Here is a 71247-nt window from a genome sequence, read left to right as displayed (position 1 = left end):
ACTATATCTCAGGGTAATAGCTTTGGAAAAGGAATTTATAGAATAAACTGGGGTAAGAAAAGACATCTTGGAAAAGTTTCATAAGATAAAGCAGATCAAGTAGTGGTAAAATGGATAAATATCAAAAGGATAGGCTATAGTTAGGTAAGAAAGGGCAGAAAGCCTGGAACCTTTTCATGTCCTTGTCAGCATGAGAGAGACTCAGAGCACCAGCTGAATATTTTCTTTCATCTGCAACTGTACCACCATGGCCACCCCACAGAGTTTTCAACACTGTCCAAAACCTACTGTATCCAGAGATTGACAGAATTTTTTGAGACCTTCCCTGCTGATAGAAAAGTGAAGGCATGACACAACAGCAGTGTGGAACCACAGAAACATAACCAATGTATTTCTTCATTCTTTCACAGGGGCACAGACTGAGGAGTTGGTTTAAAGTTGCACACCTCCTTCAAGTTACACAAACTCTCATGGAGGAACAGATGTTAGAATAATAGAATTTTCTATGCCCTTTAATTCAAAGAACTTTAAAAACATTAACAAAAACAAACCCTGAGCTATAAAAGCAGATTGTAGATGGGATCACCTCACTAGTGAAATGTAGTTGCATTTGCCATGCAAAATTGCAGCTAATGGTTCATGGTGACATTACATCACCATCCAAAGCCCAGAAAAGGACAGCTCTCAGGCCACACACAGGAGCTAACTTCAATTACTTGCAGTTATGAGAACTATTTCTAATAATTCAGATAAAATACAATTCATAGTACGTCTTGGCTCTGAAACTCTTTTGGTCATCTTCACAGAAAAGTCTAGTCTTTGGAGAGAGCTGATCAGAAGAAAAGAGTATGCACCATTTATGTGACTGAGAGGAATGAGAAACACTGTGGAGGAAGAGGACTTGAGTCTATCTTCCCACAATCACATAACACTATCATACAGCTGCACAGTTATATCTGTCACCAGAACAATAATATTTAGCACTCTCAGAACATAAAGAACAATACAGAATCCAGTTTATGCAGTCTAAATATATGGTTAATATTCCCATGGGGAACAAAGTCCAAAGAAAAGGACGCATCTTTAAAATTCCTCACAGTGACCCCCAGGTCTCAGCTGAGCACTGTTCTTGGTGTTTCTGGTCTTTGAACAGTCCAGTAAATAGGCTTGAGTCAACTCATCAGTGCTGGTGAGTGAGTTAATCAGTCTTTGGTTATAGTTTTGCACTGTCTCCAAACTCAAGTAGGCATGGCATCACACTGGCTTACATTAAATAGTTTTCCCATGGGTCTTTCAATATTTAAAAAAAGGGGATTTTTTATTAATAAATTATTCCAGAGCAGAGTTTAATAAAAATGGGACCATACTGTAAATCTCAAAGACATGGAGTCCATCATCTGTAGTGAAGAAAACACAAGGAGACACTTAAGTGTAGATTTCTGTAATACATTGGGTCTACTACCCTTTATGGGGAAATGCAGATACCTTTCTTTATCTTCACCCTCTCTTCCAACAGAAAATACCCACAAAGATGCAGAACAACCTAGGCAAATGATTTAAAGGTTTTTCTTAAGAACACTAGGGAATATTTATTCACAGACAAAGAAGGTTCCCAGTTGTTTTGCTTTTATCTTCATATTTCCCTGAACAACTTTAGCACCTACAACAGAAATTAGTATCTTCTTTTGCTAAGTTCCACGTGGAAGCACAGATTCCCTCTCAAACAAACCAGCCACAACACAGTTGTGCTGGGGGGAGAATTTTTTTAAAAACAACATCTGTATTTGTAGAGATCTATAAATGAAGAGATCATTCAGTTGATACACTGTAGGTCAGCTCTTCCTTTCTTTAGTGTTCACTTTTCAGCAACTGAAATCACAAGGCATGAAGTCAATAGATATTTAAGCTATTTAAATAGCACCAAGGATAAAGGTCATGCCTCTGATGTGATTTATCTTCACAGGAACCCTACCAAATCTTGGAAACCAAGGCCTTGGAGATAGGAGATTCTGGAGGCTGTATAGATAAGGGGTTGGTGTATTCAAACTACAGATAGCTTTTTCCAGAGTGTATTTAAATAGCTTAGAGCAAGGTCTTAGGTAAAAACAAACACACAAAAACCCCCCAAAATCTTCCAACAATATGATATACTCTGGCAAATGCCCATGAAGTTGTAGAGAATTGCTCTCCCCTGTACTGGCTGAGAGGCTGCTGTTTTCCCAAGTATTACACAGCAAAGGAAATCAACAGTCAGGTCCTCCAGTAACTGCTGTTTCACAGCAGCTGCAAGCTAGCCCAGCAAAACAAACAAAAGAAAAAGTACACAATAATAATAAGAGTAGTAGTAATAATAAAAATCCTCCAACAAAGTAGCAAACCGCATCACTCAGAGGTCAGTCAAACATAAGAACTGATGCCACTGAGAAAAGGAAGAAGGGAAAGCCTGGAGCTCTCCATGAATATCTGAAGATGCCAGTTCCTAAAGAGGTAGCAGAAATAGGCAACTGCAGCACCACAACTGCACAGCATCATGTAAACGTGTCAGCAGATAATTTGGTAAATATTTTTTAAAAGTAGTGAAACCAGATAAACAAAGAGGAAAGTCAGCACCTCCCTGAACTTCTGTGCACATTACTGTACATATGTGAAAAAGCTGCTCACATGACTTTTTAAAGTTTGACCAGTCCTATGAATTCTGCTACAAAAAATCTCATTTTTGTTTCAAATTTACTCTATGAAACAGAACTCCAGCTTGTGTAACAAACAGCAATAGCACAATCAAAAAATTCCACCTGAGGCCAACTCTGTTCAGCAACCAGAGAGGAAGAGAACTAATTAAAACCATGTTCTCTAAAATCAGAAGTGGTTAGCTGCACATACCAAATAGAACATAGTATTTGTCACAGGCAACTGACCTCAAAACAGGGGAGGGAGCAGGGGAGGTGAATGTAGTTACAACAAAACACACAGTCTGAAGGAAAAAGTGATTTAAGAGCTACTAGGATCACCAGTATTTGTGTTTGGGTGAAAAGAACAGCAGATATGGAGCTAAAGTAGATACTAAGGGCACATTCATGCAATCCTGGCAGAGATAAACTTGATGATATAATTGGGAGTTCTGCCTATTTTCTTTGAGATCAGTGTCTCAGTAATTTATTAAGCTCTCTTAACCAGTAAGTCCAGATAGGAAGGATTTCTTAAGATTAATTAACTACAGGTTTAAACCCACAAAGGGGTATTCTGCATCTCAGAGACCACCTCACACCCATGCAGGAGGGGGGAGGTCTTTTGAGAACAAACATGAAGGCCATTACTGACCAATTTTGAAATTTTCCCTGCATTGCCCAAATCTCTATAGACTGCAGCAAGTACCATTTTTGCTTCTATGGCAGTCAGAAAGCTCTTGAATTATTAACTTGGGAATAACAGCATTGCTATTATTCCCAGACATTTCTTTCTTCACTTTTCAATGTTTTCTCTGTGCTATCTGTCATTACCTTGTTCTCTCATTTTCCTTTTCATTAACAATTATTATTTAAAGGAGGAAATGTTGCACAGACTGAGAATTCATTCAGCATGAATGGACAGAGACATTTGGTCTAGCAACTTCAGCAGAGGATCAGGACTCAGGCTGCTTGCAAGGCCCAGCCTGACAGTCTCCCTCTTAGTCTTTGTGCAAGTCATTTAAGGTCAAGTATTTTTTCTTCCACACAGACACAAGTTCATTAGAAGGTCAATTCCTTTGCATAAAAGTTAACTACACTAACACTGATGCTCCTACCTGTAGCTATGCTGTCCTTTCATGAAGAGCTGATACTTCCTTTAGGTTTATCCTCACCAGTTACAACAGAGGAAATCATGAGCTCAAATATTTTGTGATCACATCAATGCATAGCATGGCTTTAAAAACACCACAGGCAGGGAAAAGCTGTGCACACTACATCAGCTGGTCAAGGCACAATTTGACTTGGATGAGAGCCTTCTCCCAGCATGACTGAAATAAAGAACACGGGGTTTTTTCTGATCTGCTCTAGCTGCAAACTTGTGTTTGCAAACATCACACACTCCAGTCCCCAGCAGTAACTAGTGTTGACTGGTTCACCTCAGTCAACTCATGAAGACCATTTACTGTGGTTGACATCCAAGTCACATTTCTTCTTCTGTCTTAGGGTGTTGGGAGTAAGAAGGAACTCCCACAGAAAGGGGTTCTGCAGTCAACAACATTTGTGGACTCCAGGTACAGTTCCCCAGTGAGGACTCCAACCCTCTCATCAGATTGCTAGATCTTCTCTTCACACATATATGACAAGCAGAGCAGCAATGCTGCTTTCAGCCTGCTTTAGTTTTCCAACTGGATGGAATAATTTTCACTTGTTTAACAATAGAGTTGGGAAAAAAAAACAATACTTCACTTCAGCATTAATGTGTTTGTGTTTCTTTTTACCATACAGAAGGGCAGAACCCGACAAAATAGATCCTTCTCAAGAAACAAGCCAGTTAAAAATAAGCTGTGTGAAATTTAGCCTAAATCATGTGGCACCATTTGTTAGGTACATGGACCTATAACTTATTTCTCCCTCATTTTTCTTCTAGGAAACGGGAATACTGATGTTGAATTCAGAGAGCCTCAAAGTCAGGATTGTCACTCTCTGGGAGTTTCAGATTAAGGCAGGATAAAGAGATTAAGTCGGACTTTGGTTCACTGCTGCATTCCTCTGACATGCCATGGATACCTGAGGCAGAACAGCAAGGTAGCATCAATTCCGTGAAAGGTGCAAGATTTTCCATCCTAATGTTTATATGCAAGCTGGCACATTTTCAAACTAATAAGGGTGAAGGAATTTACTTTGTAATGTGAATAGATCAACTATGGATTAGACTGAATTAGCAAGATTTTTGTCTCCTATTCCCCTTTTCCACCAAAACCAGATATTATCTTGAAGGACATTGCTGCACTTTTCTTTCCAGATTAAGAGAAAAAACAAACAACATCCTATCTTTCAAAGCTTCACCATCAGTCAGGTTTCCACTCCAAATTTTCATTACAAGAACTGTGAGCAAACTGAGGGTTCTCCAGGTGCCTTAGACCTTCAACTGATGGTTTCAAAACACGGCAAACTGCAGTTCTACCACAAAAAAAGCAAACAAAAACCCACAGATTAGTGCCTATATGTCCATCCTCCCTTCTTTATTTCTCTTCCATGTTCTCACTCTGATATTGCCTCATCAATATATGCCAGCAAAAGCATTTACTTGAAAGAATTTGAGCTTAAAACTAGCCAAGTAAAAAGTAAAGCAAACCTCAAGTAAACCTCAATGTAACCTCACTAAAAAGCCATACATACCTTTTGCCTGGGCAAAGGATGCAGTTATTTAGTGTCAGCTGCAAAATATTAATGAAAATAACTCTCAAAGAGTTATACGGGAACACTCTGATCTAAACTGCTACATTCTCAAAGCTTTATTGAGAACTGATATACAGGGACTTTAGAAACCATGCTATTTTTCTCCCTTCTGGAAAAGCAGAATCACACTTATCTTCCTGGCCAAAGTCAGAACCCCACTGAACATCATCCTTAGTACTAGTACCTCCTCTCAACTAGTACTTCATATCAAGTAGTATTTGAGAGGAGGAAATTCAGGTACAAGTTTAGAGGGCATTGGCTATTTGGCATTCACTCACCACACAGGCATTAAGCAGAATGTGATTTATTTTATTTTCAAAGCTGAACGAACTGCCATGAAGAAAGGCACCATTACTGTGTGCTAAAAATATCCAAGCACAGGGAGAGCACAGAGGAGTTGGTGCACTGTAAATTCATATTCCAACATATTGCACACTAACTTTCCTGTACAGACAAGCCCTTAGACTAATAGGCACCTGGGAGTCTTCAAGTCTGAGTGCCCAATAAATAAAAAGCCTATTTTATTTTGTTTTTTTACTAGTGCTCTGGAACCAAGCTCTGATGTCCCTACTCAGACAATGCTTCCATTGAAATCAAGTCTTGGTCTATTATTAAATACTATTCCTTTTTCAGCTGCATGCTTTCCAGGTTAGAGGATAGGGAATTCATATCAAGTCAAATCATTAATCTCTGTCCAAGGGAATTGTGCAGACATTTGTTTTGATTTTATATAGGTACCTTGATACTGCTTGATTCAACAGACTTGTGCTGATGCCTACTGAAGTAATTCCCTGCATATCCACCAACTTCCAACTCAGATGAACAGAGAGCAAAAACAAAGCAAAACAAACAAAAAAATTTTGAAGTTGGTCTCCTTCTAAAAACTGTTCCAGACTCAGATTTGTTTTGGACAAAGTCAAGGACTATGTTTGAAAATGATCAACACAGCTTTCAGTTCTACTCTCCCAAGCTATAAGAACACAATGAACACTCAGAGCAGAAAATGGTGTGTGTTTGAAGGCTTCACTGCACTGAGTTCAAAGTACCTTGAGGCTCAGTTGTGTGAGCTGCTTCCCCCAAAGACAGCAATCCCCCATACTGACAGACAAGCTTGAGTAGAGCCCACTGACCTCAGTGAAACAGCTAGACAAGAAGTTAACTCACTGCCAAAAGTTCACAACCTGATTTATCAATTTCCCAATCCCAGTGAGCAGTCCTGTTTCAGCAAACCTGGCTAACCATAGCCAGGCACTACCCGGAATTATCTGCAATTCTGCAATTATCTGCACAGCTGCAGGAAAGTGACTGCAGAGGTGAGGCTTAGGTTAACGAAGCAGACCTGTCCAGCATTTGAGTGTTAGCTCTAGCTGCAAGAAGCTGCTCAGATTTTGACACAAGAACTCCTTGAGGTAACCAGGCAGCACAAAAAGGAAACAATCACATCCATGGTATTTTAACTTCCTGCTATACTTTCTGCTTTTTTAGAATGATGGGTCAATGGCAAACATTTATAGTGGTGTTCATGGTAAGTTTGACAGCTTTATCTTTTCTCAGCTACTTACAGCTGTGACTCCATTACTTTGAAGTCAACTTGGATTTGGTTGGAATGAAGTGCAGACATCAGTGACTCTGGTTTAGCGTGTCACCTGCATTTGTTATCTTGCAGTAGACAATTTAATAAATTATAATTTTTTGTCTAGGCACCAGAACAAGACAAAAACGCTGATCAGCATTTCACGGGGTTGTTTCTTCACTCCTAGCAGGCCATTTAACATCTGATAGACCATATAAAAAGGTCTTCCCAGGGGCTTAGAGTGTTTGGACTGTTCTTTTTATAGTGCAGAAGGTCATTAATGAGCAAGCAAAAGCAGTGTGGAAATAGCTAGACCAGTCTTGTTGAGTTAATAAGAAGCTGTCATTCTGCTTCAGTACATTCTCATTAAGCCTAGCAGTGTTCATGTCTAAGGAGACTGATGGTACAAATCTATTTTAATGCTCAATTTAATTCCTCAAGACTTGAATCAAAGAAAGTTTACCACTCCCTCTTTTCCCTTGACTTTATCTGTTCAGCAATTTCTGAGGAAAAAACCACAATATTTGCTTTCACAAATGCAGCTCAAAAGCTGAAAATCATATTTTTAAAAAGAGCTAGTTGTACCTTGACTTTTCTGAACAGAAGAACAGTCACCACAAAACAAATTTTATCTTCTTGTTCTCATAAAAGTCTATAAAGATAGACATCATATTATCATCCCATGCATGGAGTAGAGTCTTAAAATAGCTTAGTTGTTGGATTTAAGTGTCACACAAATTAAATTCTCCATTGCTTAAATAGGATCAAGAAACAGATACCACCTATAATTGAGTAAGAAGGGCTCGTCATGCAATGACAACAATGAAATCAGAAAGCCACTTCTTGCTAAGAACAATAAAAGCTTTATTAACTCCCTAACTACTCTCCTATGCCCCACTTAATTTTGGTGCTCTGACTAGAATCTTAACTGCATTCACCTGCCTTTGTTGTTACTTTCTGCAGAGGATCAGTTACCTGCTGTTCAGAGCTTTTGTTGCCAGATTCATTTTTCTCTTGAGCAGCTTTTACTGCTGCAATAACTATTTCAAGGAACTGACTTAGTAGAAGCTCAGCGTCACCCTGATGCCAAGAAAATGCTGATCAAATGCTTAAAATTATGCAACAGTGATCTTCATGTGACAATGAGGTTCCTCTCAGCCTTGTCATATAGCTCAGTTAAGAGAAGATGTGGGGTAAAACATAATATCCTTGCTGTCCAGTTGCTGATGCTTGGTCACTGTGGGCTCAATCTGCTCCTACCTTCACCTCAGATCAGGCCATGCTGGCACCAATGCAGCATTTGGTAACTTAGGCCTAGCTTTAGGCATATGGAAGTCCAAGAGAAGAGGGAAGAAACAGATTAGGGAGAAGTTCATCAAAGGAAACTGATGGAAAGGAATCACATGTTCCCTTTTGTACTTAACATGTACAAAACTTTCATGTGTCTATCAGGCCAGAACTGCTAATGCTGAGCAAGGTGAACTCTCTCCTGCTGTTTTGAACACTAAAGAAAACAGTCCAGTGCATTAGTGAGGGAGTTTCACTCTCTTATCTGTTATTCTCCAGCATTTGTTAGCTAAAGCTCTTAACTCTCCTGGCTACCCATTGCTCACACCAGGGAAGTTCCTGAAGCACACCTTTTCACACAGCATGGGTTTCATCTCATAGTTGATTTCTCTTTTCTGAGCTGCACAGATACGGAATTTCTTGTTAGTAAGCCTGTAACGACTGTACATCCCAGCTCTGAAAACTCCCTCCAGGGCTGTTTCCACAGAACTCATTTTTATGTTAGTTCCTTTTCTTTTCCTTACAACAACCTTCCAAGAAGTCCCTAGATCTTTCAAGGCAAAGCACCACTTCCTGCAGTGCAGATACTGTGGTAAGGACCTAAAGTTGCTGAAGATTTGAAACCTCAAATCATGAAGGTCATACAAAGGTGAAAAGCATTTAAAAGACTGAAAAAGAGGTGAGAAAGATAAGGTACATCCCAACACACCAAAAATATTGCAGGATCCCAGTAATGTAAATAAACAGTTTTTACTATAGGCCATACTGGCTTTGTGGGATGCTTTAGAAACCCACTGATCTGAGATAACTTCAGAGAACTCTGCCATTATTGTAATTCCATGAGTGTTTCCCGTTATTTGCTGTTGCAGATAGAGAGCAAGACAACTACAGACTTTTTCCCTCCCAACTACACATTTGCCAGTGGAGCACTGGTGACTTTCTCAGTGCTAGTACTCTTGAAGGCAGTGCAGCTTCCAGGACGAAGAAAAAGGATGATGTTAGTTAAGTCTATACTACATACCCCCCACTACCTCAAAGCAGATTTAGGCTAGTGTTAGAATCTTACCTAGCATTATCACGATCTGCTCTGCACCGTGTCAAGGCACAGTGGTGACAGCATGAGGCCACAGAAGCAGCAGCATGGCTGGTAGAACTGACAGTAGCTACCAAAAAAAGACTTGATCTGCATTTTTTCTAGTGAGGAAGATGGGGGCAGCAAGGCAGCAGAAGTATATAGCCCCTGAGAACAATAAGACCTAAACATCCAGAGCAGCAAGTATACGTGTTTTTATTGTTCCTGATGCTTTCTGAAGCTGGTCAGCTCTGTGAAAAAGTAATTTACATACTTACTACAATATGAAATAATAAGAAATAAAATGCAATATATTAGTGAGAAATATAAAACTATTAGTAAGAATTTACACAAGGCTTAAATGCTTCTTAAGGATCAAACAAATGTGAAAAAAAAGAACATTGTCTCAGGAAGTTTCCTTTTTGTGTTGTGGTTTTCACTGGAAAAAAAATACTCACCTTTAAAATCTTCTCCCCATTTTGGTATTTTTATTACATAGCCTGCATAGTATAGGTTTGGCTTTTCTTAGCATATATTGTTGACTCTGAATACCTGAAATTGTTCTCCTGAAGTCAGTACTCCATACATCAAGAAGAAACTCTGTTAAGCAATATGCAATTTCCTTGCTCTTCCCTCTGCACTTTAACCTTTAGTGACAATCATAAGATACGTCAGCAAAATGTTGTTTTTCATGCTGCCATCACTGCTTCTTTCTAGCTGTCTCATCAGGGCCTTAGGTTGTACAGGGTCTATGTGCCAGTATCACACACAAGCTGATACCTGACTCCTTCCTCAATTATCACTGAGTCAATAAAATCAGCCAGCATGGAGGAACTATGCAGGCGTTGCCTCCTTTCTGGAGACAAAGATACTGGAGTTTTTCTCCCTCAGGCAAGAAATAAGAAGTGTGAGATGTGATTTGTGATGAAATTCAGAACCACGCTAAACTTGCCTGGTTTCAGATTTCATTACCCCCACAGTAGAAGGGTTTGGCAAAGTAAGAAATTCTGCCAATTAAGAACACATAACATCAAGAATTCAGGAAGCTTCCAGCATGCAGCAAGATGAGAAGTTTCAGCTTTGGTCAAGCTTTCTGTTGAGATTTGTTTAGGCTTTGCATTCTTACAAGGTTTTGCCTATGGACCATGAAGCTGTCGAGCAACTACACATACCCCTACAAAAGTAAACAGACACATTTCAGCTTTGCAAATACTACTGGGCAACAGAACAGCTGGGAATGCTGTTCCTTGCAATAGTCTTGTGCCAAAAAGGACTGGTGCACACTCGGAAGGAAGCTCAGAGCAGGATGATAGCAACTGCCCCACCTAAGGATGCACCACTTCCAATACTGCTAACTGACAATTTAAAGAAGAAGAGTTCATGTTGCTATGTTGAATTTGAACACCCCACATTTGACATCAGTTCCAAGACTCATAACTACATACTTGGAATTCATGTCTTTCTTTCTCTGCCCTTTCCTGACCAACATCCCATGGCACAAGAGATAGCCCCCCCACAGCATCAATTCTTTCGAGACAAGCTCTGCACATACCTTGGGTAAGTTATTAATGCCTATACACTGTAGGAAGCATAAAAACAGCTGAGGCATGGATCTGGGCCTTTAATGTTGGATGATCCCTGTGCAAATTTGTCCAGATATTGTGGGGAGGGGAAGCAGGTTTTTAGAAAGTGAAGATCCCTCTCTACAAGAATTATCTCCTTTAAAATCCACGTGAGCTTTTAGAGCCAGCCACACACTTCAGCGTTGTGCCCTGCCAGCAAGTTGTACCATGTATGCAGCTTTCCACACATCCTTGGAACAATGGCTCTCTCTGCTGGTGCCTTAACACCCTGTACCACAGGCCAGCTCTGCGGGGAAAAGCACTGAATACCCCCAAGCAGAATGGCTTCCTTTTTTTCAGGAAAAATCCTGCTCTGTCCTCTCCAGGACTGAAGTTCATTCTTTTAATATAGGTTTCCCAAGTAGTGCCCTTAAAATGTATATTGAGAGTACAATCTTCTACTGCTAAAGAATTGCTTATTTCTACAGTTTGCTCTTGTACTTTCAGCTAAACCTAGCAAGAAAACTGGGGCTTCGTCAGGAAGAGAGACAGATTGCTGTTTATAGATCCCCTTCCCTTTTTTATTATTAATTTACTTAATTGTTGAGGTCTGATAATTGAAATCACAAACGTTGATCCAGCAACTTCAGTCTGGCTCACAGAATACAGGCAAACTTGGATTTTAAATTTAAAAAACTATCTATTTAATATTGCTGTCCCATATAAGACTTCAGGAGGCTTTTTAATTATTATATAATTTACAGGCTCAATACTGGTTCAAAGCTTTGGAAGTACATCTGAACCTCAAATCTTCAATTCCAAAATATTACCCAAAAGCACTAAAAAGGAGGGAAATCCTATCATTCCCATGGCCATACTATTGCCACTTCTGCCTCTAGTAAGTCTTTAATCTTCCACCTTATTTAGTCGTTATTAAGATATATTTAATAATTCTTTTAACCATCCTATAGACTGAGGAAAATTAAATTTGATGTGACTATCAAAAATCCATAACTGAAACAAAAAGAGACTGCAACACCAAGTTCTAAATTTATTTTCGGATGAGAAAGTTAAACATAATCACTTTTTTTTTTTTTTTTTCTCCAGCATCACATTTAGAACCAGACTTATTCTCTCATCTTATGGTTTGGCTACTTGTTTACTGAGACCAATGGCACTGAACTACAGCTGCAGCACAGACGATTAGCAAAGGAAATTATTCTGCACAAATCTGAATCTGGTCTAACATGATGAAGAGTTGATCTTCACTTTTACAGATTCAGACAAGCAAATGGACAGAAAACCTGAACGCAATATTGCACAAGTGGAAGCCTGTTTTGACCATACAACAGACTTTAGATAAAAGTTTACGTATAGACAGAAGATTTTTCTATTTCACGTTCATTTCTGCAAACAAGATTCAGGTTTCTACCGTATTTGTTTCTATTCTAGTCAGGCATCTTAATTTAGTTGTTATCACAGCGCCTTAACTGAGTAAAACATGTGAATGGAAATTCTCAGCAATTGTACCCCACCAACAGATGCCTCTGAGGGCCGTGTTCCCAGCGAGAAGGGACAGCCATTGCCTTCTATTTCTACTGTCAGAGACAGACCTCCTGTCAAGAGTCCCCAGATTAAAACACTTGACTGTGACAGCATCTAATTACTTTATAGGACATTTTTGGAAGACCTCTTAAAACTATGACAGAGAAAAAATAAAAAAAAAGCAATGTACCATAGAGTCATAGAATTGTTTAGGTTGAAAATGAACATTAAGATCATTTAATGCAGTCATCAACAACACTAACAAGTCCCTAACTAACACAAGCAAGTCCCCCAGCAAACCATGTCCCTAGGAGCCACACCTACGTGCCCTAAAAGTGCTAATGCTTTGTACAAAATTCTTACATCCAGGTTCACACCTCTCAGAATCAACTGCCTGCTCTAAACCAATTCACCTTAAAACAAGAATCATGGAATGGCTTGGGAGAAACCTTAAAGATCGTGTAGTTCCAACCCCCTTGCTATGGACAGGGACACTTTCTATAGGATCTTGAAGGATTCCATGGATGCAGCATCCACAACTTTTCTGGGCAAGCTGTTTCAATGTCTCACCCTTACAGCAGAGAATTTCTTCCCAATATCAAATCTAAACTTATCCTCTTTCGCTTGAAAGCTATTACTCCTTATCCTATCACTACATGCCCTGTAAAAAGATCCCTTTCCAGATCTCTTGTAGGCTCCTTGAGGTACTGGAAGGTCTCCCCAGACCCATCTCTGAGGAAGCAAAATAGAGCCTTTCCTTTTTCCAATGCTATTGATTTAAAAATACATCTTAGACCTATATTCAGGAAAACCAAACAGGACATCCCAGAACACCCATACAGAACTTATTAATTAAAGTGTGAAATGTCAATATTTGTAGCTTGATCTTTAGAGAAACTGAGTGCTTGCTGCTGCTAAAGTGACTGAAAGCTATGGTTTCATATCTCCCCTAAACTAAAAAGCAGACTATGAGTTTCTAAAATATTTCAAGATCTTTGGATGACAACTATTACAGAAATGAAACTGTAATTATTAAAATATTCACCATTACTAAATATGCAAAGCATCTGCAAATGAGTCTTTGGCTCTTCATTACAGCAAAAGAGAGAATACAACTCACCTACCTTAGTAATGAGGAGACAAGCTGCTCTCCAAAGAGAGCATCTGCAAACTGATAAGCCATTACAATTACAGGCTGTTCATTACATGGCACTGACAAAGTATTCTGAAGAGTTTCACGGCTTACAGATGTGGAAAACATGTTGAGAGGTTAAGGCGAAAGTAAAACAAAACCTCAGGATTTTTTTGCACCTTCCTAAGATTTTTCTTAAGTGGAATCAAGTCTAAATTTTGATTGTTCATTTTATTGTTACTCTCTCTGATCTTTCAGTTTTTAAAATACAGGATATAGAGCTTGAATCTCGAACAACAGTTGAGATCTCCCAGTCATCAGGAAATGCAGGAGACATTTGGAATAAAAACAAGTAACTCTGAAAAGCAGTATGTAAGGAGATTTACCACCAAACAGATAGGAGGAAAGAAAACACCCAATTGACAGCAACTTTGATCTTGTAAGTCCTATGGCAGCAAAACTTCCTGCCCCTTCCCCTGTAATGTCTTTAACTATCTATTACTGTTAAAAACTGGTTTCAGTCATGGTTCAGACACCAATGGCAATAAATTAAGTGCTGTCTGGCTTGTGTTACAGATTCTGTCTCTTTGTACCATCAGGATAAAGTTAAGGTGGCAAAACAATCACTCACTTGCAGAAATTGCATACTGTCTACTCTCAAGTGATGCATGTGTACACAGAAGTGCAGGCACTACTGACTAATGGTAGAACAGCACTGTTCCTTATAACCCCTCCCGAGGACCTGCAGCGCTGAAAATCACAGCTGGAGGGGCAGAGGACAAGCTCTGTCTCAAAACATATTCTGAGATGCCATCCGTTTTCCCTCAGTTGTTGGTCTAACAACTACTCAGAGGCAGCACAAAGCTCACAACTCACCTGTCTCATATTGCAGCTTCTCTCTACTGGATAGCATGGCCTTCTACCATTTGTACCCAGTAGAGGTTGAGTTAATTGTAAACATTTAATCTAGACAGACAGACAAAAACAGTCAAACCTTTAGGAAAGCAGTCAAGGCATCAGTAGTGTTGATTAGGACAAGATCATGTGTTTCAGATTAATAGCTGTGTGCATCAAGGTCTTAATATTTTCTCCCCAGTTTTTCTGTCTGAAGTCCACTACAGTCCTGATGATGCACCCTTTTTGACCGTAACAAATTAAACTTCAAAACCAGTTTTTTGGTGTATTTTATTATTTAGGTGTAGCAAGAAACAGAAGAGGGACAGAAAGACCAAGAATATGCATTTTAAGAGTCACCAAGTAATATAATTTTGAAAATTATCTTACGAGATTTAGATGAAACCACAACACTTGGGTCCTATTTATAATTTGTTCTCACACTTACCTGCACTACAAAAAAAATATGACATAAATATAAAAATATTGACAGAAAGACCAGATTTACCTCTAGACTGAAATGTTTGTTCCCTGAAGGAACAATCACCACAATTCCAGTTTTCCCTAGCTCAGGCCATCTTGCCTCCAAGAGCCACCTCAGGCAGCACCTCCCACATTGCAGCAGGCAGGAGCAGAGGGGCTAAGGAGATGAGAAATGGTGCTTGCAGGTGCTGGCAGGGACTTGTGCTGAAGAAACTCCCATGAAATGAGGATAAAAAAAGAGAGCAAAGACTTACCCAGTGCATCCTTTCTGGCTGTGGCTACTGCAGTCTCCGGCAACTCTGCCACCATCATCCGCCACACAAAATGGCTGTTGCCTCTTCAGGGCACCTGTGCCCGCCATGGATGACAGCTGGGCCCCTCTCCTCACAGGTGCTGTCCCAGCCACACTGAGGGACAGCCAGGCTCCATCCCCTCACAGCTGCTGGCCCAGCCACACTGAGGGACAGCCAGGCTCCATCCCCTCACAGCTGCTGGCCCAGCCACACTGAGGGACAGCCAGGCTCCATCCCCTCACAGCTGCTGGCCCAGCCACACTGAGGGACAGCCAGGCTCCATCCCCTCACAGCTGCTGGCCCAGCCACACTGAGGGACAGCCAGGCTCCATCCCCTCACAGCTGCTGGCCCAGCCACACTGAGGGACAGCCAGGCTCCATCCCCTCACAGCTGCTGGCCCAGCCACACTGAGGGACAGCCTCTCCCCTGTCCTCACAGGTGCTGTCCCAGACACACTGAGGGACAGCCAGGCTCCATCTCCTCACAGGTGCTGTCCCAGCCACACTGAGGGACAGCTTCTCCCTCTCCTCACAGGCGCTGTCCCAGCTCCCTCAGCAGCTCCCCACCCCTCCGAGGGGCAGCAGGGGGCTGTGTCCCGGGGCAGGGCACTGAGGGCCCCCATCCCCAGCTCCCTCTCGGCTGATCGCGCAGCCTCACAGCCGGCATCGCCCCACACAAACCTGCCCCTGGGGCTGCCCCATGCCACAAAGAGCTCCCCAGCCGCCCCAGCTCATGTTTCACCCTAAAGACAGGTGTAGCCAAGCTCAGGTAACTCCAACTCTCCTTTACCCTCACTGGCAAGAGGATTTGTGTTGGTTTTTTTTTATGCACTTCAGCATCACTCACACAGGCAGGTATGGCATTTCCCTCACACCAGGTATCCAGGTCTGTTTGCTCGCCTGCCCCAGTTTCATGCTCCCCTACCCAGCTAACAGAGTTTTATGTTTTTTTAGACCTCACCTGTTTCCTTAGTGTCCTCTCTTCTGGGGCTGGAGGAAATCCCTGTACTCCTTCCTTGCTACAACTTCAAAAACATGTAGAAAACAATACAGGGAGAAATATAAAGTTGGCAGAGGTTCAAGAATACAGCTTATGTAGCAACATGATTTTGGGACAATAAATACTAGCAAATTAGCATAAGAGTCATCAGGTATCACACAGGCAAGTATCAACTGGAAGAAAAAAAAATCTAAAACATTGACCATATAGAGAAAACAGGTGCCATTGGTCAGTGACCAGAGAACACCCACAAAAGTCAAGACAACTTTAATAAGTACATAAATCATATATCTTTCAGAAATTTTAAATCTCCATTCAGAACAGAAAATAATAATTTACAGAATATAATTAATAATGCTCTTGAAGTTGACATTCTTGTTCAGATTCTTCCTGAAAAATGCCAAGAAGAGAAATATGCACAGGAAAGAGAACAAAAAAGGCAGAAAGGCAATGTCAGAAGTGAAGAGGAGGAAGGAACAAGAACAGAAATGGAAAAAGAGCAGTAGGAACAAATGGAAAAAGTGAAGGTAGATCTGGAAAAGGAACAACAGAGGAGCATGGAGGACATGTGGTTAGTGAGGATAATGTTCTCATCTGAGAAGGGAACATTTGAATGAAATGACAACAGAACTACTGTTGAATTTGCTTTTCTTTTGCAAGCCAGGAACGTGCATCTACACCTAAGGATGTTTCAGCATGAAAAAACATAGATAACAACAAAGCATCTTCTGACATTACAGAAGGCTAACAGTGTGAAGAAACCAGCAAACTGCTTCAGCACTCCTGGGCAAATTCCAAAACAGAGTATAACAACATAAACCTTTTAATCTAAACATGTGCTTAGATAAAGTTCCATCTTTTAGCAGCATATTAGATTTTTCTTAAGCTTAGTATTGCATGTATGTCTACTAAATTAACTTTTAAAAAATATTTTAATCCATTTGTCATTACTCTGAATTCTGACTTTTCAAAGTCTTTGTTAATAATGAAAAAAATCAGTATCAACAGTGAATCAAAGTCATTAAACAAATTTAGGTTTTCAACCTATTGTACCTAGCTTACACAGTGAGTTCATGAAGGTGATAGTTCACACTTTCCATACAACACTAAACCCACTACTGAGTGTTTTTCCTGACAAAAACCTCAGGAAAAGGTTATAAAGATCTCGCAGCAATGTAGGTTATTCCTTAATGATATAAACATATTATACTTTAAAAAAAAAAAAAAGGCATTAAAAGGCATTAAGGGCATTTTTGTTCTTTATCTCTGCTGACAGCTTTAGGAAAAAACCCAAACCCAACAAATGCTGGAGGCAAAGCTCTGGGAAACCGATCAATATCAGAAACAAGCTATTGTGCAACATAATTATCACATTTCTAATCACCTTTTGAAATGTTCTGCTTACACAAAACAGCGCATTTGACACCAGCTCCTCGCTTCGCGTCCGTCTGGTAATTTGCCATTGGAACGGCGTTTCCCGGGAACAACAGCGACCTCCTCGGGTGGTCTCGAGGAGCTGCAGCCTACCTGGAAACGCACTGCAGCGCATTCCCGGGAAAACAGGCATCCCCGAGAACCTCAGTAGCAGGAGCAGCATGTTTTAATCACATGTCTGAAAATAAAGGCTTAAAAAACTTTATTTTTTTATTTAATTAGTGCCAGGCCCTGCTTAACTTTATTTCAGGAAAAGCAAATATGCATTCAAGTCAAACTGCCGGACTGAGACCACCAAGATGACTGGAAAATACTTTGAACCACACTCATGAGGTGGAAGACCTTTAGTTTTATTTTCCTTAACTTCCCATTCTCAAAATAAGGAGAATATTCCTTTGCTTCATGAACCTCCTTGATTTTCTTTGATGCCTATTCCTATTCTCAGTGTGAATCTCCCTGCAAAAATAGCCCATTTTATTGTCACTGTGTTTACATTTAAATGTCAGCCAAGGCTTTCCATTGCCTCATTTGTTGCATAGCCCGGGTTCTTGTTCTGGGTTTATGTCCTTGTTACAAGAAGATGCATTCCAATTACTTTCTTCCACCTCTTACTCACTGAACTTTGGTAACTGTTCCTATGTACTCCTCCATCCCTTTTCTCCAAATCTTTGTTCCACGTAAGCCATATAACCATATCCTGTATTCCTCATATCCTTCTCAAAAGCACATGTGAAAAATGCAACATAGGTTTTTTCCCCCTTACAAATAGTGTCAAGGAAAGGAGACAGTACATTTTTTAATACTTCTGAACCAACCAGATACATGCTACACAACACTAATCAGCACCTCTTCTCCCTTTATTCTCAGTTCTCTCCCCTTCACTTTAGCAGCCTGCTGAGCTCCTCTGGCTAGGATCTGCTCTTATGGCAAGAATGCTAAGCAAACCCAAGGTTGCTATAGCAATTAATAATCATGTATGTTTTAGTTTACAGAAACCAACACTAGAGGAGTAGAGGTGCCATGAGGAGGTGGCAGCAAAGAAGTCACAATTAGAGAAAACAGCACAAGAACATATTTGGCAGCAGCAGGATTACCACAGGAAGCTTCTGCAGTTCCAGAAGAAGCAACAGCTAGAGGAACAGGGAGTAGCAGATGGTCTCTAGAAAGACTAATGCTTACTTTAGCAGTAGATAGTTCATCAGAATGGATGATTTCTGGTAAAGACTTAGCCTGTGCATCTGCCTGAAACTCCTGTGACACTACATCCCAAACTTGCAGTACCTAAGCTGCTTCTCTGTTAAACAGATATGGTGACAATGGTACTCTCTGCCACAGTCCCTGCAGCCTGAAGAAAATTCCACAGCCTATCTAGGCTGCAGTGTGCAAGATTCCTGGCAATTACCACATTCATACAACACCTGATTGTTTGTTTGCTCTCTGAAAGCCCAACTCCCAGCATCTACAGTTTAAAAAAAGAGATTCTAACAAATAGTTGCAGAGAAAGGCTTGAACAAAAATCCAATTACAATTTAAGAAAAACTCATGTGAGACAGTATTAAATGCTTGTAATTGTAACAGTATTGTAACAGTATTTTTTTATCTGTAACTGATAAAGTTATTCCTAAATAGAAAGTACGTAAACAACTAATAGTTGCTGGCGATGTTTCCAAGAGGGACAAAAATGCAGACAAAAAGAAGGGGCAATGTGGTTAGAGGAAGAGTGCCAGCAGCTGGTTGACATGGCAATAGATGTCCTGAAATTCAAAGGAAAAACTGAGAAATTGCAACATATAAGGCTGAGGAGCAAATGAAGAAAGAGGAAGATGCTAGACTACCTCTAGAGGAAGCCAAAATACAAGCACAGCTTTTAAATTTGATCAGGTATGTAGCTATTAAGCAAAGAGTGAAGTTAATTTTTTTCCTCAGTTATATCAACGCATCTTTACACCTAGTGCACCCTATACAAAAATACCTCTGTAGTAGGAGTAACATCAGTGTAGTTAACACTGGAGGGCACCACTGGTACCTCAGGAGTTAAACTGCCATCAATTCCAGCCCCAAGACACAAGGCTCTTCTTTTACTACTTGACCAGTTTTTCAGTATTTCTCCAAATTGCACCAGCAATTGACATCCACCTGTCTAATTATTTTAGTGTTTATAACATATTACAGAAAGAATCCCAACTGGGTTTCCCTGAACACCTGAAGTTATGGTTACCTTTACACAATCCATCAGAGCAGTCTCCAGAGCTTCCACAACTTCCTGCAGCACCTCAGAACACAGGAACTGGGAGGCTGCATAGTACACATTAAAACACTGCAAATTGTGTAATAGGCCTTCTAGGTCAATTTATGAGCCACAAAGCACTGCCAGGGATAAGAGGCCAAGCAAGAACTACAGCTGAGCAGCAATTAGCACCTACCACTTGCTCTACTCTTACTGCTGTGACAGGAGGACAGGCTGGCCCACAAGAAGGTATCAGCACAAGCCAACATGTTCTTCCACAGCCTATTCCAGACCTTGCTCAAAGACAACTCCTGGGGAAGCCCAGGCTCCTGCCCAGCCTCAGTGCTACAGAAGGCACCACGTACACCATGGCAGAATCAAAAAGTGTCCTTGCACCAGCAACGAGCTCACCAAGCATGTCCATGTCAAGTCAATGCACTGGCTTTCTAAGCCCAGAAGGAATTCTGTCTTGCATTCCCTTTATTAACATTGTTTGGAGGCAGAGAACAAATCCAGAACCACCTCAGCAGTCCAAGGAACACGACCAATGGAAGCTACCAGACCAGAACACACTCAACATGTCCTTTATCCACAAGTGTTTTCTCACGTTCACCTGTTTGAAAAGCTAGGCCTGAAACAAGTATAAAGGAGTAAATAATGCCTGGTGCTAGGAATGGGTCACTGCAGTGAGTTCTTTCAGCTGCACCCAAATTCAAGGATCCAGTCTGGCTCAAGAGAAACCTATTGGCACAGGCGCTACTCATTCACATATTTATTTTCCTAGACTGCAGCACTAGCCTGTCTTGACATCCCAGCAACAGGAAGTAAAAGCATTCACGTTTGGTCAGCCAGTAGAAATTAATCCAGACAGACCTCCTGAGGTGCCAAATAGATTCTTCGGTCCACTTTGTGTTAAGAGATAAAACAATGAAATCACCAGGTTACAAAAAGGTATGAAGACCTCAGTGCTTCAGACTTCAGGAGGAATCCTCCAAAACAGTAAGTTGCAATAAACATGCTACTGTAAGAAGTAGCTAGACTTCAGATTCAGCAATAAAAAGACTACAGAGAAACCGTAGCAAGGTAAGTTCTTATCTTCCTTATTAACCAGGTTATCTTTTTTTTTTTTCTTCTGATATTTGATATTTTCTAGCAAAGTGTAACACTTGTAGATTCAATTCATTTTGCAGTTCCTGTAGTTTCCTGTGGAGAAGAGTGTTTAGTTTTTGCAGTCTCTAAATTGGAGCTGAACTTCATTAGATATGCTTTAAGTGCTGGTTCTAAAAGCAAACCAAAACCAGTCTTAACATCCAGCACAATTCCTACTGATCTCTGTAGAGTGCTTCTGAGGTTGATTTTCTCATTTAAGAAAATTTACCTGAACAGCAATAATTCAAATGTGCACCCAGAAGATGCACAGCACAGGTCAACACAAATATTTTAATACTGTATTCTTAAATAATTTCCATTTAAATTAGGAAAAGCTAAAAACTACAGTAAACAACTGCAGCATTTCTAAAACAATATATGGCTAGTCAAAATTCATGACAGAATTTATGTTTTAGCATTATCTAACATTAACTGAAGTCTAAATTCTGCCAACATTTATGCATTTAACTTAAAAACATCCTAATTTTATCAAACTGGTGATCATGCAGTCATGTTTATACTTAAGAGAATACACAAATCCTCTAGGCACAGCAGCTTTGAGAAAAGCTGTTAAGACTGATGGTTTTGAAAAGTGCCTTTCAATAAAGCTTTTATACATCACCATAGTGAACACTAAATATATTGTCACAATTCAAAATAAAGTATTAGCTTCCACCTTCTATTCCATTAACTGTTGACTCAGTGAAGATGGTTTTATTCTCCCAACACTTTTGAAGCAGTTAAAACCAAGCTTTTTCTGATATACAGGTAGGCAAAGACAGAAAAATTGCAAGGGGAGAGATTTTCTGTTTATCTCCAACATATGAAATCCAACCTTATTTCCAGTTACAGCCTTTGAAACTGTAAGTGCTTTAAAACTTCCACTCTAGACCATGTTTTTAAAAAGAAATTCTTTGAAAAGGACTAGCTCTTTCAAAAAGAAAAAAAAAAAAAAAAAAGAAAAATAAAAGTCAAGTCTAGCTTCTTGACTTCAGAACTCAGGTTGGTTTTACTTGAGAATTCAGGTTTTATTTCAACCTGTAATTCCCAAGAACTAACTTATTTAAAAAGGGTACTAGTGGATCTGTAGCACATGTATCTTCTCAATTTGCAGAGCTCTCAATATTAATCTTTGAGGCAGGAGACAGTTTTCCCCTCATTACTGTTCTATCAGCAAAGACATGACTTTGGACCAGCAGCTCTGTTGAGGCTCTTTGAGGCTTCACAACCAGCCTGAGAAAGAGGTCAAATCAGTCTGTCACTGGTTCCACATCCACTCTATAAAGAGATGTATTTTAGGACAAGGTTACAGAAGAAAAAGCAATCTTTGCCTTGAGCTTCATCCTACTGAAGCTGCATTTTGCAGAAAACCCTCCTCCACAGTCTCAAGAGAACCAAATGCAGTGCTTCAGCTAGAAAGCTGATATAAATGAGCACATAAAAACAGATTTGGAAGAGGAAAGTGAACAGCTAGAAGCAAAGATAGGGCAGCCACTAGAGTACTAGCATCAAACCCCAGGGATGTGGATTCAGTTCTCAGCTCTGCTTTCAGCTTCCACAGTGACCCCAGTAGCTGCACCTCAGTTCCTAGTTTGCAGAAGAAAGATAATAGGAACTTGCCTACAAAAAAGAGCATTATACCAATTTTAATTTAAATTATGATCTGGTAATAGTCACAAGGCTGTTTTATTGCTGGTATTCTGAAGCAAATGTATTTAGTATTTTAAAAAAGCAATAGGAGGTAAATGCAGAGAAACCGTGTCGTTCTACATCATCGTAGCAATTCCTCTTTCCTTAAGAACTGAGTTACATAAAATACTTTAAGAAAACCCCATATTCTGACATTTTGTAAACAAAAATTTTAATCTTTAAAAAATTGCTTAGTGCAACTATGCATACAAAATTATTACTAAATCAGGAACAGGACAACCACAAGCATGAAAGAAAATGCACTCTAGGCTTTACAGCAAATGTCATTTTAAAAAAGTACTTAAAACCTGCTATTTTTTCCAAGTATGCCAGCATGTGTCTTTAATTGAAGCTGGCATTTATATGGAACTTGATTTACCAAACAAGTCCTACTCACCTGCAAAAGAGGTGAAGCAGGGAGAGCACTGAAATCTTCTCTTCACACTACTCTGCCCATTATCTCCCACCTCAGCTTTCATATAGAGTAACAAGTTCTCAAACTGACCATTTATAACCTGCAGGTAGCTGGAACATGTAGACCCTGATAATGATGCCCAATGAACTGTCATGACACCTCCATGTCATCTGTCATAGATTATTTAATGGTACCATATCATATGAAATGTACACATTAAAAGCCACCTTTATTTCCTTCCAAGTTGCCTTTTCAGTTTAAATTCTGTGCATGAAGTGAAGATTTATGTAACTGTATGTGAATAGTCTCTTCCAAGAAAAGAAACAGGTAGTAGTCTCTAAGAGTCACCTGCAAAACAAGCAGATCAAGTATTTTACTAGGGCAAGCAGGAAAAGAAAAAATTTTATGAGGTATATTTACAGAGCACAATTTTTTTCTGGCTTCAACTTATAGTCACTGGAAAAGCACACCCTAATTACAACTTCTAATGGTTTTGCTCATTTCCAATCACTTGAAAAGAAAATGCAAGTTGTTTATAAAATTGGTTTTCTTGTTTATTTTAAATGAAGCTGGTACAGACAATGTCCATTCAAAACCCACGTCCCAGGCCAAAAGGTACAAACAAGCGTGTCAAAGTAACACCAGTTGGCTGCTGTGAACATTCTTGCATGGATACCTGCGCGTACTAATTGCTATATGAGGTTAAAATGCTTCTGGGCTCTTCTGGTAATATTTAAAAATCATTAGGGTTTTCAATTTCACGTCTTCAGCAAAGCCATCTCTGGAGCAAGGAACAGATGACAACAGTTCTAGCTTTTCCATTTCCAACTCGGCAATCTTCTTCATTGGGCCATCAGCATAATTTAAGCAAAATAGCTCTGAGTTATGGATACACAACTTCTCCACAGTTTAGTTCTCTGAAAAACTTCATCTCGCACTGAAAGTTATAGTCCAGGAGTGAGACAGTCACACATCAAAACTTCAGGGCAGATATGGAAGTCATTTAGAACACTTGCCCACCTGGCAGATCTTACAGCCTTCGTGCCTGAAATGCACGAACCCAGTGAACATACAAATGCATGTGAGTACATGTATTCCTAAAGGGGAGGGCAGAAGGGAAGAGGGGAGCAAGGTTGCAGCTGGATCACAGAAGTTCAGCACAATGAAAACAGAAACAATAGTGTATAATGAGCACGAGAATTCAAAATACCAGACGCTTGAAAGTAAACTCCCAGAGATGGGGTGCCAGTTTCAGTGTTGAACACCACATTACAAAAGAACTATTATTTAAAAATAAAAAAGGATTAAGGGGGAAGAAAATCAGAAGGATCTAAACTGTTGAGTGACCCCCCGTCTGTTCCTGATAAACTTCAATCACATCTTCCTCCTCCATTCCCAGCTGTGAGAACAGAGAAAAAACAACAAATAATTGTTATTAATAATAGTATATATCTGGTGTGATGAAATCAAAGCAGGTCCTAGACAAATTATATAAGGCTTTGTTCCTCTGTCCCATCATAATTCATCAAAGGGGTGATAATAATTCATCTCGCTAAACAACATTCACAATTTTTAGTCATTTTTCTTCAGACTTAGGTATTTCAGTCAAAGCAAAAGCCTTACAGCAAAGACCCACTTGTGGCACAGTCCACATCAGCCTGGAAGTTGCTGGCTTTACCCCTCTCTAAACCCCTTGTTTAGGGGGAACAAGGACATCAACATCATAGCGAATGCATCAGCTGGAGAGCCACGTGAACTACATCCACTATAGTGCACTACCAGCACACAGTGCAGCTTAACACCTACACCTTGCAACTCAAAGCCTGTTTACAACTATTCTCTCAAAGAGCAACTTGTTCAATTTCACAGTCAACAAGTTTGTTTGATATTTCCAGAAGGTCATTATTATGAGTTTCTTCCTGCTTTTTCGTAACAATTGGTGGAAGTCACTGGACAGAAGTAACTGTTTTCTGTTTATTTACACTTTGATCTACTAAATGTGAACTAAATACATATTTATTCCAAAGTCATACTGAAGTTCAAGCTCAACAATGGGAAGATTCCCTTTGTGTTTTTCCCCCCTCTAGCAAGCAGTGACTATGCCCTCCTTTCTGAGGCATTACACATGGAGTCCAAGCAGGCTCTTTCCAAACTGCCTATCTGCCTTACTAAAAGATCCTAGTTAAAGAAATATAGTCCAACTATATTTCTAGGAAGAAACTCACCTCCTTGGGGGTATGATTATCAGTAATTCTCTGACCCTCGAAGAGAAACCTGAGTGAATTCATTGGAACACCCTAAAAAAAAAAACACACGTATAAGAATAAAAGCCAACTTACTGAATCTTGTATGGGTTTACAGGAAAAAACATTTTAAATAAAAACTACATATGAAAGTCATAAAAGAGTGCTAGTTCCTGTTACACAGGGAGCTCCGGTATTCTGTTGCATTCATGTAGACTACCAAGAAGTGAGTCAAAAAGTATGATAGTGCCAAAATGCATGTTTGTTCCAGAGTCTCACTGGAGCTGTAGCTAAACAACTTGGAAGTTTCCTTAGCTTTTTAACTCATCTTTATTTACGAATTAAGTACTGCATATGCCCTCTCTCCCAAGATATATTTACACAAGTATTTTTCTGAACAGCGTATCAGCCTTATTTAAGGATCCTAAGACAACAGGAGGAACATGATGTTTACTCCATGAACTCCTATCCTTGCCTTCCCAATCTTCTATGGCCACAGGAAGGAATCAACCTTTACCATTTATCAACTCTGCAAATGCTCAGCACTGGGAACAAGAAAGAGCAGAGCTGAGGGGAAGAAAAACGAACAGCATTCAAACAAGGTGAAACAAACATCCCAAAGGTAAACAGAGTTAAGCTAAAGTATGTCTGTTGCACAATGTGCCCATGTTCTGGCAGAACGTCATACTTCACATCAACAGATAAGGCAAACACCTCATCTTTCCTTCTCTTGCAAGTTATGACCAACACAAACTCATGTGGAATATGACACAATTTTAACACTTAGCTCTCAAATACTGCTTGCAAATAACAAGGCAGAAAATTTTCTCACATAAGGACAGATCTTCACACTGTTTCAACAATCCCTCTGGTCAATGTGGAAGAAATGTTCATAGTCCCTTTACCAGAGAAAGGCTACTTGACAACAAAAACTGCAATGACTGCTGCAAAGGAAATCACAGACCCTCCAGAATTCAGCTCAGGAGATAACAGGTGTGTTCATTCAAACAATTATTTTTTCTTTAAGAAAGAATTCTACACATGCATGTTCATTAGTCAGTAAGAATGCTGCATGATTTTCAAGATGATTTTTTAAAATGAATCACAATTTTAGCCATTTGGATACAAATGTATCTGGTGTTTGATCTTTTCTTTCCTCCTACTCCAGAAAGACAGCAAAAAAGAACACATTTCATGAAAGAACACTTCAATGACAAGTTCAACTTGTCTCAAAGTATTAGGAAAAAGCCCCCAAAGTAATATTACTTATGATTATATCTCCTGAAGTGAACTCCAACACACTTATCCAAGAAAAGGCCACACAAGGCATCTATCCCCAAAGCTGAGGGCAAACTAGGCCAGGGCTTCTGGAAATAGCAGCTGTGAATCCACAATATCTATCACAGAATCTGGAAGCAAAGATATGTTTTTGCTCTGTAACAATTGTTACTATTTACCTACATACACAATTAATATTGCAGATTTCTTTAACCTAGGGTATAACTTCACAATTGTCTTACATAGCAGTACTTTTACTTGTCAAAAGAAACGCGGAGATCCATTACGTTTGTACCATCAGATACCTCACAAGTCTTTTATTTGAAAGTACAGTGAGAAAAGTGGTTTGGGTTTTTATTTTCTTTTTAAAGAATGTCATTGTTTCACAAACCTGTCTTTGACAGTACGACTCTTTGAGTTTCTTGAGGTGTGTTGTCATTTTCACCTTGAAGTGAATTTCACTGCTGTCCTATCGACAGAAAAGAAAAAAAATTACTCTCCTTGTAGCAACTGCTAACTTTATCTCTTATTTTTAAACATTTCATTAAGAAAAACTTACACAAAACTTACATGAAACATGGAATGTGTTTTAACTATCACCACGCACACCTTGGTGCACCATAACATGAACCTCCAGGACAATTTATCAGCCACTAAATTTGCTATGTACTTCCACAGGAAGCTCTTTTTAAAAAAAAAAAAACAGATGGCATTGTATAGCCTTAGGCTCAACATGGAGTTTTGGATTTCAAATTACTAAAACCCATACACGGTTCAGTCTGTGCTACCATCTTTACCCAGATGATATACTTCTGAAATACAAACATACATATGCAGGGGATTTCTGTTCTAAGATTCTAAAGAGACAAGTTAAAGCTTGCACTTCAAAATATATACGAAACCTCGTTCAATTAAGAGTAATTATCTAGAAGTTAGGATACAGGCAGACTTGGCAACACAAGACTAACCTAAGGAGAAATCTCAGGTCTTATTATTCTGTAGTCCTTCCCACTAGCCAGAAGATGCAAGTAGCTGCAACGGTCAAAATGGCTACAGATAAAACAGATGGCAAGAGGTTCTGTGCAAAAGGCATGTGGGCCACTTCCAGCTTTTCAATGTGTTCTCGTAACTGCTGATTAGACCAGCAAGAGGTAAGGTAATTTCTGTTAGTCCTACTTGAAAGTCATCTGTCTCCACCCAACTGCAGCAAACAATACAACTCCAACAAACAATCCTAGCTGTCATCTGAGCTAGGGGTTCTTTGCACAGAAGATACCAACATTCTCAACATTCACATTCCAACACAGTCAGAGTACAGACTTCTAATCCACCATTCATCTGGTTGCTACATCTACCAACAGGACGGCCAACAATCCTTTTCCTATCCCAGAAAAATAAAGCTGACCTCATGCCTACTTTGAGGACCTGAATTTATCAAGTTTGCCACTTATTTCATTCATACCCTTGGATAAATTAATTCCTCAATGCATCAAAAAAAAGCCTACCAAAGTATTTTAGCACACATTTCTGGCAACTGGAAGTAGTTTATGGCAGGGGAGGATCACACTGAAGAACTGAAAGTATCAACTTGCACTTCATCATTTCTACCGTACAAGAAGTCACACCTCCATCAAATGTCAGCAAGCAATTATGTAAAAAACTCACCTGCCCAATGACTTTGAGTTTAATGTACTCCCCTTCTTTCTTATCTCCTAAGTCCTCAGCTGAAGGTTTTGCTTCCTGCAAGAAAAACATTAAAAACCCAATCAGTTCAACACTTCATTATTTTCACTGGACAGTATAGCAGCTGTCATCCTCTTTACTGTGTGAAATCAGACTACTCAAGGTGTCTTCTTTCTGTGTGTTTGTGCACAAAAATAACAGCAACACAGTATTATGAAAGGTTGTCTGTCTACCTGTGAGAAGTTTAATTAATGAGAGGAAAGAAACACCACAAAGAACATAAGAAATGAGAGAAGAACCATTTGGACATAGCTGACATACAAAAATCAGAGGTATGATTTTATACCTCTAACTCCTAGACAACAAACAAACTGCAAAAACCCACAAGAAGTGTACTAAGAGGCTCAGATATTTGACAGAAAAAAGAAACATTGTGAGGAGAGTAAACAGAAAGTACTTGTGACACCCTATCAACTTAAAGAGAGTGAACCATGTAAACATTTTTCAACCCACTGCATCAAAGGTAGCCCATATTTTCAAAAGGTTGGTCAGCTAGCTTCTTTTCTATGACAACAAAAGAGCTTCCTTCTAACACGTTTGTTTTAAGACCACAATACTTCAAAGTTTGAAAAGGTGCAGTTCCAAGCACTATAGTGTTTTGATATCTTTCCAGGCTAAGAATTAACTGTACAGACAAGTTTGATTCAACAGCTTGAACACTAAAGCTCATCAAAAGGGTTTAAGCGTTATACACTCTAAGACATTAATTAAGGACATCAGAATTTTCATGTTACCAGTTGATAGATGAAACAAGTGAGAAATCAGGTACTATTAACCCCATTCCTTGCCTGTCACTACATATCCTCCATCAGGCCTTTAGCTATGTTCCACTGCAGGACAAAGGGATTTTACACAGACATCAGGTCTACATGGTGCTCAACAAAGAATTGTTCCCAAGTAGTCATAACCACAGGTACCTTGCTGATCATGTTTAAAATCATCCTTTTATATTTTACTTCATAACATCGTAGATAAAATAAACAAAGTATGTACAGGTGCCTATCACAGGCTCCCATCCCAAAAGGGACTTTTTGCTAAATGTACAGAAATATGCTTTGTATGGCTGGACTTTAAATCCTTCTCTATTAAATCCATCCCGAGAGGTCTCTATCTCCAGATTAAAACCTTTTTAAATTTTTTCCCCCTGCTCCCTAAAGAAGTTAAAACACACACAACTTCTTTGATCATTAAAAGATCAGGGAAGGGCACAGGGTAAATCAGCAAACACCCTTCCCATCTGTACCACTCTCAATCTGGAGTAAAGAAAGAGAGCAAGTGTTCTTGCTATCAGTTTGACTCACTGCCTCAACCCAGATCAATTCAGTTGCTACAATGGAAAGAAGTATGAGCCAGAGACTCCACCTGGTTTGAATACCTTTTATTTTTTTAATACCCATCCAGGCACAACCTAAACTGCCGGGACTGATTCATCACCCTTCAAGCTCAAATCCAAAAACTCAACCCAGGCTTTCAAGAAGTCTGACATAGACAGGCCTTCAAGCAAGCCACTTTAGAAGCATGAAAGGAGTTCTTCACAGGTAACACAGTCAGATCACCTGCGTTGCCCACCAAAGTTTTCCCTAACACATATGGACTCTAAGCTTCTGGGACTAGCTGCAGGAATAGAAACACACTGGTATTCAATTCTGACCAGAAAGAAAAACAAGAAGATGCAACTTGTTCTGATAACTTGCACAGCTGTTCTAATGTCTTTAAGCAGCATTACTAACTTCTAGGAATCAGAGCAAGATTCAGATCCCTACTGATCTGGTCTGTAGCGTCAAAACCTGCTCCTGTTTCACTATTACTGAAAGAATTTCTAAGAACACTCTGTCCCTTTACATGACATTTCAGGTCAGACACTGTCTAAATTTACTTTATAAATTTACTTTACAAATTGTCTAAATTTACTTTACAAATTAAGCATATTGTCCCAGCAGTAGAGGTATTTGTAGTAGTTATATAGTTCTGTATGTTTAACAGATCTACCTACTCAGACTTCCAAACCAAATCATCCTGTACAAGGTATTACTAATGATCATTGCTACTATGACAGTGCCTCTGGCCAATATGAGTGAGAAAACTACGATTCATATTTGATTCCTACCCTCAAGGAAAGAGGGCTCTAGTATTAAAAACAAATAGGGAAAGCATCAGACAGTAGAATAAGCAGAGGGAATTGGAGTCTTCAAACCATAAAGATACTTGTTTAAAGCCCCACAACCTCTCACACACAAAATAAGAGGAAAAAAAGTTGTAGCTTCAGGAGAAGAGAAATAATATCAAATCAAATAACAGAAGTGTCAATAATCAAAGCTTAAAATAGGAGTAAAATACTTTACATCAGGATACAAGACCCAGCAAGTCTGAAAATGCTCTCTGCAGTTTGTCAGTGAACTATACTGCCACTCAATGCCAAATGGTTAAGGCAACACAACAACACTTAGGAATAAATAAAGGAAGGAGATTGTAAAGTTGTTAAAACTACTAGAAAATCCTGGACCAGCAATTAGCAAGCAAGCCTCCAGACTTCTTGCCCTGTGAAAAGAATGGGTGCTTTAGGGTACCCCATGGAACAGGACATAAAAAAGACCACCATACAAAGAGAACAGAAATACCACAACACTCCAATTTCTAACTTTTCATTAGACACGTCAGGTTTTGAAGGTTTCATTGCAGTTTTCCTGAAGAGAACAAAATAAGGCTCCTAGCACTGTCTCGCACTTATATAAGGACCCTAAAAAGCACACAAAGTTTCTTGGATGAAACACACTGGTATTGCTATTGCAACTAACAAAAACAAAACACACACAAAACAAACACCGTGAGGCAACATATTGCAAGTTTCCTCCTCCAATTTTCAGAAGGGCTCAAACTTCAATGTCTAACCTTAAAAAAACAAACTCTACACCCAGCATTTTAAAGAAAAATCATCAAAACCAAAATGACTAGAGGAATAGATGTACAACATACTTCCTAACAAAGCAAATAAACTCTTACATTTTTTTATAGGAGTGGAAAAGATACAAGCTATAGCATTCTTTATTAGCAGTACATGAACATTTATATTCAAATAATGCAAAAACAACCAAAAACACTTGAAGGGAGGGGAAAACAATTTGTGTTTTGTTTCATTTTTGCTTAGATCCCACTAAGCAACCATGCACTTTTTTTTTTTTTAAAGTCTACCCTTCTTTCAAGCATTTTTACTTATCACAACAGTCAATTTCCCACGGAAAATAAAGTAACCCCTTCTTTTACTGGTGATAAATTATCCCCCTCAACTTAATTCCAGGGCCAAAAAGAACAATATTGTAAGCAAGTCATAATTTTAGGTAATCCAGTTATTCTTGTAGGATTGACAAACAGAGCAATGAGATTTACAGTGCTGCATAACCTTACATTATCCTTCTACTTAAGCATCTGTTTAGCTCTTGTTGCACAGTCCCCCAGAAATGAACGACACAACATCTAACAGTGTTTGGCTTATCTATTAAAAATAAACAGCAGGCTCCTTATTCACAGACCTTTAAAATACATAGCCACAACAGGTTATCACATACATGGAATTTTACATACTTCAAACAGTCCCAAAGACAAAATACACATGTGTTTTACTAGAACTTGCCTGGGGAAGGATCTACCTAACTAATGAAAGCTGCTATTTGTTAAAACATGCCTTGGTTCACAGATGCAGACAACTACAGAGCAGGTCACGTGAACATCTGTCTATAAAATCTAGTTCAGAAACTGTTGGTGGGTTTGTTTGGCTTTTTTTAAAACGCAGTCACTTTCACGTATTTTGCTACAGGGGCAACGCGTCCTCCTGGGAGGCAGCAATCGCTGTGCTCGCAGCTGCCCCTCTCCCAGGCACAGGCACAGAGAGGCAGCAGCACCATTGTCAGCTGCATTGTGCTGGCAAGTCGGGGGCGGGGAGGAAGACCACCAGCGCACACAGCGCTGGCTTCTTTTCACCGCTCATACTGCACCGAGGCTACTCCCCAAAGCAGACACGGTATGCACTAAGCTGAGCCTTGTCTCTGGGGACTTTTAATTTCCTGGCTGGCACCAGTACTATTCTTGACTTCACAGCACTACAAGAAACATTTGTAGGTACTGACATTATCACGATGGCTACACTTAGGGAAAAATCAGGATAGAAAACAGTGCCCTATGACGACACTATGAAAAATAAAGCAAAACAGAACACAAATTAAAACCGGAACGCTGTTTTAACTTTCCAGCAGCAGGTCACATAGCCTAAAGCAATAGTTGTAAGCAAAGCACTGTATACACGCCAGGCCGAGCAAGCCAGGAACTTGTGGTACAAGCAACTATTTAAGTCCCCGGCTCAGAAGACAGAAATGAAGGAAACGAGAATATTAGTTGGAGCGAAGGCAGGATAGAGCCTTGCTAAAGGACGGGGTGTTTAATACAGGCAAGCAACGCTCAGCTGAGAAAGGAGGGGGAGAAAACCAGGCTTTCGCATTCCTAGGGCGAACAGAGGACCTGGCAAGCCTAGCCTAACCCGCACAAAGCCCGCTCCGGGGGGAAAACCATCCTACCACACACCCGGGAAATGGAAAAGGAAAGGAAACAACAGTTGTGCAACACAGCTCACCCGTCGCTGCATTCCCGGGTTTCCAGGGCCAGGGCTGCCCCGGCGGCGATCCCGCTCCGTCCGGACGCCGCCCCGACCCCCGAGTATCCCTACCCGGAGCCCGACCGCGCTCCTCGCGAAACACCCCGAGGGAAGAGGAAAAAAGGATTAAAATGCACGGGGAGAGGGGCCCGAATCTGGCCGAGGTCGAAGATCGGAATCTATACAGACAAACACACTCCCCTGGGGGAACGTTCCCCCCGGCGCCCTCCGGGCGACCACGACTCCGCTCGCCCCGGGCCGGGGCTGCCCCGCGGCGGCGGAGAGTGCGGGCGGGGCGGGCAGGCAGCTCCTCCCGCGCCCCCGGGGCCGCCGCGCCCACCGTGCAGTCCCCCCGCGGCCGAGACAGCTGCCCGTACCTGGTCAGACATGGCTCGGCCCCGTGTCGTGCGGCAGGCTCGGCTGGGCCGCTGCAGGCGCTCCGCTCCTTTCTCTGCCCGCAGCGCAAACACAGGGCCGCGGCACGGGCGGGATTTCCGGTGCGCCTGAGCTCACTTCCCTCCCGGGCTCCGCCTGCGGCCCCTCCCGGCCCTCGCGCGGAGCTCATGCGGCACCGGCTCCGCGGCGGAATCGCCGTTGAAAGAAGCGATGAACGTTAAGGGCACCGTGGCGACCGGAGCTGCTGGGGGCAGTCCAGCAGATGTCACAACGATGATGAAGGGCCTGGGAAATCTCTGTTCATGAGGAGAGGCTGCGGGAGCCTGGAGGAGATCGTGAGGGGATCTCACGAATGCATAGAAATACCTCAAAGGCGGCTGCCAAGAGGATGGTGCCAGACACTTCTCAGTGGTGCTCGTGACAGGACGAAGAGTAATGGCCATAAACTAAAAGATAATAAGCTCCACCTCAGCTTGAGCAAGAACTTAGGCTGAGGGTGGCAGAGCATTGGAACAGGCTGCCCGGGGAAGCCATGGAGTCTCGGTCTCTGGAGACATTCAACCCCCCCCTGGACATGGGTCACCTGCTGCAGGGGCCCCTGCCGTGGCAGGGGTTGGACTCGACGCTCTCCAGAGATCCCTTCTAACCCTGACAATTCTGTGAAGTCACATAACCCTTTCCACAACAGCAGACCATGGAGCAAAAGTCACTTTCATTCTGCCTACCTCTAATATCTTGCTGAGGTTGTTACTAAGATAATGTGCCATAACAAAACTCATTTTTCCGTTTAGGCGTGGTGCATTTTTTTAAGTCATTGCAACCATGCAAGCAATGGGATCTGCATGTATTAAGCAAATCTGCACTAGGCAGTTGCATTTGAACAAATTTGCAAAGATACATCACTAAAACAGAACAAGTGCCTTGCTTTACATTGGCACAGCATGGCTATTCAGAGGTCTGCACAAGAAGTAACATCTACCTAAAAGATTACATTTAGGCTGCAAGCTGTTTGGACTATAGCATGGAGTCCTAACATTCCCTCTACAGCTGCTCATCGCTGCTAGCACAAGCATATGCTTAGCTCTAAGTGGCCAGCAAGGAGAAAAAAAACAGCACACGTGAGAACCATAAAATAACATGAATGTAAAATCAATGAATCATCAGAAATTAGCTCAATTGAAATAGGAGATTATTATCCTCATGCTGCTAAACAGAGTTTTAACTTTACTAGCTACCTTTGGGAAAGGGCAGAGTACATTCATTAGCTCTGGGCAGGGGGCATTCATTAACACAAACAGCTCAATGCTCTGTGCCATGTTCCCCTGTAATAACACCAAACACCAAAGCAGCTGCACTCCGTGCCTGCATTTCCGCTTGTCACCAAAAGCCAAGGTACAAACACGGCTACACCAAGAGCTGCACTTTTACCAGCCGGTAGAACAATCAGTATCTAGACTCATGGGAATTAGTTTTAATCACAACTGTTAAAACAATTCAGAATTAACAAGGGAGGGAAAAATAAATAAAGAGAACCAAAACAAATGCTATTCAGAGCTACAGAATGAAGATGATCTTTTTTAGGCAAGGCCAAGCAGTCAGAAAAGCCAAATACGTTCATGCTATGCCAAGCTCACAGTAAGAGCTCATTATGAGCTTAATAACACACACAAAGCACCAAAATAAGCTATGCAAGGGCTCCACAACAACACACAATACTAACAAATGGAAAATGACAAATATTCTCTCCTGAACATTATTGCTTTTTATAAATTCTAAAGGAGTTTTTTAAAACAGAGCCTTACTGTACTAATGCCAAAGTCTCAGACTCTGGCACAAACCCAGTTTTTTCAAGTAATCCCATAATAAAGCTAACACTCACGAGTCAGAATGCAGTTACCTATCCACATACACAGCCATAAAGATACAGGGTCAGAACGTGCTCGCCAGCATACACACTAACAGTAGCACCACCTTCCTTGACTCCCTTCTTATTCCATCAGTTGTGGATGCATCAGTTCTTCGAGACACAAGCTAGATTTGTACAGGATCGTCAAAGTTAATCTCCACTGAGACTGTGAAAACTGTGGATGCACAGCGGTAAAACTCCCACTTTTCTTTTTCAACAGCTCAAATTCAGCATAGAATGCACTTAAAGAGAAAACAACAAAAGCTGTTTTAAAAATACCAAATATACTTACACAAGCTTCTTCCCACAAAACCCAAAGTCGACCTTGCATTTGCACACACTGCCAATGGTACTTGCCCTAATAACCTCACTGAATTCTCACGTGTTTTATAATGTCTCTTATTTCCCTATCTGCACTTAATCTCAGTCACCTGAGGCCAATAAAGTTCACCCCTGTTGACAGATTTCTCCAAAGCTGTTGTATAGTTTAGGAGCCAATAGCTGTAAGAGATTTTCTCAAAGTTAGTGCCCCACACTTTAAAGAAACAGATTTCTTTAAAAAGCAGACTTTAACCTAAGAACAATCTGTAATCTCATAATGCCAATTTGCTTGCCTGAGAGGGGTTAGTGCTAGCAAACAGGATGGATGCAGTATTCTAGGGCAGCCAGCTAAGTAAGAAGTAGTTCTTACATAATAATAGTACTCTGCCAGCAGGGCCACAAACAGTACTTTAAAACTAGGTGGAACATGGAAATTCTGTACCTCCTTGAACCTAATTTCTTTAGCAATATTACTGGTTGTGGGATATTAAGAAAATTGATTATGTAATGTGAAGTACCAAAGTCTTTCTTTGAAAAAAAAAAAAATTCAGAAATATTCAAGTCCACAGATTTCTCTCACTGTTGGCTTTCCAGCATACTCCTTAGAAGGAGGAAACAAAGGCGTGCTGACTCATACAGATGGTTGCATGAAATGTACCAATGAATGCCTGATAGAAATCAAATCCCAAGCGTTTCTTGGAGCCTCTCTTCCTGCGGGCAGGAAAATCTCTGCCTGTTTTCAGCACAGAAAACCCTGCCTGTGAAACAAGCAGGGATTTCTAAGGGCAAGGGCCGCCGCTTTCCGCCTGCCTCCCTCCCTCCCACCGGCACGCAGCTGGCTCGGTTCCTCACAGGACGGCGGCACAGAAGTAGGTCAGGGAGGCAGGGCGCTGTGCACGCCGCGGCTGTGCCAAGGACAAAGCAGGAGGTGGCACCAAAGCCTGTGCCTCACAGGCACCACAGCAGGAGGTGGCACCACAGCAGGAGGGGGCACAAGCGGCCGGCCCTGCCTTGCCCCGACAGGCCTGCCCGTGCCCCGGGGAGCCCACAGCAGCCTGCGGAAACACGCGGCGTTCAAAACGCCTGTTTTTTATGAGCAGAATTTGGTGCTTGTCTGTCGGCGAAGCCAAGCTTTTCAACACACACAGTCGCACTCTGCCAACAATTATTCGCGTAAATAAACTGGTTTCTGTGCCATGAGCTGCAGGTCAGGCCGCGGGAGCCAGAGCGGAGCGGGCAGAGAACACAGCCCGCCGTGAGCGGAGGGCCGGGAGCGCCGGCTGAACCCCGACACCGGCAGCCGGTCCGGCTCGGGGTCGCCGAGGGGGCCAGCCGCTCACACCTGTTTCGGGATGTGTTCGGGAAACAAAGTCCCGGGCAACACACCCCCTTCCTATCTACGGTAGCCGACCCTGCCGCCAGCTGCGGCACCCGGGGAAGCGAGGGCAGCTCGGGTGAGGCGCCGCAGGGGCGCACCGGCGGCTCCCGCGCCTCTGCGCGTCAGCAGACTCGAACCCGCGCCGGGGGCGGCGACCGGCGGGGACGCGGGCGCGGCCCCGCCACGTGGCTCGCTGGCGGAAGGTGGCCCCGCAGCTTCCGCTCCCCGCGCGCGCTCGCTTCCGCTGCCGCCGCTTCCCCTTTCCGGTTCCGCTGCACGGCGTGCGCGTGCTTGAGCGGGTCCGGTGCGGCGCGCACGTGGCGCCCCCCGCCCGCCGCAGCGATGCTGGTGCTGTTCGAGACCGCCGCCGGCTACGCCATCTTCAAGGTGGGCCGCGGGGCTGGGCCGCGGGAGAGCGCTGCCCCTCGCCCCGTGGGTCGCGGCCGCCGGCCTGCGGCGGAGCAGGAGGGAGGGCGAAGTGGGCCGCGTCGGGCCTGCGGTGGGAATTACGGGGAAACACGGGCGGGGGTGAGAGTGAGGGAGGGACGGGGGGCCGCCGAATCCCGTGCGGCCCCTCGGGGGTGGGAGCAGGGCCGGGGATGGGAGCCGAGGGGCCGCGTTGTGAGCGAGGCCCCGGGGAAGGGGCTGGCGGTGCTCGGCGGGCACAAGGGGAGCTCCTCGGTGCCTGCCAAGCGTCACCTCTGGTCCTCGCTTCCTGCCCTCCGCCGGCCGGGATTTGGTGGGAAGCTGTGCTCTCGGGGCCGTGCCCCTTTCGGCGTGTGCGGGGGGCACCCGGGTTCGGGAGCGCTGAGCCCTCTCTCTTGCCGGCTGTGCCCTCGGGGCCGCCGCTGCTCCCGCAGAGCCCCGCGGTGCGTGAGGGGCCGCGAGGGAGACGGGCGGAGCTTCCCGGCTGTGCGGGGCCGCTGCCCCGGCCTGCCCGAAAGCGGGGCTCCCGGGGAGCGTGAGGGTGCCCGCAGGATTCCCGTGTCCCGACCTCGCTCTCCACGAGGGACAAACAGGCACCTTCCCAGGGCTTTGCCAGCCTCCTGACCGGGTGGCTCAGGGCTGCGGCTTCCTGGGGCTTTGAGCACGCCTAAACTGTCGTGCGCTTTTCTGGCTTTTCTCTTCCTCGAGCGTTGATTCATGTACAGTTTTACCAGCTTGATCATAGTTTGATCATAACACCGTTATTTTTTCCCCCTCCAACTTAGTCTTAGGGTTTGGCTTGTGTGAAAAGATAAAGGATTTTGCCTTTGCCTGCAGCAGAATTGCACCCTTGCTGCTCCTGGATATTTCCTTCCTCTGCCCTGAAACCTTTTCTCCTCATTGGGGTGGAGCCGTGCAGTTCAGGCAGTATTTTAATATAAATTTTAATATTTTAATTTCTGAAGGTAGGCTAGGCATAAAGCAAAGGTAGGAGGAGGGACATACAGAGCTGCAGGGAGGTGTCTGCAGAGGTGCTGCAGTGTATGCTGCAGGTGTCAGCAGTTATCCATAGGCGTGTCATTTTTGTATGCTAACAGTCTTGATTTTAGCAGTTTCTATGTCTTTCATTTTCTCTATGTGCCCATGTGTGTTTATAGAGGCTAAAAATTCTGTAGGTCTTGGTGTAGGAAAAATGAACAGGAAAGAATCATATGGCTGAGGAAAGGAAGAGTTGCCCCAAGGTTTTGCTGTGCCTCACAGTCATGTGGGACGTTAATTGCTAGGTTTATTTGCTTAGCTACTAATTGAGCTTAAAAAACACAGCCCCCTTCAACCAGGGCTTAAAAATCTGCCAGGGAGCAAAATTCATAATACTAGGAATGATTTCTGCACTGAGTTAAATTGCAATTGCATTGCATTTGCATCGTGGGGACAAAACCACAAGATTTTTGAGTGAGATGTAAAGAACACACTGTTGTAAAGATCTCGACTATTTTCCTGAGCAGTTTTCTGGGAATTTGCCATGCACTCTGCATTTTGTGAAATGTATGTAGATTCCAAGAGTGTAAGTGTTAATCTTGTGCTCTTTAAAAGCTGAGGGGGTTCCCTGTGTACAGAGATGGGATTAAGCCAATGCTGCCTCTTAGGTAATTGTTGGTGCAGTTGATGACCAAGCTGTGGTGACAACTGTTCTTTACAGGGATGTTTTCTTTTTTGTTTGGGTTAGCTCTGATTAATGAAAATAACTTAGGGGATCACTGCTTTCTGTTAAGTTTCCCAGATGTTTTATTTTTCCAAGGCAGTGGTAGATTTGGGTTTGGGTCACCATGGTTATGAGTGAGTCCTGTAGAGCAGGTGGATCAAGCCCACTTTTGATAAAGAAGAGGGTTTTGCTTTAATGTGCCAGGTCCGGGAGGACACAGCCGTTGTTGAAGAACTTCTGTAATTCAGGGGAAAGTAAAAATGTTGCACTATTTCTATTAGTAGTGTAAAGCTGTTGAGAGAGAATGGTGGAACAGAGATCTCTGAAGTTGAGTTTGTTGACTCAATCTGTGTTAACTACTGCAGAGTGGTTGGATACACTGTAAATGTTTCAGGTGTCCTGGGTTGAAGAACTAAAATCGTTGTGTGTTGTGGTTTCTTTTCCTGCAGGTTCTGAATGAGAAAAAGCTTCAAGAAGTTGACAGTCTTTGGAAAGAATTTGAAACTCCTGAAAAAGCAAACAAAATGTAAGCAGCTTTATGTGGGGATAGCAGTGTGGATTGGCTTGTGGAAGGACATGGCTGCCTGTAGTTACACACAGCTGAGGTTCAAAACAAAGTACTGATTTTTGGGTTTTAGTATTGTAAAAGCTGTGAACAATGATAATGTGAAATTAGATACTCTGAGATGCTTACAATGGAATATCAAAGTGAAAGAAATACCTTACAGTGTAATTAAGTAGCAGAAGTCATTACCATGTGTCACCAAAGCAAAAAAATTGAACAATATTTTAAGGTGATGTGGGTGCTTTGACAAGAACATTCAAGCTTGTAATGCTGGAAGTGTCAGTGAAATGACAGGGTTTTGTGCTCACAGGAAATTCTTTTGGGAAAAATAAAGCTTAATGCAGGTGGAACTATGTAAATCACTGAATTGAGAGCTAGCGTTGTTGCCCATGCCATCAGTGAGAGTTAGCACCACTGCAGAGTTGCACAGGGATTGCAGCATCCACTAATCAAGTTAGCTTTTCTACAAATTGCCCTAAAGCTGGGGACAATGGTGGATTCCTTCCAAGTCTGTCTGGTGTTTTTATTGGAAGATGTCTAACCAGCTTTGATTATAATGGATGCATCTGAGCAAGCTATGCATTTCATATTTATCCTGCTCTGTAACAGTACTTAGAGCAGAGGCCAGAATATCCCACATCTGCCTGTTTGTAGTGTGGTTAATCTCATCCTGGAAACATTGTCTTGGCCACTTGTTATACAGGATGTGGCTCTTAATGGGATCTCTACTCTGATAAAAATAATTCCTCTTTTGCCTTTCTGAAAAGGCATCAGTGTAAGCCCGAAGCTTTTGTTGGGATCTGCAAATGCTTAACTCAAGTATTCAGCTCTATCTGTGACCTTGCTTCCTTTGCTGGTACTTGACTCACAACCAGCAGTGGTTAATCAGAGCTGGATTAGTTAAATGCCTGTCCCTGACAAGGAATTACTGGATTGAGATAGCTTCTTAACTGTAACTATATATCAGCACCACAGACTGTGTGAGGGGTAGAGGGAAGCTGAGCCTAAGGATCTGACACTGAGTGGTTAAACACTCTTCCTATGATTCTTGGCTCTGGTCAGCACTTAGGGCATTAATGAAATTTTTGTTGTTTGTCTTAAGCTCAGCTCAGAACTTGTATTCTAACATCTAATTACAGGGAAGGACTTGAGGATTCATGGGCAATGAATCAGTTCAAATTTAAAGTCTTTGAAGGTGTATTTGGTTGAAAAGCATGTTAAATCTGAGCTGTGCAGGCTCTGCATTCCACAGAGGCACAACATTTCCTTTTGAAGATGAGTGGGAAGATGCTATCATCAGTCAATCAGGGCGCAGTGTTGAAATTTAAATGGATGATGTCTGTCTTTAAATATGAACTACAAAGCAAAAAGGGGGGTTAGGTTTTCTGGTGATGTCGGTCCAAGAAATACCAAATCAAAATTCCTTTTCTTTTCCCTTCATATAATTATTGTGGGACCCAGCTGAAATATCACCAGACTCAATTGGCCAGTTTAGTGCTCTCAGTCCTCTTTGAGGGTCTGCATATTGATCTTTGCTCTCTTGAAGCCATAGGGAAAAGAGAGGAGGTGTAGTAGCAGAGGCAGAAAAAATGGTTCTAGCATGTGGTTTATGTACACTTGTTTACACACTTCTATTTTATTTCTGTAGAGTAAAGCTGAAACACTTTGAAAAATTTCAGGACACAACAGAAGCACTTGCTGGTAAGTGAGTCAACACTATTATTACAAAAAAATCAAATCTGTGTCGTGCACTAGTTCACTCATTACTTGCCTGTGTCCATGCTCTTTTTCTTTTCTTAGCTTTTAAATTACAGGTTTTTAAAAGTGAGCTGGTTATGAGGTCACCTATCCAGTCTGTACTGCACTAAAGATGTAATAAAGTCTAGTTTCTTCCTTCAGTACATATTTTTAAGCCGTTTACAAATGAGAACTGTATAAGTTGTGACTGATACATGTAGCCTGTCTGTTGTCAATGATGGATTCTGTTGAAGCTGAATATCACTGATTTGAGTCAACAATTCGTCACTACCACTGAGACAAAGACAGGTATTAGAGAACATTCATTATTACAACCACCTGGGTTGTATGGATACATGTTGTGCCTGTTTCAGCCTAAGAAAGGTCTGTGTTCTCCTCAAATTCAGGAGTTTAAGCAGAATGGAAAGCCTTATATTCAATAATTTTTATGAATTCTGCACTTAAATGCTTGATGTGTGGCCTGGTTTGAACAGAAATCGTAGGAATTCTAGACAATAATTCAGAAATGGTGTGACAATTACTGCTGAATGTGCTGTATGATTTAAGTAGGTGAATGTTCCAGGTCACATTTATAATTAAAGATCAGTTCTTCATATTCTGATGCAGTAGGGATAGCTTATAAAGGAAGCAAAGAGGCAAGAATGGAGATGCAACCATCAAACATGAGATGCAAGTAAAAGAACTGTTGTACGTTCCTCTCCATGGCATATTTTTTGGATTATGTTGCGTTTGCATAGGTTTGGATTCAGTTCGTGTATAGTTAGGCTGATTAAAAAAACCTCAAAACCATCCAACACCTTCTACTACTATGCTTCAAGTTGGCTTATCTGTGAAATGCAGATCTTCAGCCTACTTATGGCTCATTTATTTTAAAGTCAGGACTATGTATGTACTGTTTCAAGGGGTTAGATGCTTGATAATTGGCCAGCTTGCAGAGTAGAAAATTATCTGCATTGCAGAAGGGTTGAGAGGAAACTCAGCACAGCACTTTGATTTTACTTTTACATAGCATTAGGTTCTGGAAACCAAAAATCACTAGCTGCTGCTCTGTTACTGTGATGGAAACAGTCCCAGAAGTTCAGTGGAGCACAGAGCTGACCCTCAGAGTTGTATAAGTGCCTGCTTAAAATATGTTGTGTGGGATTGTAAAGCTTTTACAGCTCTATTAATATTTAAGAATGAAGAACATCCTTTAAAGATTCTCCTGTCTGCATGCTGTATTAAAAGGGTCTGTCTGACTGTCCAGTTTGGCATCATTCCTGGGGCTTTAGAAAGTACATTATCATCACCAGAGAATGCAAATAAGCCACTACACAATTTAGGATATCACGGTTGCTGCCTAAGGGACCTGGAAAATGGTTGGTTAATTAAATTATACACAAAATATAACTTTGCTGTTGGAAATGTTAAACATGTATCTAAAGCATATGGCATACTGTTTGTAGAGATCCTTAAACAAAATTGGCAAAAATAGAACTGAAAACATATGGAGAAAGGAGAGGCAACTGGGAGAAAGGTTTTTCATTTAGACCTTCAGAGGAGGATGTGTATAATTTTCTTCTATTTTGAGTTTTAGCTATTGCATGGTAAAGTAGTATTGCAGCTCAGACTAGAGCTACTGTGGACAGTTAAATACATGAAGTTAGGAGTAATATTTTTACAGGTTTTAGGAGGGGAAAGAAACAACATGTTTGGTCTTTTTGTTTTATACAGCATCCACAGCTCTTGTAGAAGGCAAGCTCAGCAAGAACTTGAAGAAGATTCTCAAGAAGATAGTGGCAAAAGATGCCCACGAGCAATTGGCTGTGGCAGATGCCAAACTTGGAGGTGTTATAAAGGTGATAACTGATTTTGCTGTTTTTCCTTTTGTCTCATGCTACTGAAACGCAGATTCCAGAGATTTTGCAGTTGCTAGCAATGGATTATGCTGCCAGTGCTGTGTTTGCAGCATAGAGGACAGTTAATCCTAGTATGTTTACAGGGAAAATGTTGTCTTGAGAACACAGGTGACTGATATGGTGTCATGCACTGAGGTCTTCAGGTTTGCTTGATTTCTCTCTCAAATATTGGTTAGAAACCCAGCAAGTAGAAAAATTCATTTTCTAATGATCCAATCCAGAAAAAGATTGGAGGGAGGAACCAACCAAAAAACCCGAGCCAGGCAGACACATATTCCTCACTAACAGGTGCAGCAATAGTAGAGTGAAGATTTATTGTCTTTCTGGGAGTGGACATTGCTGTGCCTTCCTCAGTGTGCAGGCAGCTGTGCACACCCCTTGGTCCTTGCCTGCCCAGAGGAAGAAGAGGTTCAGTGAAGGTGGATGGCTTTTTCCAATGTTTCCTGGGTGTCAAATACCAGTTTCCCATTTCATGTCCATCTTCCTGTTCCACTGAACTTTGTTCTGACAACCTCCTCATGCTGTCTTAGGAGACTGTGTAGGCTGCAAGATGAGGTTTTAATGTTAAAGTGAGTAATAGCAAGGACTTTGAACTAATTATTCACTCTTGTTTTCTGAAAAGACACAAAGCCCCTCACCGTCTACCTCTGAATTTTCTTTCTGTAACCAAACTTTCTAGTAAACCTCAAAATCTTGAATCTTAAGTTGAATATTCTACATAGCAGATAGAGCATTAATTATAAATCTGCTCTTCAAAGTGGAATATTAACTGTTTGGGCAACTGGGGGTAACACTACCTTGAGCATCAGAAATGGATGAAACTTGTGTGATCACAGGATTGCAGTGGGAAAACCAGTTAAAATGATGTAAGGCTGCTGGAAGAAGGACTTCAGAGGAATGTTGTGTTGTGCCTGACTTTGGACCATTGATTTCCACACTGCAGGAGAAGCTGAATTTGAGTTGTATACACAGCCCAATGGTTACAGAGCTGATGAGAGGAATTCGCTCACAGATTGAAGGGCTCATAACAGGCCTTCCTTCTCGAGAGATGGCAGCTATGTGCCTGGGTCTGGCACACAGGTGAGTTCCTACAACTATTTCATCCTGTCTGCCCCACTTCTGTATCCCTGACTGTGCTTTGCTGCTTGAAGTGTTTCTGAGTATGTGGCATGGTCTCTTACTCTGTAAGTCAAGATACTTCTGTATCTGAAACCTTGTTTTACAAAGGAAGGGCTTTCAGTTTGCATCCACCCTTCAGGGAAAGGCTTCATCTTCATCCAAAGTGGAAGCTGGTAGCTTTCCTTTTCATGTTATATACTTCAGGATATATTTCTGGAATGTGTCTGGAGCAGTCAAGGGAGTCATTTAAAGCTCCATTGCCACTAAGAGACAAGGTGGAGACCACAATTTGATGATTTGTGCTACAATTAGTACCCATATAATAGATAATGCAAATATTACAGGCAGGGTTGTTCTTCCCACCTTGTTCTTACTGCTTTTTAGATTTAGTGGAGTAGTAGTTAAGTACAAAGTTGTTGGATCACCAAGGGATCAAGCATCCATTAGCGAGTAACTTTTTAATCCGCATTCTGACATGAGCTTGTCCTGTCACAAGCCATTGGCAAGTTAGAGAAATGCTTTGCTGTAGCCAATTCCTTAAAAGTGGGTTTGCTTAGAAAATGGGCATTAATATTGAAAAAGGACTTTTAAGATGCAAATCCTCATTGATACCAAGTGTCTTTCACTGTAGCATATAGAGAAATTGTTAACATAACATTAAAGCCAGATGGTAATGGGCTTTCTCAGACAGTGAGAATCTGTTCCAGGAAGTTTCTTTTGTTGCTTCACATTAGTGTTGCTGGTATTTGCTGCTAGGGAGCTGCAGTTTTGTGGATTGCTTCCAGCTGCTGCCCAACTGGAAGTGCTGTTGACAAATACATTTTGTGGGGAACCAAGCAGAAAAACCAACAGCCAATTAATTTTCTGCCACAGCACTCATGTTCAGTCTGCAGCAGGTGGTACAAATAACCTTCACTTTCACCCTGGTGATAGGGTGTGGGAGGGACACTTGTCAGGGTTTTTGTGAAGCTTGTGTCAGTGTGGCTTCTGGCCACAGCTGAGAGCAGTCAGTGGCACAGAACTGAGCTTGGTTTCAGTGAACCTGTGGTCAACTGTATTAATGTTAAAAAGGAACAGGTGGGGCATATTCTGCTACAGGATGTCAGGATGCTGATGAAGCTGTATTTGTGTCTCCTCAGCCTTTCCCGATACAAGCTGAAATTCAGCCCAGACAAAGTAGATACCATGATTATCCAGGCAATTTGTAAGTATATTTAGAGCTTAAATTATTAATGGATTTGGCTTAGGATAGCTGACTTCTTTACTTTGGCTAAAGAAAAGTATTGCTGTCTATTTCCTCCCAGGATGTCTTAGTAAATTGGGCACTGATGTTCATGTAGGCATGAAGTGTGTTTCCTCAATAGGGCTTTCCACAAGCAGGAACATTTCTAGGGTGGTACAATAAACTGGTGTGCACTTTTTCTTAGCATAGAAATCAGCTGAACTACAGGCAGTGTTAGTTCGGTCCTCTAAGGGCTTTCCTTCCCAATATGCCTCCCTTCTGAGTGGTGCTGTGAGAATGGGCCCCACAGGATAGCATTTTCTGACCCATCATTTAGGTGGTGTCTTGCATAGAGGGCAATGCAGAAATAGACTCCTACGTTAGGCTTGTAAATTGCACTGCAGTGTGTAATGCTGCATTTTGTCTCCTTGCTTTCCAAATGGAAAACAGACTGAAGTTGTTAAAGCAGCTAGGAAAGCCCATTCCTCATTTTTCCTTGAAGAGACTCACATCGTAATCTGCATGCTTGCTGTGAAGCAGTGGTGAGGAATCCTGTTTGGAATATTAATTCCCAATCTGTTGCCAATGATGAAACATAGTTAAACTGAAATTAATGATGTAATTCAGTTCCTTCGTCACTACCACTGAGACAACAGATGGGAATGTTGGTATTGCATTAGCAGGAAATATTTTAGCCTCAGGGCTCTCTAGTAATATATACTGTAGGTGCTCTAATAAACTACAAATCTGGTTATTTGTCATATCTAGTAAATGGTGAGCCTGTTGGCTTTGAATTTGGTATATTTATATTATAACAGCAACTAAAAGATTTGCTCTTTTAAATCAAGTAATGGAATACAAGATAAATTGGTTACCAGTAAAACACTTCTTCCTCAGATTTAATTGGATGCCTAGATTTTACATCAACCTTGTGTGTAGCACTTCGGCTGACTACGAGGAAGGAGAACAGGCTGCTGCACTCTTTATAGGGGAATGTGCTTTGCAGCTGTTAGGGAGTTTGTCCAAAATGGTCCCAGTGATAAAACTTTTGAGGCCACGCTCATGGGAATTCTAGCTTTTCTATACTACTGTGCCTGATATTATGCAGTTCTCTGAAAAGTAAAGACTTCTAGTGTACTGCAGTTTGGTTTAATCCAACATTTACAGAGTGAAATACTTCAGGTATTCTCCCTTTACACTATTTAAATTGGTTGGTTTGAGAGTACCACATTTTTAGGTTGCCCTTTTAGAAAAAGAACTCAGTCCTTCTTTCTTTTAGCGCTTCTTGATGACTTGGACAAAGAGCTGAATAACTACATCATGCGCTGTCGGGAATGGTACGGCTGGCACTTCCCTGAGCTGGGCAAAATCATCACGGATAACCTGACGTACTGTAAATGTGTCCGGAAAGTCGGTGAGTAGAGAGGACAGCAGAGCCTGGGCATGGCAGTGGGCACAGCCTGAGTGGCACTGGTGTGAGAGCCACTCACTGCTCATCCAGCTGCGCGTCGCCCTGAGCGGTGCTGCCTTCAGCAGCAGGGTGCACGGGGCCGGCAGAAAAGGAGGGCATGTTTGTATCTGGATCTTGGTGCAATTTGCCATTTGGAAACTTAAGTGAAAGCTAATGCCACATCACCAACCAGTCCTTCGTGGACCACCAGCACATCTTAGGATCATAATTAGTTAGCAGACCAGTTTGGAAATTAGCTCCTAAAAAACTGATGTAAAGAGAACTGTTGCCTGTCTCTGGATGTTCTTGAAGAGAGCAGCTACTAGAATTACTTGTAAGAGCAGGAAGAATGACTGCTATATTTTGGACACTTGCCTCACCTCTTGGGCTCATGTGCATTGTATTGATTTATTTTTTTGCTTGGTTGGTTTTTTGTAATAATGAAGTTTGCAGTCCAGAGAGAGACTTGTGGTTTTAAGGGAGCTTTTTTCCCCCCAGTTGTAGAAACAATTAAATAGATTTGGTTAGTGGTAAGTGGCTGCTTCCTGGAATTCTATTCTTGTAATATTGTCACTGAAAATTTTGCAGCAACTGGCTACTGAAAAGGTGAAGTATGCAGTATGGGTTTTCTGGGTTTTTTTCTAGTTTCAAATTTAATATTTCCAACCATTCCTAGTTGGTATGAACGCAAAGTCAGAACACTGACATATATTTTAGGAATTCGGAATAGTGTGATGGTAGACTTGACTCACTGTTTTTATTTTGGCCTTTTATCTTCATCTGTTTCTGTGCTTTTTTTACTAGTTCATCTCGCCCCCAGCACAAACATGCTTTCATCTGTCCCCCACAGGAGACAGAAGCAATTTTGCTTCCTCTGATGTTTCTGACATCCTACCAGAGGAGATTGAGGAGGATGTGAAGGCTGCCGCTGAGATTTCCATGGGGACAGAAGTGTCAGAAGAAGATATAAACAACATAATCCATCTCTGTGATCAGGTATCTACACATGAATGGATAGGAGTAGGACTCTTATTTCAGCTGTTTCACAGCCACTTCTGCCAAGGAGAGCTTTTCCCAGGACAGTGCTAACTCTTGTGATGGCAGTGATGATTCCTGTATTGTTGCTTTCCTGATGTTCAGACATGAGGGTGCACAGTCACTACCTCATCTGAGCCATCTCAGGCTGTTGATGTCTGCACAAGGCCTTCTGAAAGTGGCAGTCTTACTTTTGTGAGGAATTTTGCTATCATTGTACTTTCAAGCATTTGAAATAATAGCATTGTATAGCCTCTTTTTAATCTGTCACTGTGGAAGCTAGGTGATAAACCCTGGGTTAAAAATGGACCACTGAAGCCCCAAAAGATTTAGGAGGTCTCCCCTACTCTCGTCTGGGCTGCGTGTGAACAAACACCCTCTGACTTCAGTTGTGCTAGTTGGATACCTTTGTGACTTTACCAGGAGCAGCAGGGTTAGGAGTTCTTGTTCTTGATCTAGACCAGGCTGCTTTTTTATGTGCATTCTAATTGTGTATATTTGTATGAAACAAGTAAAGAGCGTGTATCCCATTTCAAGAGAATGGTGGCAAAGATTTATGTGAAAACATATTCCAGGGTTTTGTCCTAAAGAAAATGTCCTTACTAAGTATTTTTGTTCTGCTTCTCTGTCTTTGGCATGTTGTTAGCTCCTTTATCAGGCGTTTTGCTGAGAAAATAAGTTGCATAAGGGAATAAGCAGAATAGATGTTCACAATATACTTTGTGGATGTAGCTCTGCTCTGGGAATGTGCCCTGTATAAAGCTTTCCGCAGCTCTGGCTCTTGGCTGCTTGCATTTTGCAATTTGTCAGTCTCCTACACTGGAATTCTCATCATTTCCTTGTGTCAGTATATTTATCTCTTACTATTTTTTGGTCGACTGATACTGACTCCTGTAACCAAACTCTGTCTGTGCCAGGTGATTGAAATCTCTGAGTATCGGACGCAGCTCTATGACTACCTGAAGAACAGAATGATGGCCATTGCTCCCAATCTCACTGTCATGGTGGGAGAGCTAGTGGGAGCAAGGCTCATTGCTCATGCAGGTGGGTTACAGTGATCAACATAAATAAGTCTTAGGTGACCTCATCAGAGGTTTTCTCCAAGGAGCTGGTGAGCTAAAAGCATTATGTAAGGCCTGGTGAACATATCGTGGTAAATGGGGTGAATGCAGCACTTCAGGAATCTTGAGAATACCAGCATGAGCTTGGTAGTAGTCTATGATGACAGAGTTCTCAGTTGGCCTGAATTCTTTTTGGAATATGAGGGCAACTTAAGTCACTACCTCTTCTGAGACACTTACTGAGCCTCCTGCTGATAGTCAGTCACTTCTGAGGTAAAAAACCAACACTGAGCATTTATAGTCAGACTGGCTCAAGAGAGCAGCCTTATTTCAGTTATCTGTGCTGCAGTTCTGTGATGAAATGTTCTTGCGTCAGACTGTCAGGAGTAGGCATTATTCCAATGGAATATGTTTTATTGAATCAGCCTTCTTTCCTGAGGCTCAAACCAAGACAGTTGAGGCATGAAGGACTGAAATGGTTTACCTGTCTTTCAGGAAACAAATGGGAAACAGCTCTCATGAAAATAGATGGATCTGAGCTTCTTACACTATTCAGAAGCAGGAATCTAGCCTAGCTGCTTCTCTGACAAATTACTCTTGCCTCTTTTAGGTTCCCTCCTGAATCTGGCAAAACATCCAGCTTCTACGGTTCAGTTACTGGGTGCTGAGAAGGCACTCTTCAGAGCACTGAAGACTAAAAGGGACACACCTAAGTTTGGTCTTATCTATCATGCCTCCCTGGTGGGACAAAGCAATGCCAAAAATAAAGGAAAGGTAAGTTGCATAGTTCTTTACTGGCTTGGCTTTTTCCAGGGCATTAATATCTTGAGCTTCATGATGGCTTGAGCTTCACAGTGAGGCTTTCCCATGGCTTGCTTTAGTGTATTGCTTTGTGATGACATGGAAAATGCCACTGTCTTACAAATCTTTGAATATTGTTCACTCCTGTTCAAAAAAAGGGAATGGGATTTTCTGACATACCTGAGCAATAACAGGTGTATTCCAGATGAGTTAGGATGGGACACTGGCTTTCTCAAGGGTATGTTACTACTTTCTTCCATGTGATAGTAAACTAAGGTGTTAAAGGCTTTAGTCTTGCTTGATAATTGGACTCTTTTTGTAGTGAAGTTATTTACAGCTTGGTCTTAATGGTTAGTCTGTCATAATGCAGGTGGATGAATATGCGTTTGAATTGTAGAGAAAGCTGGAAATTACATCTCAAACCTGGTCTAAAGGTTGGGGTAGAGTAGGATATGTATAACTGACTTGGTGTCTCAGACATTTCCCTCTATTTATCAAGGAAGAAAGGTGTTACATTAACAGTATTTCAGTGTTGAAAGAATGACACAATAATTACTTTTTGGACTAAACACTGCTAATAAATGGTTACTTTGTTCTTTTGTATGTGGGTACGGTTTCCAGATTAGAGTGAATCATTGCCTTATGTTAAGTCTTAGCATTTAATATTATTTTTGGCTTTTCCAGATTTCTCGAATGCTGGCAGCAAAGACTGCCTTGACTATTCGTTACGATGCCCTGGGAGAGAACACCAGTGCTGAAATGGGAGCTGAGAACAGACTAAAAGTAGAGACGAGACTGAGGCTTTTGGAAGAGAGAGGGGTAAGTCTTGCAGAGAGCTGCATGAAGCTGTCATTCTTGTTCAGGGTGTGATTTCCTGACGCTGCATTTTGACTCTTCTCTCTCAGTAGCATGTCACTCTTACCCTGTAGTTTCTCCCAGCTTTGGCTGCAGTGGCCAGGTGTGTAAGTTGGCTGCAGGCTTTTGTGTGTCAGCTGTTCTTGTTTACAGGGTTGTCTTTATTTGCTTTATACTGAAAAATCTTGATAGGGACCAAGATTAATAGATCATACCTTTACATTCCTTACATCACTATGAATTCCAAGGATAGGCTTATTACTTCATAGTTTCTTTCTCTTTACCTTAGAAGGAGTATTTATGTCAATATTTTTTCCACCCTGGTTCCTAGAATCTGGATAGAATGTGGTGGTGCTTAGGGAGTTTTCTCTGTAGCTAAAGCAAGATGTTATTCTACAAATTGCTGCATTGCCCTCCTATCACCTGATGCATATCCTGGCTCTCCACACCTGCTGTTCCATGTTGCCATCAGCACAGGGTACTGGGAGAACATAGAGACCCTTTCCTCTTTTAGGAGGCTGCTGCATGTGATCTTGTGAATGACAGCTAGGTTCAGCCTTCCAAGCTAGATCTGATGCCAGTGCTCTAGTACTGGCATCACTAGAACAGAAAAGAAAAATCCAGAAAAACCTGCCCACTCTCCATGGAAGGTGAAACTTCCCATCAGAACAAAGGCAAGGAGACATGTTAACACCAAAAAACAAACCAGTCACCTGACAAGTACACATTTAATTTAGTTTGGGGCCTGTGTTGTGGCTTTAAGGGTGGCTTTATTCCAGCTGTAGGGTGATACCTGCCCTGACATGCAGTTTTTCTTGCCAAAGAAAAAAAAGTGCACAAATTTGAGCTGCTTTTGGGAATTTGGAGGTACAATATTATGTCATGTTACTGTTGCATATTTGATCCAGTAGTAGATGTCCCTTACTTGAACTGGGCCCTTGAAGAGCAGCATTAGGAAGGCCGTTCTCACCTCAGTTACACTCCCTGTCACTGCTCTACACTCAGGTGTTAAGCTAATGCAAATACACAAGAGCTTGACCCATAATACATGTCTTTCTTTCCATTTCAACAGCTGAATAACTTGTGTTGTGAATTCTTTTCCTTATGAGTAATTTGCTTTTCATATCTAAATTTTTCTTGTAGATAAGAAGAATAAGTGGCACTGGAAAAGCCTTGGCCAAGACAGACAAGTATCAAAACAAGAGGTGAATAGTTTTTCCTTTCAGCTTGATTGAGTAAAAATAACTCTCCATGTTTTTATTTCTGAAAAGCTTTTTCATTGTGGGCTGGATTGACCTAAGATCCAGAAAGCATTTTCTATGCCATTTAAACATTGATAATAAGTTGTGTCGCTAATAAGAATTTCCTTTTTCCAGATTTTCTAATAGTAAATTACTGACATCATCAGACAGCAAGTACTTTAGGTGCTACCAGCAGCACCACAAAAAGCAGGGTCTTAATATATAGCAGCTTTATTTATTACAATTCCAAATGAAATAAATTGGAGAAAATCAGAGTTTTAATTAATTTCTTTGACATGGAAGCTGTCCTAGAGACCCTCTTAGCCGTCTTATTCTTAAAAACAGGAAAAAAAACTAGACGCCACTTGTTCTGAGCAAATCTTCATCTCCTTATTTAAGTCATGTATGCAATAAGTAACATGTCTTAAACAATAGATAAGGTGTTTATGTACTCTGGACACTGTTAGAACAGTTTCTGGTGCCCAAAGTGACACTGTAAATTGCAACTGGGGCAGCTGAACATCTGAGGATTTGAACAAGGTATTATTAGTCTGTGCTGTGACATCTGGGTTTATTACTTAATTTGGTTGCAGGCTTCTTGCTTAGCTTGCCCTGCTTATTTTGCTGAGCCTTTGGTGTAGAAAGAGCAAGAGCTCAGCAAAACCAGGTTTCAGTGCTCATTCTGTGAGGAAAAATCAGCCCTGTTGCACCCATCTGCAGCCCCCAAACATCTTTCTGGAGTCTAGCTGTAACTTGTATTTCCATATGCCAGGCATTTCCAAGTGTAGTGACGGCTGTGATTTCTGGAGCAGCTTTTGCAGACAGTGTCAGTCAGCAAATGAAGCATCAGGGTGTGTCAGGAGGCAGGAGCTGAAAGAGGAGGTTGTTAAAGAGACAACATAGATGCTGGGGTTTGACCTCTGGAAATGAGGAATCGTGAACTCCTGCCAGGACATGTTTGTGCTGTTAGACATGCTTTGCAAACATGTCTAGGCTTGGGGAGAATCTGAAGATAATTCCTGGCTCTTTGGCATAGTCTGGCTACCTAAAAGGGAAACTAATTCAGTACTTGTCAATTTGTCCTTGTAGTACAAAAATGGCAGTACTGCTGCATGGGCATGTTAGAAAGGCTAAAGTAGTGTTTTAAGGAGATGGGCAAGAATCTTAGTCTTGTATGGAACTATGGATTTTGTGTGAATTAGCTAAATTAAAGTAATGTATCAGAAGTTAAATGCGAGTTAGATTTTAGAGATGAGATTCAAGTGAAACAGTTCTCTATGCTTTCCAAAAAAGACTCAAGACATGCTATTTTTGTCTTATTTATGGTTTTGGAGTTTTGGTTTTATTTTTGATTAGCAGTATCATGACAATGACAAGGAAGCCAAAGAGCATTTGCTTGGATTTATCTGAAGCAGAGCCACCTTTTGCAAAAGGCTGCATAATGAATTTCTTTAAACCAATATGCAGTGTTAATACCCATAAAAAATTTCCCATGTTTAGAGGATGAGCTGATGGTACTGTCTGCTGGCATTACACATGCTTCCCAGCCCAGTCACTCAGCTTCGGTTGCTTTTATAACGTGTGCAAGGATCTTCTTCAGATGATTTTAGAAAAGTTCAGATGTCCGTTATGTGGCTGGCAGCGAAATACTTTAGACTTAGTGTTTTAAAACTTTTTCTTTCTTCAGTAGGAATTCTGTTCTGAATAAGAAAATAACTGCTTCATTGCTATTCGATGATTCAGTTGCCCCTTACAAGTTCCAATTAAAGAGCACTGGATTTCAGGGTGCTGTTCTCTACAGCCTATGGAGGGGTTTGGAACTGAACAAACGAGCTTGCAATAACTGAGAAGAGGCAGTTTCAGACACAGATATTTGAATGTCCCGTAAATTCAGTGATACAGGTGCTACAGCAATGAGCTATAGCATTGCCTGCCTTGTGAATTTGCCCTCTCAGTGTAATGGTGGAGAGGCAGTGTAGAAAAAGCAGAAGTAAAGCTACTTCGAATGCTTGTGTGTGTGTGTATGTATTATTACCTCTAGGGTACAATTATGGGGTAATATACCAAATACAATACAATGATAAACTAAATGGTGGGGAGCTGTGTGCTTGTGACACATGGCTATGCTGAATAGGCTTTCAGCATCAGAGAAATCAATATAGTGGGTAATTCAAGTGCTCTGTAGAGCCTTGAACAGGTATAAACCAGGATCAAACTCTTAGTTAACTGGTATTTTCAGATCAGACAGTTGTACTTTGTGGGGTATCTGTTTCCTAGTCACGATTACTGATAAAGGCACTGTGTATTGGAGGGAGGGCCTCACTACTTGTAGATGCTTTGTTAGCTGACCAAGATTGATTTTCAAATATTCTTCGTAGGTTGTGTTGGAAAGTTTATGTTCAACTTCAGGGTCTTCCCTGAAGGTTTGCTCTTCTTAATACATTAGCTGACTTTTTTCTTTGTTACAGTGAAGTAAAAGTGTTTGACCCCTCTGGTGACTCAACACTTCCTGTTGTTTCCAAGAAGCGCAAAATTCAAGAGGTGGATGAACAAGACACAGAGGTTGCAGTGAAAGCAAAGAAGTTCAAAGCAGAGATGAAAGGTCGGTTTCTGTACCTGTGCTGCTGCCATGTCACTGTTTGCATCGTGCAGTTGGGCTTAGCAGTTACAGCCAGCCACAGCACCTGGGTATTCTTGAGAATGGCAGTGTATTTTAAAAAGTGACTGACACCAGACTGCAGTCAATTTACAAGCAGTTGTAAATGTATAAGAACATTTGAAAACAAAATTCTGCTAATTTTTGCAGAATTTCTTGCTCAGCAGGTTTGTATTTAGTATCTTGAAGACAGAAAAGCTGCTCTCTGTTAAACCAGAACTTGCCCTATTTTCTTTCAAGAATACTATTTTGTTATGTGTGTAGAAGTGTTTTCTGGCATTTCTCAACATATAAAAAGGTCAGAATTTGATATGAAATGACACTTGGAAATTTCCATGTGAATTTACGTAATACATGAACAATTGTTATTCTCTGGGGAGCTAAAACTGAACTCTGTCCACAGTTGTTCTTTCCTTCTCTGATAAGTTACTGTGTCAAGAAAGATTTTGAACTGCGACTGCAAAATAATCTAGTTCAACATTATGCTTCATTCTAAGAAACATTCTGTTCTCACCAGTGTGTAACTTGAGGGGGAAAAAATGGGGAAAAAGAAGGTGACTTAAGTCACTTCTGTGAGATCCAGAGCCAGATCTGGGCACAAACTGCTCGCATGTTTTGCCAGCTGCAGCACGTGCCTGCAGCAGGTGAGGGTTGTCACAGCCTTCCCTTGCTGCCTTCTCTGCTGCTCTGTCATAGGGGATCAGAGTGCAGATATCCTGGTTCAATCCTCTTCATGCTCAGGTGGTGGGAGGTGTGATCATTCCAGACACCACTGAGTCCATGTGTTCATGGAGGGAGCAACTTGCAGGAGTCTAAACATAGCTGAGAAGAAAAGTTACACTGGAGGGAAGGAGAATCCTTTGTGCTGTAAAGCTGAGATCTGTGCTCCACCTTTTTCTCGTATACTTAACATAATGAGCAAAAGACATGAGTACTTTGGAGGCTTGAACTTTGCCCATTTGCTTTTGGAGAATGTGTGTGTTCTCACAGTGACTGCTTTTGAACCAACTTCCCCTGCTACAGCCAGAATTGTTCCCTTGGGCTTCCCTTGCATTGTCAAAGCAAGTGTTGACATCTCACAGGCTGGAGCTCGTTGCAGGTGAAATATTACATTGCTTTCCAGCCTGCTCTTTTATAGTTTGAGGAGGATATTTCAGTTCATAGTTATATTATTCAATGGTTGGTGCTTTTATTCACAAACCTGCTTGTGTTTGCTTCATTTACTTTATTTCCAGATTTGGGGATTGGGTGGAGCTTAGTGGATATCCCTGAGCTGGAGGTAGTGTCCAGAATACTTGTGGACTACTGAAATCTGTGCTGTTTGGCTGCTTGTTTTTCAAATTTCCCCAAACCTGAAGTACAGGCTTCAGATGTGTTGCTTTTCTTCCTTAAAAGAGGGGTAATTCTTCAAATGTATGGTTAATAGCTCCTACTTTTTCCCAGTTCTTTCTATCAACTGGGTCATTTTATTTGACTACCTGGGCATTAGTGCTAACTATGCCAGTTGCTTCAGACTGTAGAATAAATGTTTCCAGAGAGTTTATTTATCTTATGTCACCTCTATGCAGAATTAATCCCTTCAAGTCTGTCCTCTTGTACCCTTGAAAATAGCATTGCTTCATGTTTGCAAATTATATTTGAGCGCCCAGCATGGGTACACAGATTTCCCGAACACCTCCTAGTCAACCATAGCCTTGCTGTTTCCCAGCATGATTTCTCTGATTGCATAGTGTGCTAGTAGGGGCTTGGTGGTCCTAGAAGTCTGAGGAGTTCAGCAAGTCACATAATACACAGAAAGGTGCAGAGTACATCCCAGCATTAAGATTTATGTTGCATGTCCACTTGAATATGTATGTGAGCCTTTAATGTCTGCTGTTCTTGGCTCTGTTGTTTTTTGCTGCAGTGCTCTATTCAGCTTTTGCCTGGTCAGAGATAACACATCCAGACAGTGTGTTGTGAAAGAAGTCTCTGCCTCCTCCTTCCCCATGCTGTTTGTGCAGCCGCATAAAAAATGGGGGTGGTGGGAAAAGTAGTCCCAGAAAAAAAGGCATTCTTCAGCCAAAAATTTTTGTTGAGTTTGTATTACAATAGGAAGGTAAAGGACAGGAAGGAGCTGGGAAGCTGCCACTGAAAAGTTTTGGTCAAACCATTGCTTTTAATATCTGTTGTAAAGGGGGACAGTATTTTGCATTATGCCAGCCTGAAGTGTGAATGTTACTGCAAGATGAGGTGTAGTGTTTTCTCTCTCCCTGTTTGGGGTGCATGAATGGCAGTACTTTGAGTGGGAGCTGGCAGGGGTTTGGGGGTTGAGCTGTGACTTCAAAACACATTCACCTTTTATACCTGTCAGGAAACCAGGTGGAAGGATTAGTGCCTGAAACAAGTTATACTCCACTTCAGGAGCTGTCTGTTACAACCTGTTTTCATGTTGGTGAAGGGAAATAGGGCAGGTGTTTTTGTGACTGTGGTCTCTGAAGTTGGATGTGGCCAAACAGAATGCATACCACCAGCAGGGCTAGCCAATGTCCCCAGGGAAGCCTTCAGCTTGCATTTAGCATCAGGATATAATAGCAGTTAGTGACTTGGGAAGGTATCTCTTGAAAAGAGAAATATCTTCAGTTAATGGTGTAAATGGAGTGAACCCTGCAAGATACAATAGCAACAGCTTGACAGGGTGTTCTTTACTGATAGGCAGTGTGACTTCATTCTGTACACGTGGAGCATTGTCTGGAGGAGGGAGGGTACATCAGGAACTACTGCTGGTGATGTTCAGCACTCCCAGGGCCATCAGTCAAACTGCTCTTCAGGGTGCTGCTTTCTGTGCCTCTGTGCCTGAGTCAGAGCTATTGGTTTTCTTGTCAGCTGCTGTGTATCACAAAGAAACTCCCCCTGGCCTTGATTGACTTGGAAGTACTGCACCTAGAGGGAAAAGACCAGCACCCCTGGAGCCTTTATCCTCATTCTGCTAGGTACAAATATGTGAAGTCTTGTGATGAGCTTTGCTAGAAGGCAGCAGCTGAAATCTCCAGGGAGGGCTCTGCTGTTTGCTGTGAGAAGTGACAGTGCCTGTGAGCACCCAGTGCATTCATCATCTGCACTGTAAATTGTGATGCTGCCTGGTGTGTCAGACTTGATGGCATCTAGGGTAATAACAAGAAATAATTTTTTCAAGGTTACCACCCAACATTTTTCTTGGAAATGCATATCTTACCAATCCAGCTGAATAAAAACGTGTAGCATAGCAAAATATGATGTGTATGCTCCTGTTACAGTGTGGCTTTATTGTAGTTTATGCTTATTTTTCAGCTACTTTTAATTTCCCCATGTCATACATAGGGAGGTGAGGACACTTATTTTTATACCTGCTTTGAATACCTTGTGCTCACACACTGTTCTCTGTGAATTTTGTGTATGGCAGAATCCACTTGAAGTTACATTTACCAGGTTTTTTTTATCTAGAATCTTTTGCTGTTTTGCTTCTGGTATGTTTTTTAATGTCAGAAAACTGCATGTGTTGGCTCTATTCTTCTGTAGACATGTCTAGAAATTTTTTACCCTGAAGCCAACTTTTTTTATCTGAAGCTAATGTTAGAGGCAGAGTTTGAAGTGTTATTTTTGACTCATATAATCCTTCTTTTGGCTTGAGGAACTAAACTTGTGACAAAGTACAATCAAGATGTTAGGAGGTTATGTGGTTTGGGTCTTTTTTTTGTAATTGAACTTGTTCCTTTTGTAAGTGGTGAGTGAGTGTTCTTGAAAATGAAATTGGTTCTTTCCTGGGGGACATATGGTGAGAAAATGACGTCTTGAGGCATACCTCCAGTAGCAGCTATACATGCCACAAACACCACTGGTTTCAGCATCAATTTTGTAGCTACTGAAGGACAGTGGTTGCTACATTATGAACTTAGTCATGGGGACTGTGTGAAACTTGGTATCCAGCACTTACTCAGCTGTGCAAATTTAACTTGGGTGTGCTCCAGTAACAGCCTGGCTGCTGCATAGGCTGTCAGCTTGGTAATGATTTCTGCTTGGTTTCTTTACCTCGAGATTCCTAAGACTGTGGGATGTATTCTAGGAAGTGAGTGGTAAATCACAGTTCCATTACCACTGTGATTAGATAGGGCAGCTGTTGATGAATTGTTCTGAAAAGTAACTGTAAGGTCATTAGTAAATCTTTCCCTGGGTTGACATTCCTCTTGGCTTATATAAATAATATTATAAATAATTCCTGTCGTCCAGGATAGGAAAGTGTTTCTGCATTAAATGCTTGAAGTTGCATTGAGATCTTTTGTGTTTGCCAGTCTAAACAGTAAAGAAAACTGGTCTGCTTCTTAACAAATTTCCAACATCAAGATGGAGAAATCAGTTGTGAACAAGCTTACTGCTGGCTAAATGTATTTTTAAGGGGACATTTAGAGTCCTTTTGCTGCTCCTGTGTGGGTGATAAAAATACTTGCCAAACTGTGGACATTCGCTTTTCCAACGGAGTACTTGAAGGTAATTTGGCAAACAAAGGAAAACGTGCAAGCTTGTTTTAAACTCTGGGAGCAGCATATAGGAATAGCATTGGATTCACCAGGAGATGTGAATAGTGCTGCCTGAACACTGTCACTCGTGTCTGAAGTAGTTGTATATTTTGATTATAGCAGGGAGTAGTTCTGCAGGTGAGTTAATGCAGAAGGGAAATAGGAGTCATTGCATCCTCTGATGTCTTGTAGCATTTCCTTTTGCACTCTTAATAACTGACAGCCTGCCTTTCCTTTTTGTCTTTCTTGTGGTACAGAAGGAACAGCTGTAGAAGATGGTGAACCTGTCAAAAAGAAGAAAAAGAAAAAGGATAAGGAAAAGCAAGCTGAAGAAGAGGTGGTACTGAGTGAGGAACTCCCCACCAGCCCCATAACTGAGGTGAGGCAGAATTGCACAGCTACCTGATCCTTTCTGGGAATGTTCTCTCCCAAACATGGAGTGTAGTGTGAGGGGTTGGGAGAAATTCTTATATGTATAATCCATGACATGCAAATAGTTTTGCTCTAGTAACTTTTTGAGATATCCATCACTGTAATGTCCAAGAAGATTTGCATTACAAAATAAGATCTTGAAAGTTTGTGACTGCAATGCCTCCATTCTCCTCCTGTCCTCTGCCTACCCCCAGCTCTAGTCTTCCCCCTCTTTGCCTCTTTTTTAGTGGGAAGAATGTCCCTTGGTGCCAATCCACAGGCATCTGTCTCCACTTTAGGACTTGAAGGGAGCAGAGGCTGTACCTGCTGATTTGATACCTTCTAGCAACAGTAGAGCAGATGGGACCAAACCCAGCTTTTTGCTTAGTTCTAAAGTCCTGTTCTTAACACAGGGTTTAATTCTGTGCCCTTTGTGTATGTCAGCAGCAGGGCCTGAGGACAGGGCTGAGCTGTGACAGCGTGGCACAGCCTCCCTGGCCCTGTGAGCAGGCAGTGTGCTCAGCAGCTGAGGGAGGACATGGCTTGGGCTGTGCTCTGCTGAGCATGGCAGCTGGGGTGCTGCTTGGGCTGGGAGCCCTGTTGCCTAGCTACACGTGTTGCTTTGCTCTTCCATTACGCTTTGTTCATGGCAACATTTGTTTGTTTGCAGAATACAGAGAAAAAGAAGAAGAAAAAAAAGAAAATGAAAGATGAGGGTGAAGACTGATGTGGAACAGGGGAAAACACTGGCCCTTGGACAGCTGCTTTGGAGTAGCATTTCTCAACATAATGTGTTTAGCCTCTTGCTGAAAACTAACTTCCCTGTGTTGCAAGAGGGCAAGGAGATGGATTTGATAGCTGTCTTCTCCCTGGAACAGGATACCCTGGTGTCTCTGATAACTAGGAGGATTACTGGTTTCTTTTGTTTAAAAGCTCACAATAGATCCTCTTTGTACAACCAGTCTCCACTGATAAGGAATAAAAACATTTTTATGGAGATTTTATGCCTCTGTCTTTTAACTTGTTTGCTGGTTTTTCTAGCCATTATTAGGACTATTTCTGAGATGTATTGTTTTAAATGACTAATCAGTTCTAAAGTTCTAAATGTGTAGATGTTCTGTTGCAGTTTATTTTCTAAAGATTTCGAAGGTTGTAATATCCTTAAATTTTCCATGGATACAAATATATGTGCATGATATCAAAGATGCTTTGAACAGTTGAGGTGTGTTACCGAGTCTGCACTGTAGTTCTCTTGATAAAGCCTTTTTTAAGTATCTTCCAAATGTTTTGGTTTTGCTGCACTGGCTAACAAAATTCAGATGCATATTTTGAACAAATGTGAGGTAGCTTTGAAATTGCTTCATGGTGATTGTAGCAATTTCCCTCACTTGATTTAAAAACAAAACAAAGCAAGAACCAAACAAACCCTTGAAACTAACAAACAAAAATCCAAGAAAAAAAACCCAAATCCCAACCAAGCCAAACGCAAGGCAAAATTACTTCAGCTATCTGATAATGAAGCAGAAAAGACAAGTGTTTTATTAGTAGCTGAAATCAGCCATTTGCTAATTCTGCCATTCTTGTGGGAATACAGATGCACTGAAGTAGCATCATGTGATCAAGATTCGAAAGCTCTTAAGATGGAAAAGAAAACTTTTTTTTAACTGTGCTTAGCACTCAGTTTATTAATTGTTGCGAAGAATTTTTTTTTCCCTCCTGTGTAGTGGTAGAGTATTACCTGAACAAAAATGAGTTTCTTCAGCTGAGTAACCTTTGGTAACTGCAGCCAGTGTAGCTGGTGTTTTTCTGTGGAGTACTGGAGCTGCTTACTGAGCAGCTCCCTGGTACTGAACTGCCCATGGCCTGTAAGAGCAAGTGGATCCCTGACAAGATTGGTAGCAAGTTATTAATGCACTGTTCTACCAGTATCAAGAATATGAACTGCTTTTTCTTTTTTCCTCTTAGGAAGGTTGCAGTGAGTTTAGCTGCTCTGATTGAGATTGCCTGGGTGTACTGAGACCATTCCAGTTTATCTGCTTTTTGCTAGTCAAGTAAGATGAATCTAAGCTGAAATGTTTAAATGGGCAGCAAAGGTATTAAAAAATGTTCATAATGAAATAGAAGAGTTGACTATTAGTGCCTTTAGGTTTTCTTATTGTAAATGCATTTTCAAACAGGAATCGTTACCAGACATAAAGTTCAGTTTCCTGTGAACTATTAATGTAGTTCCTTCTTCAGACATATCAGATAAATTATGTATGTGCTGTTCAAGAAACTGTCGTATTTAATTTACCCTAATCAGAAAATTTATATGAACATCACTTGCTAGTAGGTCTAATCAGTGGGATTGAAATGGAGAGGTTATTTTTGCATGGCCACTTTTGATTATTCCTTTGATAACAAGGGAATGAGATTCACCTCTTTCCTTACGTAGCACATTTTAGTGGTTTATCATTGCAAGCCAATGTCCAGTGCAGACCAGCTTCCATCTCACTGGAGCTCGGTCATGAAGCAGCATGTCTTTCCCTCTCCTGCTGCCATGCTGGGAATGTTGATTTTAATACCCAATTAAAGCTTCTACTTTATTCTCTTTCAAAATGTGACCCAGAAATACTGGATGGAGAAGAGGAAACCAAATCTGAAGTTTTTCAGTGCTGGATAGACTGTACACTCATCTGCCATCACCTCTTTTAAGCAGGTAAAGGAATTAGTATTCTGGGTTCTGGTTTGAGCTGTTAAACTCCTCATCTTCAGAACAACGAGCCACATATCCACAAGGCCTACTGCTGAAACATTGGTAAGTGTATTCAGCTTAAGTGCTAAATATGATCAATGAAAATAAACAGTGGTGATAGACTGCAGTCACTGTAGACCAGGTCACTGCATTTCAGGTTGCTTATCAGTTCAGGCTGGTAAGATTGGTTTTCTCGTGCATGGTTTTCCACAAACGATGGTTTGGGCATTTATGTAGTCTTGCACCTTAAAATAATAATGAACCCTACAGTTATAGCTGGGAAATACTACAGCCTCTTTGTACAGAGGAATGGTGATTCTTACCTAAGAAGTGTGATAGGTCTTTAATTGAGACCCAAACCTTTTATCTTTTTACAGTAGATTTGAGGCTTGTGTAGCCTCTCCTGTAAGGAGTAATTGTGCATCAAAGACATTTATGTAGAGCCTGAACTATGGGTCACCAGTTTTTGTAAGGGAGATGATTGATCCAAAAATGGATCTTTTGTTTACTGGTAAAGCAAAACCAAAATCCCAGAACTAAAGTTAGAGTTAAGGATAGAGGCTTTGAGTATTTTGAATGCAGAAAGAAGAGTTAGATGATGGCACTTAAAGCAAAACAGCGAGACCTGTAGAACAGAAGGATGTAGAATGATAATATGATCCTTAGAGCATTTTACCAATACGGGTTACTCTAAGCCAAAACTAGCAGTGGGAAATGGTTGATTAACTAGAGCTAAGCCTAGAACAGGGTGAATGAGGGTGTTTCAAAGGGGTTGTTGGCAGTTTGAAAGGGATATAACATGACTTTTGAAAATTATTCTTGTGTTGACTGAAAAACACAAGCTGAAAGCTGAAGGGGCAGGCAGCCTTTCTTCACCCATGGTAAGTTTTGATTCATAGCTGACAGTGCCCTGGACTGAGCAGTTACAGCTCCTACCAGGGGAAGGGGTTCCATGTTGCCTCCACTTCTCTGCCAGGGACACAACCACCAGCCCAGCCTTCTGGGAGCTGCCATGGGCTCATCTAGTGACAGTGCAGCCTTTCTGAGTGTGCTGGTGACATCATCTCGTGTTCCCTCTGAGGAGAGCAGTCCTGTGAAGTACATGGGCCTGGCAGCTTCTGGGCTGAGGTCCTGGAGATTTCCTACCTGTTTCTCCTTGTTATTCACACTGACCCAAAAGGAAAGTCATGGTGGCTGTCAGCTGCAAACACCTGGCAAAATTAGTGGTTTGGATTTCGGTTGGGGTGTTTTTGGTTTGGTTGTTTGTTTTTTGTTTGGGTTTTTTTTTTTTTTTTTTGGGCTGGGTTTTTTTTTGAGTGGAGTTTTCTGCTTGTTTTTTATTCTTTGGAATGGAGCAGCTCTGTGTTGTGCTCTTATCCCTGCTCTCCAGGATGGGCATCAGTGAGTGCAGGGGCTGCTCACTGCTTCTGCTGGACACATTCTCACCAGAGATATCATCCAGCTTTTTGAGTTGCTACTTAGCGCCATGAAAGCCCTTGTCAGAAAATGAGTGTTTTCTTCAGGCTAAGACTGTAGTCTTGGAAAACAGATGTTTGGGGATTTTGTTTGTTTGTTTGTTTGTTGCTTGGGGATTTGCCTGGTAGCATTCCCTGTGCATGAGGAGTTGTTTTCACGGGAACATTGGGGGGCGCTGCTGCAGCCCTGCCCTGCCCTGCAGCAGCCCCTCACCCCAGTGCCTAGAGGCCATGGATGTGCACTTCCTTTCAGTCTCCTGCTCCTGCAGGCATCCTGCTTGCTCTGGCCATCCTAAAATTGTTCCTGCCACCCACAGACACACATCCTCTGCGTGCCTGCCCTGTGTCCATGCCTATGTGCAGCAGCTCTTGTCAGGCATCTGAAGACAAGTAGAGGTACCCTGTTTTTCCCTGTCACAGAATGAGGTGGGCAGGCACTGTGTACCACTGCAGAGCCTTTCTGCTCTGCAGTGAAGTTCTCCAGAGCTATCCTGGGATTTTGTGTGTCCCTGCAGTGAGAGGTGCCTGGTGTGGAGACACAGAAGTAACTGCTCAGGGTTCACAAAGCCTGCCTGCTGTGGAAGGGACAGAACCACTGGTGTTTTTCAGGCAAAACCTTCAGCTCACCCATCCATCTCAAGCTATTTCTTTGCATGGAAAATCCCACAAGTCAGCTTCCTGCTGTCTGTGCTGCATCCTGGTGCCTGTGTGGTCCTTCAGCAAGGCTTCACTTTCACTGGAAAAAATAATAATTTTATTATAAACTATAGACAGCTCAGCAGTAGCTTCCTGTTTCTCAGGGAGAAGCACAGCAGCATGTTGTCTTTTGGAGCAGCTTAAAATTTGGAATAGAAATCTTGTTGTCTGAGTTGTCAGGTTCAGCCTCTGCCTTTCCAGCCCCAGGGTGTGATGTGCAGCCCTTGGCATCAATCAGCCTTGCCCCCACAGAGCTGGTGATGCCCTGAGATGGAGGCTGCCTCTTCTGGCTAACATGGAGTGCTGTCAAATGCTCCATCCATGCTTGCACTTCCTTATGCCTAATTAGCCCCTGCTGGAAATCCAGGAGCTTCTGCAGTGAGTGCTTGTCCTCCAAGGGTGAGCTCTAGCTCTGAGCTTTCATTTTCTTTTTGTGTCCTTTGCACTTTGTTGTATTTCTTAAGCAAAAGGTTATTCATCTTACAGGGGTGAGCATCTCTATGTTCAATGACTCCCAAGTTTTCAGCAGTATTAATCTACAACAGATTTTTATCATGTTTAATTTCTCATCCTAGTTACTGTCCAATGGAAACAGCAATTTTGTCTCTGCAGACCTCAAGCAAAATACAGTGAGTAGCAGACAGTGATGCTCTTGTGCAAAATTTGTGAGGTACTCTGGACAGAAAGGATGGGGCAGGACAGAAATGCTAGGATGAAGGGGGAAAGTTGAGCTGTGTAAAGGGAAAGGGCTCCAAATGTAAGAGGAATGAATTAGAAGAACTCTTGTTTGGATCGCAGCCCGTTGGACTTGCCACCTTTAATCTCTGATCTTCATATTCCACTCTTAAAAACTGAGATAATGCCTCCCAAATCCCACAAGTGTACAGGGCTCTCATTATCACATTATTTATGAAGCACTATAAGAGCTCTAAATAGGATGTGATGTAGAAGTGTTGGGAAGAAGAGGAAGGAAACCTGTCTGACAGCACAATGGCTGCGAGCGAGGTTGTCTAAGTCCATGATGAAATCTCTCTTGATAAAGCTCCAGCCAGTCCCAGGGCAGCCACACTAAATTCACTCTTCTTGAAAAGGATCTAAAGCTCGCTGTGCCAAAACACAAAACATTTCCTTTTGCAGGGTGTCAATAAGGTTGCTTTTGTAGCAATGTAGAAGCACATCTTAAAATGACTTTTTAAAAACTCATGTGGCGCTGGCTGGGTGGGGGGCAGCACCAAAACATGAGCTCAGTCTTTAGTGCTGCTCTCTGCTGCAGGATCAGCAAGGTCACACAAAATGGAAGTTAGCATGGATGGGAGGCAGGCTCCTGTTTAGACAGCTGTGAATGTAACACCATAACACTGCAGATTGAGATAAATGCAATATAATTGCCAGTTGCTCAATCAGTGTATTGCAACATGCTGAAGCAACCATGGGCAGTGCTGTGGCATGGGAAGCTGCTTCCTCCCCATGGCCAGCCTGCCCCTGCCCACCTGGAACAGCAGGACAAGGTAAAAACCTTCCCCTTAGTACAATTCCCAATGGCTTTGCTCGGTTCACAGCAAGGAGGTATGGGAAAGGAGGTGCCAGGTTGGATGAGGAATGCCAAGAGAGAGCTCCTGTGCCCAGACCCAGGTGTGCCACATGCAGTGCACGAGGGTGTTTGAACCTTTGCACCAGAGTGTCGGGTGCTTTCCTGTGAGACCCCTGTGCTGCCCCTCGTGCTCCTCAGATCAACTGAGGCTTCTCAGGCAGGACTGACAGGGGCCAAATCCTCTCATGGGCTCCCCAGGAGGCAGTTTCAACTACAGGGTCGCTGCAGGCAGCTCTTGTTCCTGCCTGACAGTGCATCCATGCAAATAGTGATACCCATCCATTAGAACCCAGGGGGTATAGTACTTCTAGACTGTAGTGGTTAAATAAAACAACCACAGATGTGGAAATAATTTTCAGCATGTTCTGGATGTGTGAAGCTGTCACAGGCATCCAAAGTGTAAAAATAGAAATTCAAGCCCTAGGATCTGTACTGTAGCATCCTTTAAAAATGTCATCAAAAATAAATCAAAAGAAGGCAGCTTTGTCTAGACGCTTGTTTCCTAACACCAAATGCCAGGAGTTATTGCGCCTGTACCTTTCTGGAGACTTTCTGGCTGGGGAATGTTCTCTTTGCAGAGGAAATCCTTTTAACTTTCAGCAGTTCAAGACTCTAATTGGGTGAAATAATAGCTTGGCACTCCCCCAAGCAATATGATTTTTATCTTTTTTTGTTGTCTGCAAAAGCCTGACTTGTCCAATCCTATGAGTCACGCAGGGAATGTGGATGTCAGACTGCCCTTGTATGCAGGGATGGGCTTCTGGTGAGGCTGGCATGGGGTGCTGGGTCAGTGGCCAGTGGGGATCTGAGACATCTCCTACAGAACTGCCCTCCTCTGGCCTCACCTGGGCTGAGGATGTGGTGTTGATGATGTGCATGTTTCTAGGCATCTTCATTCCCATTGAGTTATTCAGAGGGGGTTTTTTGTTGGCTACTGCTCTGGTTTCTCCAGGTGACTCAATAATTATGGATTCATGCTTTTTCTTTGCCAAACACTAACTATTCATTAGCTTCAGCTAGCATGTTTAGATGTTTTCAGCTGAGACTTAGATTTTGGTGGTTTATTTAGCCCAGAAATAAGCCTGATAGAATAAACACTGGAGCTTTGAACATCTCGGGCTTTTGTTTCTGTGGATTAAACAAACTGAGGTACTTAGCACAAGTCTCTTTTCCTTGTTCTGGAGAAAGAAATGACCTTGAGCCTCAGGACACAAAGCAGCAGCTGTGGCTTTCACTGTAAGTACCCTGCCATTCCCTGGGGTCCCTGAGGCTGTGCAACTGCCCACGGTGCTCTGGCACAGCTCTGGACCCTCTGGCCCAGTCCTGTTGCTCCTGTGCTCCAGGTCCAGTGTGTGCCAGGAACCACAGCTCAGCCCCTTGTGAGGACAAGGTGCTGGTTGAACTTGGAGAAGCATCAAGCCAAAAAGTGCAGCAGGAAGCTGTGCGGATTATCTTGGGTCTTATCTTGGGTCTTGTCTCGGGTCTTGTCTGGCTCATAGAGTTTATCACCAGTCAGTTGAATTCCAACAGGACTGAGCCGGTCCCAACCCCACAGCTCCTCCCTGTGCTCTCAGCAGGGCTCCTGTGGGGCTGCAGGTGTTGGTTTTAACCTCCAGACTGCAGAGAACCAAAACCGCATGTTGTCCAGTGCTGTTTCCCACCTCAACATGTAAAACTCAGCTGCCCCTGTCCTCCCTACCCTCATACCATCCTCAATGTCCAGCTGGAGACTCCATCCTCCTGTTTTTGTGGACTGGAGCAATGGAGAAAGGGCCATAAGATGACAAACCAGGAAACTATGCTGAATAAAATACCTGTGGGACAGGTGGATGCAAAAGGCTGGACTGCACAGGACTAGCTTGAGCTAAACTGGAGCTAGGATTTCCCCTTGAATCCTTGCCTTGCTTGAAGCAAGATTTTCAAGCAGTAAAACCTTCATCTATAAGGCCTCCATGGACCCTCTGTGAAGGTCCTTGCTCTCTTTGTACATCCACAGGACAAACTGAATGCAGGGCCTCACCTGTGGATGCAATAGGAGGAATCTGGAAAAACAGCCAGGCATCCCAAACAAGCAAACATGACATGAGTGCCTGAGTGCTGTGCTTGGTTTGTGAGCAGCAGGGGCAGCTGGGCTGGCTCTGCTGTTCTTGTTCACCTGTCACCTCTGCTGTGGGAGCAGCATTTGATCATCCTCCTCCAAATTGTGCCAACAAATGCTTCTCCTGCTGCCACTGAAATACTTACTAGGTGATTAGCCCCACAACTTGTTTCCTAGGTAGCTTTTTGTCACTGTGAGCAAAGCAGCCCCTGCTGCAGGTGGCCTCACAGCCAGTGTCCCAGCTGCTTGTTCAGGACAGTTTGCAGGCAACATGGGGTGTGGGTGGACTGTACCACCTCCTGCCAAGGTCCCTGGCACCCTGCCCCAGCACTGGCTGCCCTGGGAGGAGCAGAACACACAAGTGAGTGGGGTAAGGGGGGTTCTTAATGCAGGACACGACTTGTGCTGTGCAAGTTTGTCTCAGTCTTACTGTGCCCTTCACTTTGTCTCCTGCTGTGCTGCTTCCCTTGGGGCATTTTTTTCCTTCTCCTTTTGCCATCTTTAGAGCTTGTTTTCCTTCCTGCATCTGCAAGGCTGCCTCTAACAAAGCCCTGGCAGACAATCTTATCTTGAAGCACAACCAGTCCTGCTCCTTTCACTAGGGTAAGTGCCTGCTCAAACACTGGGCTGGAGCAAGGCCCGGGCGGGGAGCACGGCCCCACAGGCAGCCCTGCCTCGGGCACTGCCAGCTCTGCCCCTGGCATGGGCACGGACAGGCAGGGAGAGCAGGAGAGGGGCAGCTGCAGGAGCTGGGCCCTACACAGGCACTCGGAGAGGGTGGCTCTGAGAGCGCTGTTTCTGAAGTGGAATGCTATTAATTAAATGGGTAGGAGAAATGACTGAGTCTATTTTTTCCACCTTGGCTCATTCACTTGATTTGAAAGGCCTTTTATTTTTTTATTTATTTTTGTTTCCTCCCCTGAGTTTGCGGGTTTAATATTTTGGTGATCAAAATAGATCTGCTCTGGAGCATCTGTGGGAAAGTGCCTCACACTTATTTCAGAAGAGAAGGCAGGGGAAGGCAGAATTGAGAACTGTCACTGCTTATGCCTTGAAGTAGATATTCCTGATAACTAGCGCACCTGCAACTATGAAAGAAAGTGCAGATACAAATAGCAAAAAAATAATTAAAGAAAAGGAGCTGTTCCTTTTGCCTGACCCCACCTTGCAAACCAGGAAATACTTCCTCTTATATAGAAACAGGAAGACTGTGCTGTCCTGGCCAGGGGAGTCTGCAAGTCTCAGGTAATTTGTTTTGTTTATGTTGTTGGGGCAGGATGGTGAAGTCAATGGAGCTACAAGTGAAAGTGTTCATTCTCCAAAGGTTTGTAAAAGCTTATTATCTCTTGAAAAATCAGTAGAAAACTGAATTGCTGGGTGCAGCATTTCATCTGGATCCAACTCTTACTTTGGCCAGTGGTGACCTTTCTGTTTGCTTTCAAAGGCACTGGTAAATGGCCTCAGTCTTACAGGCAAATGCTCAAGACACTTGTTCTGGAGTGAGGGTCAGAGCCTTTTTCAGGAACCAGGCATCTGTTCTATCAGACTGTTCACCTTTTGTTTCCAAAGTCCAACTGATGTGCATCATTTTGCCAATGAAAGAGGCTGAGAAGACCACTTTTATCAAATGCTGTGCCTAAAGCACAAAGCAGGACTTGTAAATATTCCTTTATACTAAATATCTTCTGATATGCTAGGCTGAGATTTATTTTTCCCTTGTTGCTGCCTCCAGCCCTTTCTGACTGGCATTTCCTGAAGACTCCTGACAACTTCCAGCCACAGGCAGTGAGAACAGGCACATCTCCTGCCGATCCTGGAGAAGGTTTTGCACAAGGCTTGATTGGATGCCAGTGGTGGTGGATGATCCTCCAACGCCCCGTGGTGCTGCCCTGAGTCACAAGTGCAGGTACTGTGGGCACTGGAGCTTGTGACAATGTAACAACACAGCCCAAGTGTACCTGTGCAATCTGAAGGTACAATCTAGGGTACAATCTAAAAGTAACTCCAGGCGTTAAGAAACAAGACTTGTTATGTCCCACACCATATCATCAACTAAAAAAACCCAGAACTACAGGGGTTTTCCAGGTAGCAGCCTCTGGGGTTTGGCTGACTCCTGGTATACACATTTGTAGGACCAGTTTATTTTCCTTTGTTTTAGCAGAATGTGTAGAAACTTAGGTTGATAATAGCTGAAATGCTGATTTATTCACGAGTCTCCAAGCTGTCAGAAATACCAGCTAGCATGAGAGTTGAATAAATCACTGGAGCCCACAACTCTGACAGTTGAACAATTGCTGTTTGCTGCGGTCAAAGCTGCAAAAAAGAGCTTCAAGTGCATTTTTAACCTAAAAAAAAAAAAAAAGTCTGGATGTAGAATAACAGAATCTGTGCTTTCTCTGATTTCCCAATCAAGTTTGCTCAACACGCAACTTAAACATCTGGGCTTCCTTTGGCTGTCAGCTGTTGATTGCCATCCCCTCATGATGCTCTGACCTTCAGAAATGGCTGCTATGAACTGTTCTGCCTACCCATAGTCAAGTTTCATGCCTGCAAAAGATGCAGGTCTTTCTTCTCTTTTTTTAATTCACATCTCTTTTTTCTGGTCCCTGTGCTGTCAGCTCAATGGCAGAAACCACAGGAAATGTTGCCCTGTGAGGGCAAGTCTCTTGAAACAGCAAGTCCTGCCCTCATCTTCCCCTAATTAATGAATTCAGATGGAGAGAGACAGGGGCCACAGTGACCCTCATGGGAGCCTATATCAGCCACCCCTGCTCTCTGCTAGGGAAGGGTTTGGGCCACCTTCCTACAAGTTTTAGCTTAGACTGTCCTGCCAAGCAAAAAGATGTGTCCTTACTCT

At 42.1% G+C, this 71247-nt stretch overlaps 2 protein-coding genes and 4 non-coding genes across 6 annotated transcripts; 5 read left to right on the top strand and 1 right to left on the bottom strand.

Moving 5' to 3' along the window:
• Positions 1-23689: 23689 nt before the first annotated feature.
• SUMO1 (small ubiquitin like modifier 1) lies at positions 23690-33557 on the bottom strand. Its single transcript, XM_041473268.1, has 5 exons — positions 33444-33557; positions 28347-28421; positions 27073-27150; positions 25386-25457; positions 23690-24559 (listed from the first exon to the last, which is right to left on the bottom strand). The coding sequence occupies exons 1-5, from the start codon at positions 33453-33455 to the stop codon at positions 24491-24493; spliced, it is 306 nt and encodes a 101-aa protein (XP_041329202.1). The 5' UTR covers positions 33456-33557; the 3' UTR covers positions 23690-24490.
• A 3741-nt stretch (positions 33558-37298) lies between these two features.
• Positions 37299-60793, top strand: NOP58 (NOP58 ribonucleoprotein). Its single transcript, XM_041473363.1, has 15 exons — positions 37299-37454; positions 39645-39721; positions 41409-41461; positions 43232-43356; positions 44360-44496; positions 45675-45739; positions 47037-47171; positions 48058-48203; positions 49160-49286; positions 49914-50077; positions 50789-50923; positions 52103-52164; positions 54669-54802; positions 59643-59764; positions 60467-60793. The coding sequence occupies exons 1-15, from the start codon at positions 37410-37412 to the stop codon at positions 60521-60523; spliced, it is 1584 nt and encodes a 527-aa protein (XP_041329297.1). The 5' UTR covers positions 37299-37409; the 3' UTR covers positions 60524-60793.
• LOC121356815 lies at positions 41720-41806 on the top strand. Its single transcript, XR_005955636.1, has one exon. It is a non-coding gene; the product is annotated as a small nucleolar RNA SNORD70 (small nucleolar RNA).
• Positions 46330-46417, top strand: LOC121356816. The gene has a single exon (XR_005955637.1). It is a non-coding gene; the product is annotated as a small nucleolar RNA SNORD70 (small nucleolar RNA).
• LOC121356813 lies at positions 48303-48386 on the top strand. The gene has a single exon (XR_005955634.1). It is a non-coding gene; the product is annotated as a small nucleolar RNA SNORD11B (small nucleolar RNA).
• LOC121356812 lies at positions 49454-49539 on the top strand. Its single transcript, XR_005955633.1, has one exon. It is a non-coding gene; the product is annotated as a small nucleolar RNA SNORD11 (small nucleolar RNA).
• Positions 60794-71247: the final 10454 nt, after the last annotated feature.

Source organism: Pyrgilauda ruficollis, unplaced genomic scaffold, assembly GCF_017590135.1.
Source record: "Pyrgilauda ruficollis isolate IOZ18807 unplaced genomic scaffold, ASM1759013v1 scaffold3, whole genome shotgun sequence".
NCBI classification, from domain to species: domain Eukaryota; kingdom Metazoa; phylum Chordata; class Aves; order Passeriformes; family Passeridae; genus Pyrgilauda; species Pyrgilauda ruficollis.
Note: the sequence above shows the minus strand (reverse complement) of the source record. Positions and strands in the feature narration are given on the sequence as shown.

Excerpts from the sequence above, each read along its gene's own strand:
- SUMO1 (XM_041473268.1), bottom strand. Across the intron at positions 27,151-28,346 it reads AACTCAAAGTCATTGGGCAG|GACAGCAGTGAAATTCACTT; the intron begins GTGAGTTTTTTA and ends TTCTGTCGATAG. Across the intron at positions 25,458-27,072 it reads AGTCGTACTGTCAAAGACAG|GGTGTTCCAATGAATTCACT; the intron begins GTTTGTGAAACA and ends TTTTTTTTTTAG.
- NOP58 (XM_041473363.1), top strand. The coding sequence starts at position 37,410 with ATGCTGGTGCTGTTCGAGACCGCCGCCGGCTACGCCATCTTCAAG. Across the intron at positions 41,462-43,231 it reads CACAACAGAAGCACTTGCTG|CATCCACAGCTCTTGTAGAA; the intron begins GTAAGTGAGTCA and ends TGTTTTATACAG. Across the intron at positions 52,165-54,668 it reads GACAAGTATCAAAACAAGAG|TGAAGTAAAAGTGTTTGACC; the intron begins GTGAATAGTTTT and ends TCTTTGTTACAG.